Source organism: Centrocercus urophasianus, unplaced genomic scaffold (genome assembly GCF_019232065.1).
Source record: "Centrocercus urophasianus isolate 14NV4802_14NV808 unplaced genomic scaffold, USGS_Curo_1.0 seq_12, whole genome shotgun sequence".
Lineage (NCBI taxonomy): Eukaryota > Metazoa > Chordata > Aves > Galliformes > Phasianidae > Centrocercus > Centrocercus urophasianus.
Window position 1 is genome coordinate 61,461,224 of NW_024884364.1, and position 72,089 is coordinate 61,533,312.

At 40.3% G+C, this 72,089-nt stretch overlaps 1 protein-coding gene across 2 annotated transcripts; it reads left to right on the top strand.

Annotated features, from left to right (window-relative positions):
• The first annotated feature begins 13,298 nt into the window (after nucleotides 1-13,298).
• On the top strand, nucleotides 13,299-59,303 carry TUBGCP3 (tubulin gamma complex associated protein 3). 2 transcript variants are annotated; one of them, XM_042810377.1, is made up of 23 exons: nucleotides 13,299-13,437; nucleotides 24,177-24,284; nucleotides 26,054-26,121; nucleotides 28,153-28,230; nucleotides 28,788-29,005; nucleotides 33,198-33,370; nucleotides 35,759-35,877; nucleotides 39,349-39,474; nucleotides 42,862-42,930; nucleotides 44,010-44,142; nucleotides 45,254-45,420; nucleotides 45,927-46,037; nucleotides 46,431-46,539; nucleotides 48,598-48,787; nucleotides 49,952-50,087; nucleotides 50,892-50,960; nucleotides 51,095-51,148; nucleotides 52,143-52,278; nucleotides 54,743-54,831; nucleotides 54,968-55,099; nucleotides 55,457-55,597; nucleotides 56,248-56,364; nucleotides 58,140-59,303. In XM_042810377.1, exons 1-23 carry the CDS (start codon nucleotides 13,362-13,364, stop codon nucleotides 58,296-58,298), a joined length of 2,778 nt encoding a protein of 925 aa, XP_042666311.1. In that variant the 5' UTR covers nucleotides 13,299-13,361; the 3' UTR covers nucleotides 58,299-59,303. The 2 variants fall into 2 exon arrangements, with proteins under 2 accessions (XP_042666311.1, XP_042666312.1); XM_042810378.1 differs by lacking the exon at nucleotides 51,095-51,148 and having other exon boundaries at nucleotides 13,300-13,437.
• The last annotated feature ends 12,786 nt before the right edge of the window (nucleotides 59,304-72,089 follow it).

Below are 72,089 nucleotides of genomic sequence, written 5' to 3' on the forward strand. Positions count from 1 at the left end.
GTTCTGCACGTCCTTTGTTTCTCTTCTGATACAGACCAGATGGATCCTATTTCATTTATTATTAAAACTTCTCCTGAACTTCTAGAAATTGATGTCAGGGAAGAACATGTTTTCCATGGATAAGTGCTGTAAGACACCAGTAAGGAGAACGTGTCTGCAAATGAGAGTGGGAATGTTTTTATTTGATCTAAATTTGAAATAGGAGAACAGGATAGACTGCTAAAAGCAACTCTAGCAATGCAATATGCAGTATCGGGAGAACAAAATCCTTTTGTTTCCTGACCTCAGCCTCATCAAACAAACCAAGAGAAAAGTGTTATTGAGCTGGAGGAATTTGTTTACTGGAAAGAATACTGAGGCGTTGCAATGGCATCTATAAAGCTAGGGATGGCACATAACAGACCTATTCTGGATAAGAGCAGCAGCAATCATGCACAGATAACAGCAACATCAAAAGATTAACTTTCATGAGCTAGAAAGAAAACTCTATCAATAATTTGATTCCTTTATTTAGCTGACAGCTGCACCTAAAATTGATCTCAATTATACTGACGTAAGATGTTTTAAAGATTGCTTAATTGACATGTGCATTTAATTCTCTGTGAAATTTTCCAATTCAATATGCTTGTGCCTTCAAAAATACATGATGTGGTTCACTGAATAACGGTGGAAAATATATTTCCAAAACTAATGCTATTTTTCTACACTGTAGAGTTAATGAAGCTTTTTCTTAGTGCTCTTCTGCAGTGAGCTCTGGGAGCTCCTGATCATTCCTGATCATCTTGCTGTGATATGGAAAACTCTGTACTATTTGTATGTTGTATCCCTACCAAAAAAACCCTTCAGCATATGAATATTCTCATGCTCTGTATCATGATGTCTTATCTCTGGTATATGCAATTAACCATATGATCTATACGCTTTGCCTCCTGACATGATGACACAGCTTTGAAGTAGGAAAAATACAACATCATAATTTCCTCACTGAGTTATTTTATTCAATTCCTGAGTAATATTAAGCTTTATGTTTTTGGTTTTTATTTCCTGGAATTTATAGCCACTTTGGAATACTTATAGATGAATATAAGTAACAGCAGCCAATTCTTTTAGCTTATGTTCAAATTCTCCTCTTTTATGAGTAAAACTTAAATTGAGTAAGCATCCTATACATTCATTTCCAGTATATTGACAAGCTTTTTCTACAACTTTATTCCTGTTTCTAAGAAATAGGTACAAAAGAACATGAGACAAAAGAAATTTGAAATAATACCTTAAAGCCCATTAAATGTGCTTTTGATTTACATCATCATTCTTTGCAAAACCAAATTGCTCTAAAAGACAAGGTGGAACTTATCATCTGACAGCAGCAATGCACTTTGACTTTTGATAGACCTATTTCATCATGTGGGTGAGCTGTACACAGCAAAAAAAAAACCCAACAACTTCAGCAAAACGTGTGCAATAAATCTTAAGACCCTTCCTCACACCTGCATAAAAGAGTTGGGTAAGCAGTTGAGTCTTGCAGAATGTTCTGAAGGTCATTCTCTCGACCTCAGGCTCTCATGCACCAAAGCACTGAAAGCAGGTGTCCTGCATACCTCGTCTTATGCACCCTAATGTGACATCATGCCTTTCTGATTTGATATATTTCCCTGAGATGTCTGTCTTCTCACGCACTGGGGGAATTTGTTGATCTAGGAGATTAACAAAAGATCATTTGCGATTCCTCTGCAGATTCCCACAGTGCTGGGACATGATGCTTTGGATTGACTGAAGGGCTCATCATTTTCTAAGAAGCACGTCATTTTACCAGGTTTCTAAGGAATAATGTTGGAGGTGTGGTTTTATATTTTTGAGCAGTCAGATCTGATTTCTGCAAACTCTTTATTAGAGTCTGAAGCTGAGCATCCTCTTGAGATTTATATTCTGAATGTTACTATCTCTTCTGACTACCACTGATGTCAGAAGCTGAAATCTCAGATACTCGCCTAAAAAGCACTGACAGTTCATTTGATACTGAACAAATTGTAATCAAATTCAAGACTATTTCTGTATTTGTTCTCTTTTCACAACCTATTCTCCTCCCCCACTGCTGCAAAGTCCTGCTATTGTGGACTATATGTGGTAAAGAAGTGAATGGCAGATGGTACTGCTCCATATTTAATGCCTTCAGGGGAGCACAACACAAATAAGTGTGGAGCATATGTGCAGTCCAGCTCATGTCAAACCCTCCTAAGTGCAGGAAGCAAAAGCCCTAAAAATGAGAGTCACATGGACAAAAAAGACACACTTCTGGTGTAAGAAATCTTACTGTTTTCTTATGAAGTTGGAAAGTAGTGAGACAAGGTAACATAGAACCCTGAGCAAGCTGTGCAGATGGAAGACCTTCCCCTTCCAGTATCCTCTTCTCCAACTTTTGAGGCAGCCTCCTTGTAAATAGAGTGCTTCTTGTTCTTCAGCCTGCTCTGCTTTTCTAGCATCACCTGGTGTGAGAAAAGGAGGGAACTGAGATCCTGGCTTGTCACGAGGGGATGGCTTACGTTCCTCCCTTAAATGAACAACAGTAGGAAGGAAATAAAGATCTCTGCCTGCTGTACCACATATCTTCTTTAGCAGCTGAGATGATGCGGTGTCAGTCTGGACAGTGAGGCTACTGCTGTGTCATTTGCCCGAGCAGAAGTAGGAAAGCTTTGAGAAGATCCAAAGCCTTGGGGTACACGCAGGGGGTTGATTTGGTGTCTGGACTGTCCCTTGCATATATACAAATAGCAGCGTCTCAGACAGTGAGCAGAAAGCAGGACTGCAGTGAGCAGCAGCTAATGCATCCTGTAACAGCGAAGCAGAAGTGAGCAGCTCTCTTCTGCCAAGTGACAGACACAGCCTGCATTCAAAATAATAAACAAATGTATCACGCAGGCCATTTATTAACTAGGTAGTGTGTGCTCTTCTCTCCATCCCTGCAGGCCTGCACAGATGCTCGGCATCAGCGATGCGGCACTGTGCGGCCGCTGGCAGGGCAGCACGGCCAAGGCTCTGAGTCTTAGCGGGGCCGGCACCGGCCGCTTTTCGCAGCCGCTGTCTTTCCTTTGCCTTCTGTAGTGCCACCTGGCGTCGGCTCTTTGAATGAGGATGGATTTAAGTCTCAAGGGTTGTTTTTTTTCAGAAGGCGCTCTGAAGCTTCCAGCCCGATCTTTGCATGTACGCAAGCATCCTTTCCCTGTTACTGCAGGTGCACAACCAGCGATCTCCAGTTAGCCTGTCCTGGCAACTGCAGCTCTTCTCCTTTCTGCTCCCACAGTAACTTCAGCTGCAGACTTCAAATAATCGTAAAATCATAGAATGGTTTGGGTTGGAGGGAACCTTGAAGTTCATCTAGTCCCAATCCCCCTGCCATGAGCAGAGCTGCCACCCTTCACCATCTAGTGATCAGGCTGCCCAGGGCCCACATCCAAGGGGATGGGATCCACCCAAGAGAAAATAAACCTGCTGTTAAGTTCTTCTCTCATCTTATATCAGGGCTAATATTAACATTACCAGTTTCAGAGGTTTGTGCTGATAAGCAGCAACAGGTTAGTAATACAGCTTACCAATATGTTGCCATGTCAAACAAAGAACAGCTTTCAAACATGGTTTGGGTGTTGTTCTATTTTCTACAGCAAGACAATATTAGGCTCAGATCCTGGTGCTTGTTTCACCAAATGCCACCACTCATGATTTTTGTTCTGCTTGTCCCACTTCTTTATCAGCTCTGTTACCCCTGTGGGCTCATGTTGCAGTGGTTCAGCTGCACCTTCTCACTAGCTGCTCTGTAGAGGAGCAGGATGGCTCACTGTAACTCTGCTTATCGTTCGGCCAACCGGCCTTCTGCTCTTATTAAATTACATGGTAGAAGGCTAACTCTGTTTTAGACATCAGAAATCCAGAGCTTGCTGGTTATTTGCTCTTTCCACCATTTCCATCTGAGAGCTGCACTTTTAAAAAATGTTTGCTTTCTTGGGACAACCTTCCCTGTGTATAAATGAGCAGCTGGAGTGCAAGGCCTGGAGGGGAGCAGTGCTGCATCCCCCCCAGCACCACTTGGCCTGCAGTAATGTAAGACATTACACAGCAACAGTGAAGGGAAAATGGAAGCCGTAAGCTAAGGCTGAATGTGCAGCAGTACTCCAGCCTCATGTAGGCAGGCAAGTCTACTGTAGTACAGCCACAGACACTCTTGGATAACACTTTTTTTCCAACAGCTTCAGATCATGGAATCAGAGAATCATAGAATTGCTCAGGTTGGAAAAGACCTTAAAGATCATGGAGTCCAACCACAACTTAACCATCCTACCCTAACTCTAACAACCCTCCGCTAAATCATGTCCCTGAGCACCACATCCAATGGTTTTTAAACACATCCAGGGATGGTGACTCCACCACCTCCCTGGGGAGCCAATTCCAGTGCTTAACAGCCCTTTCTGTAATGTTTTGAAGATGGTGTGAAGTTCTCCCACAGTAAGAGTTGCTTTTAGTTAAATATACCTGGGCACCTGGAATCAAAGTTGCCCATACCCAGAGGGCAGATGCCTCAATATCAGACAATTCAGGAACATTTCTGACTTTTGTCCAATATTTTCAGTTGTAGGCTCAGTCTAGATTGTTGAAATACTTCCTTCTTTCAATAAAGTAGAGATGGTCTCATTCTGTATAGAGCTCTTCATCTTAACTGTTCGATGAGCAGTTCCATCTGTTTTCCTCTCTGTTTCTATGCAGTAGAGGAAGCAGCTGGGAAAGGAAATGAATCTGCACAGTGTCCTGGACTAGATTCTGCTTTATTTGATTATTCAATCACATATTTGTATCATAGTGCCCATATAAGGCAGGATGATAATCCTTGCTATTGAGATCTGTAAGAAATCAGAAACAATTGAAGGCAAATCTCATTTATTCAAATAACCAGCAACTCACATGGGAGAAAACGTATTCCTGAAGAAGATTATTGGAAGACTTCTACACTACAGAGATTATGTCACTGTTACTATACTCTGTCCTTCATAAAGCAATAGTGGTAACTATAATCATAACCGAATGAATTCAACTCTTCTCTAGAAAAATGATTCAATCTAAATCATTTGGAATGTAGCGTTCACTGCTCCTTCTCATACTGAGGAGGATACCATTTTCTGACCTTTAAAATGCTTATAGATTTAGATGGATAATGACGTATCTCGTCAGGTTTAGGAAACCCGAACAATCTGTTCATACAAACTTATGTTGCTGCTGTGCCTTCTTGAGATGCACCAAGTACACAACCCTGTCTTTAAACAGAAAACATTCAAAGGATAATTGCAGCTTTTAAAAACACTGAAAGCATTCTAAGTGGGAAGGAAAGAAGATTCTGTGGTTAATGTATAAGAAAAAGAGAAGTGCTTGGTTGTAAACCCGGACTGGATAGGTATTTCCTTTAAAACCTTGGGCAAAATGCTTCTTTGGTGCCTGTTCACGTTTCCATATTTGATTCTCTGTGAAATGGGGATTATAGCCCTTGTCTGCCTCCGAGAATGCTGAAATTGTTTGTGCAGGACTGGATGCTCTGAGATGGAAGCTGTTATCTGATTATTGTTATAAATGGAAACACAGGTTATGGCTACGTAGGCTCTTAGTTAAAAGCTGATGCAATTACGTAGAGGAAACCCACGAAACAAACCTCATTCACAGAGTCTCCACTTACTATCTGCGTGTTTCTGCTCTTGTGTCCTTATGTCTGTATCTGGGAGCCTCACTATCCCAGAATATGCTTTTATCAGTCCCTCAGATTTTCAGGAGGGAGAAAGCGTTGAGATTTGCTTCCAACCCACCAGCTATCAGTGCCTTCAAGAAAGCTCTGAACAGTAAAGTACAGTGAAAGTTACCTACAGAAAAAAACTGTCCTGCCACAGAAGTGGGAAATGCTCTGCAGTTAGGAAGCAAACATTGCTCCCTTGCTAAAAGACACATTTGAAAATTGGCAAATCTTTGCAGCTCCAGTGCTGCTCTTTGTATCTGTAGCACTCCTATAGCAGTGGTGGTAACAATTTGCACTTCAGTATCCTGTAGCATCATCCACTCATCTGAGCATCTGAGAGCACATGATAGAAGCTTCAATTTACAAACATATCCACAAATCCATTATCTACTGATGTTTTAAGCCATGTTGAAGCCAAGGGATGTACTCCTACATTGTAAATACAGGTCTTAAAAGTCACAGAATCACAGAATCACAGAATCACAGAATCACCCGGGTTGGAAGGGACCTCAAGGATCATGTAGTTCCAACCCCCCTGCCTAGCAGGGCCACCAAACACACACATTCAGATCAGGTTGCCCAGGACCCCGTCCAACCTGGCCTTAAACACATCCAAGGACGGGGCATCCACAACCTCCCTGGGCAGCCCGTTCCAGGGCCTAACCACTCTCCTTGTAAAGAACTTCCCCCTAACATCCAACCTAAATCTTCCCTCCTTCAACTTGGATCCATTTCCCCTCGTCCTGCTGTTGTCAGCCCTTTTGAAGAGTTTACTCCCCTCGTGGGTGTAGGTTCCCTTCAGGTATTGATAGGCTGCAATGAGGTCACCCCGCAGCCTTCTCTTCTCCAGGCTGAACAAGCCCAACTCCCTCAGCCTGTCCTCATAGGGGAGGTGCTCCAGCCCCCTGATCATCTTAGTCGCCCTCCTCTGGACCCTTTCCAAAATCTCAATGTCACCTTGCTAGACGTATTTATTGCACCTCTTAATTTAATGCAATAAGGTAGCTTTTAAAACCAGAACAGCAAAACAATTCAATATTTTATAACAGGAAGGAAAGAAAAGCACAGAATTCACAAATTTAGATACACAGGATATTAATCACCAGGACAGGACATGGCAGAAACACCAAGAATTTGTCTTATTCTCTCAAGAAGACTGTGGATTGAAGTTAGTTTATGTTTTTCCTTGCAAATACCTGTGAGTATACACAAGCTCTTTCTTGTACTGTGACTGAAGTCAATAATCTTCAAGAATTCTCATGAAAAAAACTCTCAGGCTGGTATGAGCTGGACTTTATGAGATGGATGATCAGCTTCATAGGTATGAATGTTTCACTAAAGTGAAATGCATTTTTTTCTTTCATTATTTGTAGGAAGTTAAATCTCAGGATGTGTTCTGCAGGAGATGTTGTTACCTTGACAATCATTTCTGTCCAGAAATGTGGTACCTGATGATTTTTTTATGTCTTTTCCAACCTGAGCAATTCTACAATTGAGCAGTTGATACATACTGCTTTCAAGGGACTAATTACAATAGTCAATACAAAGTTTTGGGAAGGAAAATGTTTCTTTTTCCCTCGTTTTTTAAGTAATTGTTTTCTTTATACATTTAGTACAGCCATAGATATAGCTAGTTCCATCATTTTCCTGACCACTTCATTAGAAACAAAAAGAATCAATGTGAGGAAAACTCTCTCTTCACCAACAGGAAAGCAAAATAAATAAATAAATAAATAAATAAAAAATCAATAGTTATTTTTAAGAACATTACATAGCAGTACCTTCAGATTGATCCCTTCAAGAATTCACTGTGAGAAAAGTGCATAAATAAAACAGGTTCACATACTATCAAAAATATCCCTTGCTTATAAAATTGCAATTTTTTAAACATTTTAAACAAAAGCATGGCTAGAATTGGTTTCCCCCAGCCAACTGGTTGCTCTTTCTTTCCCCCACAGCATGAGGAAAAACCTAAACTTTGACCTTGAGGCTTTCACACAGATGTGAGAGTTGGCTCTGGCACCAGACTTGCACCTGGGGAAATGAGTAAACAAAGTAAGGTTAAAAGAATACAAAAATCATCTCTGACCTTTCTGCTCTGTAGTGAAATTATCTAAAACAACAACAACAACAAAAGAGAAAATTGATCCAAAAAAACTCCAACCACCTAGTTGCAAAGCATTGCAGGGCTCTGTAGAGCTTTGTTATTGACTTACGCTATATTTAATGAGTTATTTTTGCTCAGTGGTATTATTGCTTTTATGGAAATAATCCCATTACAAATGCATAAATACACATTTTTAAATTAGCCTGCTACACTGCATTTTTTTGTATTCAAAGCATCTCAATTTGATAGTTTCTCTTGTCTCCTTTGTGCAGGGCTGAGTACAGAAGAAGGCAATGCCACCTAGGAGGGACCTTCAACAATCACAGAGTCCAACTCTCAAACTGCTTTGGGGCTGATTCAAAGTTAAAGCATTTCCTCTGGGACATTACCCAAATGCCTCTTGAATAGTGACAGCATCAATCACCTCTCTAGGAAGCCTGTTCCAGTGTCTGACCACTCACGAGGTAGAAAGGTTTGTCCTAATGCCCAGTCTGACCCTCCTTCAGCACAGCTCTGAGCCATTCTCACACATCCTATCACTAGATAGCAGGGAGCAGAATTCGGTACCTCCCTCTCCACTTCCTCTCCAGAAAGCTGCAGAGAGCAGTAAGGTCATGTTTCAGCCTTCTCCAAACTTGACAGCCCAAATGTCATAGAATCATAGAATGGCCTGGGTTGAAAAGGACCGCAATGATCATCTAAGTGTCAACCCCTCTGCTATGTGCAGGGTTGCCAACCACCAGACTAGGTTGCTCAGAGCCACATCCAGCCTGGCCTTGAGTGCATCCAGGGATGATGTCCTCACCCTTTCCTCACAAAACATGTCTTCAGCTCTGGTGCCAGCTTTGTTGCCCTCCTCTGGATGCATTCAGATATCTTATCATATTAAAATTCTGGAGCCCAGAACTGTATGCAGTAATACTCTAGATGAGGCTGCACCAACACTGAATACAGTGTGAGAAAGATCAAAAGCATTTGCTCTAAAATACTGAAGCCAAACATTGTCAAAACTCTTAAAGCTGAATACAACATGAAACATACATTTGGAAATACTAGCCCAGTTTTATTAAAGAGTTTCGTTCTCCAGGCTCTTTTCCAACATCATTATTCTGCTTTTAAAAATGAAATACTGGTCACGAACTTAGAAAAATGTTTTGACAGTATTTTTGGAGTTTTCAACAAAACAGAAGTGTTCTTGCAAAACATTTTCATAAAACTACAATTTGATCTGCTTTTTTTTCCCTCCCACTCTATATATGAGGCATAGTTGTGATCACAGAATCACCAAGGTTGGAAAAGACCTTTAAGATCATCCAGCCCAACTGTCCACCTACCACCAGTATTTCCCCAGCAAACCATGTCCTTCAGTACAACATCTAAATGTTACTCGAGCACTTCCAAGGACGGTAACTGAACCGTATCTGTGGGCACTCCATTTCAGTATCTGGCCACTCTTTTGGAGAAGAAATTTTTCATACATCCACCCTGAATCTCCCCTGGCCGACTTGAGGCCATTGACGCTATGGGAAGGGTAGGAACTTAGAAAATATCTAGTAGTTTGAAGTGCCTGTTTGCTGGCTGCAGTTAAACTATTTATTAGAAAGATACATAATGCTGCATGTCCCTGCGTAATAAATCACATTTAACACTGAGTGGGTTTTGGTGTGTGTCTGTATATATTCGTGTTGGAAAGGATTTCTGTTCATGATTAACAGCACCTCTCCTATGAGGAGAGGCTGAGAGAGCTGGGGCTGCTCAGTCAGAACAAGAGAAGGTCCTGGGGATCTCATCAGTGTAAACATCTGAGGGAAGGATGCACAGAGGAGGCAGCCAGGCTCTTTTCAGTGGTGCCTAGTGCCAGGACAAAAGGCCATTGGCACAAACATAGGAGGTTCCTTCTGATCACCAGGCAGCACAGCATTTGTATTTTACTCTATATATTGAAAAAAGTCTCAAAATAAAAAATGAAAGTATCCTTAATTTTGCCTTCATACAGCTTATATCAAGGCTTCTGGCATCTCTTCAGTATTTCAAAACCAGTTTCTTTTTGGATACACATGTCAATTCTGTACTGTGTACTGTGACTTTCTGTAGGTACATAGCATTATGGAACACACTTCAGGCTCCTCAATCAACAGAACAGTCAAAGTGAAGTGTGTGAAAGCAAAGAACTGGCCATGATTTTGTTAAAGTTGCAACAAGTAGGCTATAATGCAGTACTAATATGCTCAGGAGGGTTAAGCTGTTTGGATCAAATTCTCTCTTTATCTGAGGCTTATTCATGTACAGGGAAAAGATCCACCGAAATCCAGTCACAATACTTCACTCTAAAACATATGGCCTTCCCAAAGTTAGATCTGCAGACACCTTTAAGAGCCTCTTAACACTGCAGATGCAGCATAGTAGGGCTGTAGGCATTATGGGGCTGCAGGTGAGGAAAATATGTACTCAGATACAGAAGCCAACTGGTGCTGGTTCAAGGGACTTCCATTCGCTAAGGCACAGATAGCATCCTCCATTGTCTCCAGCCACCATAATTCTTGACATTTGTTATATGACACTGAAAATATGTCTAACTGGCACAGTGAAATGCTGGAGGTGTCAGCATGATTACTCTTTTTGGTATTCCTCCAAAAGCTAGAGCTATATAACGTACTGTGCCCTGCAGACATAATCATAAAGGAGTTAAGACAACCAGAGCAATTAGGCCTCAGGTTTTTATAAGAATAAGAATCTTTTCTTAGCATTGCTGTATGAACATAAAAAACTAAACAATCAAAAGGGACTGTAATGCCCTCTAGTCTGATCTTGTGAGTAGCAAACACTCAACACTTAGATGGTAGCTCCTGAGTCAGTTTGCATTTGCTCAATAAGCTTGCAACAGACGCCTGATTTAAAATGTTCAAGATTTGGAGAAACGCTTTGCCCTTCAACACCTCTCTCCACTAATTAAATATGTTCACTGAATTTAAAACACAGATTTTTCTAGCCTTACTTTGCCAGTATTCAGCTTCCATCTTTTACGGGATTTCACTATACATTCTTCTGTCATAAAGCTCTTCCTTATGTAGGAACTCTGAACACAAGTCACTTTAAGCTTCTGTGGATAAATTAAATTCTTTCTTTAGTCACTGTCAGTATTTCAAAAGAATGCACTCAATCCCATTTGCTGATGTTTTTTCTGCACTAAAAAAATCTGAAGGTTAAGAACTTCAGTTTTTTAATAGTGTAATGCTCAGAGGCCAAACAGCAACGTGACCTGAGCTATATGATAAGAACAAATAGTTGATATTTTTTCATTCTCACTTTTCAAAAATGAAATAAATTAAGACATTATTCTGCATGTCCATAAAAATGCTGGGGAATACCTTAAGCCTTTATTTAACTGACCATAGGTCACTAGTACTGTAACTGGTAGAGTCTAGATAACCTGCACATGGTAGCCAACTGCCACATCAGCTAGCATTTCTAAGGCAGGATTGCAGGGCAGTTCTTTTCATGAAGCAGAAAAGCAAGGAGTTATGTGAGTAGTGGAAGTAATGAAACTTTGTGTCCTGTTTTTCCCAGCAACTTGCACTCTCCTGCCTTTTTCTGACAGCTTGTGATGTTATTTCCAGAGCTCCCTGCCCCTTACACCATCATTTCTTGCATCCAGATAGAAGACACAGAAGAGATAGAAGAGATAGGATTGCTCAGGTTGGAAAAGACCTTAAAGATCATGGAGTCCAACCACAAGCTAACCATCCTACCCTGACTCTAACAACCCTCCGCTAAATCACGTCCCTGAGCACCACATCCAAACGGCTTTTAAACACGTCCAGGGATGGTGACTCCACCACCTCCCTGGGGAGCCAATTCCAGTGCTTAACAACCCTTTCTGTAAAGAAGTGTTTCCCGATATCCAACCTAAACCTCCCATGGTGCAATTTGAGGCCATTTCCCTTCATCCTATCACTGGTGAGAAGGGACCAATTCCACTCTCACCACGGTTCCCTTTCAGATACTGGAAGAGAGCAATAAGGTCTCCCCTCAGCCTCCTTCTCCCCAGACTGAACAGCCTCAGTTCCTTCAGTCTCTCCTCATAGGCCATATTCTCCAAGCCCCTCACCAGCCTTGTTGCCCTTCTTTGGACCTGCTCCAGCACCTCAATGTCCTTTCTGTACTGAGGTGCCCAAAACTGAACACAGCACTCGAGGTGAGGCATCACCAATGCCCAAGATGACTTCCCTAGTCCTGCTCATCACACCATTCCTGATACAAGGCAGGATGCTGTTGGGTTTCTTGGCCACCTGGACACACTGCTGGCTCATATTCAGCCCACTGTCCATCAGTACACCAAGGCAGCTTTCCAGCCACTCTTCCCCAAGCCTGTAGGGTTGCTTGGGGTTGTTGTGACCAAAATGCAGAACCCAACACTTGGCCCTATTGAAACTCGCACAGTTAACCTTGGCCAATGATCCAATCTATCCAGATCCCTCTGTAGTGCCTTTCTCCCCTCAGGCAGATTAACACTCCCTCCCAGCGTTGCATTGTCTGCAAATTCACTAAGGGTGAAATTTACTGAGATCTGTTCAGCCAGGCAAGAGGCACCCGATACTTTGGCTGGATCAGAGCTAGCTACAGCATGCTGTCCAGGATGTGTATGCCAATCAGGTGGCTTGCCAATAGCAGATCAAGCAGGGAGAACTAAGTCCTCTTCTTTTTGAGAGGGCATTAACTGAGATCTTACAACTCTCATCTGCTGACTTTGACAACGTTTTTTTCAGTTTATATATTTGTGAGCTGTATCCTTCTACTAAATTTGTTTTAAATTTGTCAAGAGACCTAACAGTTACCAGGACAAACTGACACATGGCAAAATCACATGCACCTCAATCCTTGGGGAAATGAGGCTATATAGTACATTACATATACATTCCTAATACATTAATTATACATTGTAATACATTCCTTAATAGTGTAACAGAATTGACTGCTATGACACTATTTCAGCAGCGTAACATGGGATGCAGTTTTAGTGAAATTGACAAGTCTAAATCAGTGATTGTATTCCGCTTGAATACAAGCGGACACATCAGTCACGCTGTTTTAATAGCATGTTTCTGTCAGAGAATCACGGGACGGTTTTAACTGGAAGGGACCTTAAGGATAACCTAATTCCAACCCACCGCCATGTGCCACTTGTTCTTCCTATGCGGACCCGGAGCACGCCCGGAACGGCGGACCGTCGGAACCCCCACGCGGCGGCGGCGGTGAGGCGGCGCGGCGGCGGAGGGAGTTGGGAGCAGCGCGCAGCGATGCCGCCCCCCGCGCGGGGCATTGTGGGTACGGAGCGGACGCCGCTGCGGCTTTCGGCGGTTCTGTTAAAATGGCGCCGTAGGCAGCGGCCCAGCGTGCAGCCGGCTGCTTGCACGGGGCTGCCGGCGCCGCCTCTCCGCCTGCCTCCTTGCCTGTCGCCACCGCCCCGCTTTTCCGTCCTGCTGGGCGGCGATGGCGACCCCGGACCAAAAATCCCCCAACGTTCTGCTGCAGAACCTCTGCTGCCGCATCTTGGGCAAGAGCGAAGGTAACGGCTTTCCCCAGCTCCGGGTCGCTGGGACCGTCAGGGTGGGGGTGGTCGCCGGAGCCGCGTTCTGCTGTCTCGTCTCCGGCCTCAGCTCGGGGCCGCTGTGTCGGTTGGTGAGGCGGGAGGGAGCCTCGGCCGCTTGCGTAAGTTGTGCGTGGTGCAGCCCAGGCGATGGATGGCTCCGCTCTCTGTGGCGGGGAGGCGGAAAGAGAGAGCTGCGTCCGCTCCTCCGCCCTTAGAGTTGCTCTCTTTGTCAGCGCTGCTCCCGATTCGTGGCCAAGCTTTCGTGATCGCCTTTTCCACGTGTGGGTGATGGCTTCTTCCCCTTTTTGTAGCTGTGAAGTCTGGTATGTGCTTTTCCTCCTTTCGTGCCACTGTCACTTGGAAAGTCACCCCAGGTTACCTTGAGGTGTTTGCGTGACAGCAGTGAACAACTTCGAACTGACTGAAGTCCTGCTCCTTGAAGTATGGAAAACAAGAGCTCTAAGTGTACCCCGTTCTCTTTCTCCCCCCTCTGTGCTTTCAGAGGTCTGCATTCAGTTACCCTCAGCATTGTGTTTGAATCTCCAAAACCACCATAAATTCCCATTTCCAGAATTGTCACTCTCTAACAATTCAGTGTCAGGAATTTCTGGTGTGAAGCTTTTTCAGCTCCTACTCTTCCCCAGCCTCCTTCGAGTCAATGTTAGCTTACAAGCTGTGTAACGCCTCTTATGCTTTTATGTAATCACATTTATTTTAGTCTGGTTATATATGAAAAGGTATTTCACAGCAGCCTTCAATTCAACGATACTATAATAGCTTTTATTTGAAGGCTGTTTTTCATTTTTCTTTTGGAAAACATTTTATTATTCAATTAGTGTACATGTTCACGTGCAAGGGCACTTGTAGCATTTCACTGCCTAAAATCTGTAGTTATTGTGTTGATTCTACCTAAGACTATTGTTATTTTTAATTTATTGGGGTAGAAGAGCTCTCTTTGCGGCCATTATTTCTATGCTATTGATACTGTGTTGCTGGGTCCTGTTTTCCTGATGACTTTTCCTTAGTTCTGAGAGGAACTGCAACCTAAGCTTAATCTGGGGTGGTTTCTTGATGTTGAGTATCTTATTTAGGCCTATGACACATAGGGTGTGAGAGCACAAAGCTCACACTCATGGTGTGAGTACTGGGAAAAAGTGGGATGCTTCCCCTGACTTTGGATGAAGCCTTAGCTCCTATGCATTTCCTTCTGTCAGGAGTGTTATTTTTATTTGCAAGCATTGCTTGCAGAAAGCATGGAAGAGAATACAGGTATTATTAAAAAAAAAAAAGTATTGAATCTATTCCAATATGCTTGGGTTCCACTCACATACTTAAGATGGCTTGTGTACTTGATGAAGAAAAGGGAAATTCTGCCCATAGTCATGGTAGGCTGCCTTGTACCGCTTGCAAATGCACTGTGTCTGCTCATTTATCTGAGGATTTGCTTGACTCCATCAGCTCTTACTGAAGGATTTATTAAAATATCGACTAAAAAATGTGTGGGCTCTCTGCTGTGTTTACTGTTGCTATAGTTCTTTGTGTTTGGCAGATAGGTAGACCATCCTTACCTGCTCTTTATTCTTGTGATACAAGAGACCCAAGCACTTCTGACACCAAGTTTCTCAGGGAACAGGGAACTGTTTTGTTAGCTGGCCATCAACCCAGCTATTGGTAGACAGTTCTGGGAGACTGTAATACAAAGTTTCTGTGGGAGAAATCCCAGTCGTGGAAGGTGTTCAAACTTGTTGGTTTTTTTCCTTTTGTGCCTTTCCCCTGAGTCTCCTTTTCTTTTCTGGGACCAAGGGAACCAACGGACAAATTGAGACAACAAGGGAGCTGTGTTGCTGCCAGTGTCCTCTGTTTTAGAGTATCGTGTATGTGCCCTGGTGGCAGGGGAGCAACCAGTAGCTTCTTGTTCTTCAAGCTTTTAACTCTGAATACCTTTCAGCATAGGAAAAGAGGCTTAGCTACTTAGGAGATTGAAATTCAAATTCCAGTAAGAAGTTGTTTTTTGTTGTGTTTTTTTTTTTTTTTTTTTTAAAAGAATAAACCAGTAACAAGAAGCAAAAGCTAAGTGCAGACAATCATCTTTATGCACTTGTGTAGTTATCTTGCTGTGAACTTGGCTTGAAATTCTAGCTTTTGGTACCCTCCTAGAATAAGCACTCAAATGAAAAAAAAGTTATCAAAGTAATTAGGAAAAATGTTGTGGTCTAATAATAGAAATGAGTTGAGATGATCTAATGGATCTTCCTGCTTGTGCATTCCCTGGACCTCTCTGTGCTTCAGAGGGCTTCATCTGCTTGGTTGTGCTTGTTCTCAGTGCTTGTTTGCTATTATGTTCATGTGGAAGCCATGGCATCAGCAGCAGCTGAAGGATTCCATTCATATAACATCTATGGGAGTGTGCTGTAGCTGATGTGGGTGATGATATCTGTATGTGCAGCCTGCAGTACTGTGCTTGAAGCCTTCAACCAGTCTGAGTCCCTTATCTGCTGGACGTTCCCTAGCTCCTGCCTGTGACCATAATGCCACAATGTTCCTAGTTGGAAGGAGCTCACAGGTATCATCGAGTACAGTTCCGGGCTCCACACAGCACCACCCTGCATTCAAACCCTGTGTCTGAGGGTGGTATCCCGGTGCTCCTTGCACTCTGGCACTGGGGTCCGTGCCCACAGCCCTGTGCATCCCGCTCCATGCCCACCGCGCTGTGCTGCAGCCCCTTTCCCTGACCCCCAGCTGCCCTCCCCTGACAGCTCCATGCCGTTCCCTCGGGCCCTGTCGCTGTCACACAGAGCAGAGCTCAGCGCTGCCCCTCCGCTCCCTGTGAGGAGCTGCAGCCGCCATCAGGCCTCCCCTCAGCTCTTCTGCTCTGCGCTGAGCACAACGAGGGACCTCAGTTGCTCCTCACACACCTTGCCCTACAGGCCCTTCCCCATGTTTTCAGCCCTCCTGTGGATGCTCTCTAATAGCTGTATGTCCTTTTTGCACTGTGGTGCCCAAAGCTGCACCCAGTACTCAAGGCCACTCATTGAAAATCCATGTTGAAGTGAATTTGTATTAAAATGCAGTGTGACCACAAGAGGTTCCCAGTGGCAGATCTGCCTTCTCTCTCTGTCTGTTTTTGAGATCATCTGCTATATGGATAGCTTCCTTTGTTTCCAAGGGACGAGGGTTTCCTGCATAGGGCTTGTGATTGTTTTTGAGCAAACTGAGGTATTCAGTTTTTAGTTATCCCTGCTTGGGGACTCCAGCAGTTAAACAAGGTTGCATGCTGCTCTGTGAGTGTGAATTTAATGCTCCTGACAAAGCTTGGCTACTTTTCAGAAACCTCTGGGAAGTCTTGGGCAGTCCTACTTTGTATACTGCTATGCTAGTGTGACAGTTGTAAGAGTACATCAAACAGTACTGTAGTTCCTAGTCAGGCTATGTCTGTTTGGTTTTGAATCGTAAAAAGATTTTTGTATGTCAGATTCCTTTAGTGCTTCTGGAGGTGAGCATGCTCTAGAAGGTGGTATTTGAGTCTTTAGGCAGCAGTTTGCTATCTAAAGTCTGCTCTACGGTCTTAATTTAGTATGTATAATCTCAGAGGTTTTCTTGTTGCATTTTTATTATTTAAGTTCAGATCTATTGGCATAAATGTTTAATTTTCATGGGAGAGAGAATACAGAGTTCCTTAAAAAATTGAGATGGAGATTGAAATGCATGTAATAACAGAAGCAAATGCAAGTTGTTAATTTAGAAAAAAGTCATAGCAAGGAGTTCCAGGCAGACTGCCTGCCCATGTTTGCTGGTAAGTCAATGGGACCGTCCTCAAATCTGTTTCTGCAATTGTTTCTGTTCCTCCTTTTGTATGACAGGGATGTGGATAACTAAAAGGACTGCTAATTAAAAATTTAGCAGCATACTTTAAATGTTTAACATTAAGAGAATGTTTTTACATTTTATAACTTGTTTGTTTGTTTTTGTTACACATAACTAGCTTAAACTAGGAACAGTGTAGAACAGCATTCTAACTGGCATTTTAGCTTCTCAGTTTTTTCTATTAGTTTATCAGCCTGATTTAGTGGGTGGCAGCCCTTCCCACAACAGGGATTTGAGCATAACGATCTTTAAGGTCACTTCTAACCAAAGCTGCTCAGTGATTCCGTATGGCATAATATTGATGTAGTTGTTTTGGGTTTTTTTTCTGGTAGTAATTCATACTGATATAACTTTGATACAGCTGAAAAGCATAAGTAAGAGAGCAGCTGAGTGTGGCAGTTCAGTTTTACAGTTTTGATCATAGAATCATAGAATTGCTGGGTTGGATGAGACCTTAAAGATCATGGAGTCCAACCACAAGCTAACCATCCTACCCTAACTCTAACAGCCCTCCGCTAAATCATGTCCCTGAGCACCACATCCAATGGTTTTTAAACACATCCAGGGATGGTGACTCCACCACCTCCCTGGGAAGCCAATTCCAGTGCTTAACAATCCTTTCTGTAAAGTTGTTTTTCCCAGTGTCCAGCCTAAACTTCTCCTGGCACAACTTGAAGCCATTTCACTTCATCCTATCACCGGTGAGAAGAGACCAATTCCACTCACACCACAGTTACCTTTCAGATACTGGAAGAGAGCAATAAGGTCTCCCCTCAGCCTCCTTCTCCCCAGACTGAACAGCCTCAGTTCCTTCATTCTCTCCTTGTAGGCCGTGTTCTCCAAGCCCGTCACCAGCCTTGTTGCCCTTCTTTGGACCTGCTTCAGCACCTAAGTGTCCTTTCTGTACTGAGGTGCCCAAAACTGAACACAGCACTCGAGGTGAGGCATCACCAATGTCCAGGATGACTTCCCTAGTCCTGCTCATCACACCATTCCTGATACAAGGCAGGATGCTGTTGGGTTTCTTGGCCACCTGGACACACTGCTGGCTCATATTCAGCCCACTGTCCATCAGTACACCAAGGTCCCTTTCCATCAGGCAGCTTTCCAGCCACTCTTCCCCAAGCCTGTAGGGTTGCTTGGGGTTGTTGTGACCAAAATGCAGGACCCTATTTAATTGACCCCTATTGAAACTCGCACAGTTAACCTTGGCCAATGATCCAGTCTATCCAGATCCCCCTGTAGTGCCTTTCTCCCTTCAGCAGATTAACACTCCCTCCCAACTTAGTGCAAACTTACTGAGGGTGCACTCAATCCCCTCATCAAGATCACTGATAAAGATGCTGAATAGGAGTGGCCCCAGTACAGGGCCCTAGGGGATGCCACTTGTGACCAGCTGCAAACTGGATATAATTCCATTGACCAGCACTCTTTGGGTCTGGCCATCCAGCCTGTGTTTCATCCAGCAGAGCATGTGCCCATCCAAACCGTGGGCAGCCAGCTTCTCCATGATGATGTTGTGGGGGACAGTGTCAAAGGCCTTACTGAAGTCAGGTAGACCGCATCAGCAGCCTTACCTTCATCCACTAAGTGGGTCACCTTGTCATAGAATGAAATCAGGTTTGTCAAACAGGATCTACCATTCATAAACCTGTGCTGACAGGGCCTGATACCGTGGTTGACCTTTAATTGATCCATGATGGCTTCTGAGATCATCCAGTCCATAACCTTCCCTGGCATCAAGGTGAGTCTGATAGGTCTGTAGCTATCAGGATCATCTTTCTGGCCCTTTTTGAAGATGGGCATCACATTTGCCAGTCTCCAGTCCACTGGATCATCCCTGGATAGCCAGGACTGCTGAAGAATGATGGAGGGTGGCTTTGCAACCACATCTGCCAACTCACTCAGCACTCCACAGTGCAGTCCATCCAGCCCCATGGACTTGTGAGCATCCAGCTTTTGGAGCAGGTCCAAAAATCTCACCGTGGATTATGCAGGGCCTATTCTGTTCCCTATCCCTGTCTACCAGTGCAAGGGGCTGCGTTCCCAGTGAGTAACAAGTCTTACTATTAAAGACTGAGGCAAAGAAGGCATTAAGCACCTCTGCCTAATCCTGATCCTTTGTCACCGTGTTGCTCTCTGCACCCAATAAGGAATGGAGATTCTCTCTTGCCCTCCTCTTACTATTGGTATATTTATAGAAATATTTATTGTTGTCTTTCATCTTAGTGACTGAGTTCAGTACTTGCTGGCTTTGGCCTTTTTAATTTTCTCCCTGCACAGCTTCACTACATACTTATGAGGATTAAAAGTTGCTTGCCCCATCTTCCAAGGACCGTAAACTTTCCTTTTGTTCCTGAGTTCCTGCTAAAGGCCTCTGTTCAGCCAGACGGGTCTCCTTCCCCATCAGCTCATCTTCTGTGACACGGGGGTGGTCAGCTCCTGCACTTTTGAAATAAACTTCCTGTCAGTGGTTTATGTGCTGCTTCAGCCTGGTTCCATGACTAATGGGGGGGGAGGGGGGAGGAGGGGAACCATGGACCCATGCCCCGGGAAAAGGGATGAAGAGCTGGGCCTAAAAACAGAACAGAAGCAATGATCTGAGGAGCAACAAACTGATTTACTCAGTAAGTTATTGGCATGCAAAATAACATGCTATGGTACAATATGATTAGAATTGGAGCTAATAAATAAGATTAAATGAGTGTCTGAAAAGCTTAAGGCCTTACTCTAAGTAAGCTGAGGTGATACGGCACCCACAACAGGGATGAGTCAGGTGGTCAAAAAGAAGGGGAGTCTCATGATCTGCAATCAGTTTTTTTATCTTTCCCTCTGGGGGGAAATGGTAACAGAACAACAAGCAGTCCTCTAGGAGATATAGTTATTCTGTTCTGGAACTGGAGCATTAACTCTAACTCTCAGTGCACTACATGATATTATGATGTGGAATATTGGTAACAAATCATAAAACCATAACACTTGTTTAAAGTGTTCCTAGCCTTCCTGGGCTACTATGCCTTCCAGAGCTACCTCCCAAGGGGCTCTCTAAGCCATGGTCCAAAGGAGACCAAAGTCTGCTCTCTCTCGAAGTCCATGGTAGCAGTTCTGCTGACTCCCCTCCGTGGTTCAACAAAGACTGAAAAATCTATCATTTCATGATCTCTTTGCTCCCGATGGCCTCCAACCTTTACATCCCGCACAAGACCTTCTGTGTTAATAAACAGCAGGTCCAGGATTTTGCTTCCCCTTGTTGCCTCCTTCACCAGTTATGTCAGGAAGTTATCTCTGACGCGCTCTAGGAACCTTTGGGACTGTTCCCTTTGTGCTGTATCATAAATCTAGCAGCTGTCTGGGAAGTTGAAGTCCCCCACAAGAACAAGGGGGAGAGATCTCAAGACCTCACCCTACTGTTTATGAGGTATCTTATCCACTTCTTCATCCTGGTTGGGTGGCCTATAGCAGACTCCCATGATAATGTCAGTCTTATTGGCCTTTGCTTTTATTCTGACCCATAAGCTCTCAACCCTATAATCACTGTCATTAATTTCCATGCACTTGCATTCTTTCTTAACACAGAGGGCTACGCCACTGCCTTTCCTGCTTTGCCTATGGCTTTTGAAAAGTCAGTAGCCATCAGTCACAGCACTCCAGCTGTGTGAGTCATCCTACCTTGTTTCTGTAATGGCAACTGTGTCATAGTTTTCCAACTGCCCAATGATCTCCAGCTCCTCCTGTTTGTTATCCATGCTGCATGCAGTGTAAATGCACCTGAGCTAGGCCACCTTTTGGGTGGCATAAGCTCTAATACTCTCTTGACCGTGTTCAGGTGTTTCTGTAGCCACCAACCTCACCGCAGCCCTTGTGTTCTTCCTACATAAAGGTGTGTTGCCCTTTTCCTTCACCAGGGTACAAATCTTACTAGCACATCTCCCTCCCACAAGCACTGGCATGTTATGTACAGACTCCTTTCTAGTGAGCATTTTTTCTTGAGCATGTCTTAGATTACAGTGGTTGTGTTTGAGTAGTTTCCAGCAGTAGTCATTCAAAGCCACGTGTGGACCATTGCATGTGATTTAGAGTGTCATTGTTTTACAATGACTTTATGAAGTGTTGAGTGGGAAGAGACAGCTGGCTAGAAGAATTACTAGTGGAGACAGTTTGCTTTCTTCAAGAAAGTAACTACTGTCTGATTTATTGAACTTCTTTTAAAAATAATTGTCCTGGAGTTTTAGCTTGCATTCTGAATTGCAGTGTTTCCTCTGAACTACTGGCTTCTTGCAAATATAATGGCCAAGTTATCTTCCTTTTTCATGAACACTTCCTTTGAATTTCATCTTGTGCTGTGTCTCCACCACATTCTTCTTATGCACTGCTTCTCCATGCTCCACTTGTACTTTCTATGACTTTAAAATGTCATCTGCCTTTGGCTGTAATTCATCTTGAATCCTGTGTTGTTTGTAGGAAAGTGTAAATGGTTGGGTAGATGGTAGATATTGAATTATTGATAGCTTGCTTTGCTCTAGGGTGAGAGAGTCATACTGAATCACTTTCTGATGGGAAAGTGTGTACACATATATTGACACATGGCTATGTATTTTATGCTTGCGTGCCATCGTAATGATCTTTGAGGCAATTAAATACGTCTGTTAGTTGTGAATGACGTGATTCTTTATTCCACTGACAGATATCTGAATTAGATTACATTTAAGCACTACAGGTGAAGTTATGTTACACACTCATAACAAATGATCTGCTGCTGAGGAGCCTTCCTTAGTGATGTGTTCTCCTTGTATGACAATTTGGACTCTGTATGAATGAGACAAGAAAATCTGTATAAATTAAAACGTAAAGTCTTACTATGGTACTTTTGAATTTCCAGTGCAAATCTGTATGTGTATTAGTATTAAATGTGGTGTAGTGTTAAATGTGGAGGTTGGTGGCCCTGCCTGTGGTGGAGGGGTTGAAGCTTGATGATCCTTGAGGTCCCTTCCAACCCAAGCCATTCTGTGGTGTAAGGAGTGGATTTCTTTGAACCATACTGTTAGTCATGTAGCATGGTTAATCTGCAGCATTCCTTAATGGAATTGTAGGTTTTTGATTTGAGACCTTTCTCAGATGCCTTGTTAGAACAGTATGGAAAAACTTGGCTAGGTTTCTGTGTTTTAACTAGTTTTGCTATTGCTAATGTTGACATAGAAGGTTGTTTATGAGGTTATTTATGAGCTTTGTTAAAGCTTTCCTATTACAGAAAAAAACAACCCTGCTACTTACTGTTGATAACATATCTATTGTGTTTTTATTAGCCTGAGGACTTAAGTTTAAATCTCCAAAACTTCTGTCTGGAGATCTTCACACATATTTCTGCTTCTCTCATCATCAATATTCTATTGCAATGCAAAAAGCACACGTAATCTTAAATTCTAGTGTTGGAGGGAGATTGGAAAACATGTAAATAGCCAAGATTTTTCTTCCATTAGGTAGGAGGTAAGTCCCAGCTATGATATCAGTCTCTCACACAGGTGTGCACAACCAAACAAGAGCAACAACAAAAAAAGCACCTTGCAGCTGTGTGTAGCTGTCATCTTGAGTCGGTTCTTATGGAGAAATAAAATTCCAGAGAGCCTTGGGAGACTGTATATATCTCTGCTGGATTTTGTAATCCCTGCAGCAGATGACTGAAGATAGTAAACTCAGTTGTATGTTTGTTTGAATTTGACCTTAAACTGTAGAAACACAGGGAACAGCAGAGAGGAAACACAGCATTTTAACCTTTTTGAAATGCTGACTTATGTTTTCTTTAAATTTTCTTGGGGAGGAGGGGGGAAAGAAAGTTGTATCAACACAGTAAATACATCATTGCTTGCAAGGCAAAGCTGTGCATTGTTAGTTGCTGTAAAATTGGAGGGAAAACAAAAGTGTTAAGGTATACATTTTGTGATATACTGCGGGATCATAAATGTACAGGAAGTCTGTAAATCCACTAAGGTTACGTTTTCTGGGGTTTTTTTTTTTGTAGATTTCTATTTTAAGTTGTATCTTCAGAAATACTTCAGAATTATTCAGCTGCAGTACTGCCAGCTTGTGCTATTATTCCTTGTGGCTCTCTTCAGAAATTTCTCAGATCTTCCATCCTCCACATCTGTTCATTCATGCTATCTGGCTGCAGTCTGGGCAGGAGGTGGTGTCTGATATTGCTAAAGCTGTGCTGGCAGACCAAAGAGAATGCTTTACTGCTGAGCTTATGCTACATTCTGAACCCCCTCAGGGAAGGTTATTTGGAAGTTTGTTCTGCCAGTCCTCTCATGGAGACCTCAGGGAATCGTTTTAATGTTATTATTTTTTAATTTAAAGGGTGATAAGAGAGAATAGTGGAAGTGGATGTGAAAGTTAATTTCTAAACATTATTTTCCTTAGGAACAATCACAGCAATGTTTTCTGTATGCAGGCTGAATTGTGTGACTGTGGCAAGTCCTGCACAGCTTTTCAGGCTGTTGGGTGCTGCAGAGCCTCCTGAAATCTAATAGCTGAGCAGGCCTAAGTGTCTCTTCAACCAGCACAGCATAGGAAATACCTAATTGCATATGTTTAATTTGCAGAGTGTGTACAGGTGTGTTTGAACTGTTGTTAATCTCCCCCAGGGTAAACTGGACTTCACTGCCCTCTGGTTAGAAGTGTATCTGAGTAGCATAATATAACAGTATCTGATCTGAGTATGCTTTATGCCAAGTTCATTCACAGCTATGTAATCTTGTGCCTTTAACTTCTTTGCTTTTTTTTTTTTTGTCTTTTAACAGTACTTTAGCAGTCTGCTTAATTGAGTGGGTTTCCCTTTTTTTTTTTTTTTTTTTTAGCTGATGCAGCCCAACAGTTCCAGTATGCAGTGAGAGTTATTGGAAGCAACTTTGCTCCTACTGTTGAACGGGATGAATTTCTCGTGGCAGAGAAAATCAAGAAAGAACGTACGTGCGTTTCTGTTTATTCCTCTGAAGGTGGAAATGTTCTGCCTCACTTACCTAATACTGATTACTGTTGTTATTGCCTGCCCCTGAAAATCTTGTGATGGCAATTCTATGAATCCCCTAGTTGCTCTTCTGAGTTCAGATGCTCGGTTTAAATTTCCCTTGCGTTTGTACAAGCCATTGACTTTCCATCTTAGCCACCACAGAAATAAAGAGCAATTTACATTACTTTTCTTTCATTTTAATATTATTCTGACTTCATAAATTCATATTTCTTTTTGGAAGAGTGATGCCTTTGAGGTACGCTTTTGCACAGTTGACTTCATGAGCACGTATGAGCACGTGAATCTTAATGAATGACCATCCTGGGGATGGATGGAATCACTGTTCGTGCAACTTACCTGATATTTCTTGCCTTTTGTTTTCCTAGAAGTTTATTTACAACAATCTTCCCAAAGCCAAAACATTAGACTGTGACAGTAAGTTATTGCAGTTACATTCTGCTCTGCTCTGTGCTGCTCTGAGTGTTGAGCTCTTAATCCCATTGGAGCGTGAGGCATTCTTATAAAGCCAAGTAATGCTTTCAGCTCTACAGTAGGATGTTCAGAAGCAGTTACTGATTAAATTAAAGCTTCTATTTGTGCTCAGGAACTTTGAACATTTGGTCAAGATGATTGAATTAGAATAACTGAAGCCTGTGGTTGTAACCTTTTGAAGTACCTTTGTATTTTTTTTGGTAATGCAGGGCTTCCGCTACTTACTCACAGACAAATAAGCTCATCAGAATTTCTCTAGATACAGCTATAAAACCCTGTATTCTACAGTATACACTTTCCTGCATGTTGAGTTTCTGTATCTTTTGGCCAGCACTAGGCAGCACCGCAGTGTATACGCTTCTTCTGCTGGGGCCTGTTGCCCCCGTGAAGCTGATTATCTCCATCTCCTCAATTTGAGCTTGTAGGTTGATTTTAGTGTCGTGGAATAACTGACTGGATATATCCCCCAACTTTACATTTATTTTGGAGTTACTATGTGGTAGGTGACTTAATTGATTTAAAAAAAAAAAAAAAAAAAGTACGTGGCAGTGCCTTTTAATACTAATTAGCATTTCTGTTGTCTAGCAGCAACTGTTTTATGATTAATGTTTCTTTAATGTTTGCCTTACCTTTTTTATACATGACTCTTTCTGGTGTAAAGTTGGCTTTCTGAAGATGTCTTTAAGCTTAAAAATACTCCTCTTAGCAAAGACTTCTGTTATATAACAGACAGGGATCAAAACTTACTTTCCTTTATATATTGAAGTTCTACGACCTTGAAATTCTTCTTAACTTAGAACAAGTGGCATTGCTACTTTATTTCTGTATTAGGCAGTGAAAGCAAGAAAGGAATGATAGTTTTAATGAGTTGCTTTATAGTGTTCTTAACCCATATCTGCCTTCAGTTATGTGCTGATTCCCAAACCCTACAGAAAGGCACGCTTGATTTTAAAAGGGCTTTTTATTGTTATATGTATGTTTAGAAAAATATCTTTGTTGCTGTAAGAGAAACGGTTACTACTTACATTTTGTCATATCCCCTGCAAGAACTTTCAAGGGTAGGAATGCAGATAATGTGAAAAAAAACTCAGAAGTCTGAGTGAGTAACGCAAAACAGTTAAGCATCGTTATGCTTTCTTGGTTATGTTTTCCTATTTACCAAAATAAAATATAGTTTCTGACATGACTATTATTCTTGTTCTAGTTCTTTTCATCTATATTTATCTCTTTCAGTTGTGCGACAAAGAAGGGAAGCAGATGCTGCTTTGTTTTCAGAACTCTACAGAAAGCTCGGTTCACAGGTAGTGTAATAAAGATGTGAAGAAACTGAAAGCACACTCAAATTCTTTTGATATTAGAGTTGATTTTGGATAGTGCTCAGATCAGTAACTTCTTTATTTTCCTTTTCTTTCTTTTTTTTTTAACTGAGAGGAAGATTGAGCACTGGATCAGGTTGCCAAGGAAAGGTGTGGAATCTCTGTTCTTGGAAATGAATTCAACAGCTGACTAGGCAGAGCTCTGGGTAGTCTGCAGTATATAGTCTTGCTTTTGAGCAGAGGTATTGAAATAGATGATCGTCAGAGGTCTTTTCCTGCCTCAACCACTGTATAATTTTTGTGAAAAGTTCAAAAATTACAAACTTGGGTGTATATCTTAATTATGTATGTATTTATGTATAGAAATATCAGCAGTTTGCTTTTAATTAAACATTTTAAATTTGAACAGAATAAAGGATACAATTTTTTGACTACAGTTTTAAAAAAGATACTTTATAGGAAGAAATTAACTCTGTAAAAATAGAAGTGTTTACTTTCTTAGTATACGAAATTGAACATTTTTCTCATTTTATGGCAGTGCTTTGTAAGTTTCTACATTTTTTAGTTAATCTCAGATTTAAAGAGTCCTCATGCTTCTGAGTTTTTAAATACTCCAGATCTTTGTTGTTCAAGGTTAAGGGCTTGCTGAATGTGATAGCTGTGCTAAAACCAGCGTTTGTCAGAGAACACTGTCTGTTGTTTTCCTGACTAAATGTTGGCATATAGAAAGGCCATGGTTGAGAACAATGGATATTGAATTAAAGGAGGGAAAGATGTGAGGAGAGAAATTTAGCTTAGGGAGGCGAAAAATGACTACTGCTCATCTGTTCTGGTTTCTTCATAAAGGTTGAATGTTCAGCACAGTAGAATATGCTGAGCCTTAATAAAATAAGACTTCCAGTTGTCATTCGTACATTTGTGGTTTTTTTGTTTTGTCTTTTTCCACAAAAACAAATGAATCGTAGAATATCCTAAGCTGGAAGGAATACACAAGGATCCTCAAATAAGTCTCCTAGCTCCACACAGAAGCACCCAGCTTTCAAACCCTGTGTCTGCGAGCATTGTCCAAATACACCTTGAATGCTTGGGGCCGTGCCCACAGCCCTGTGCATCCCGCTCCATGCCCACCGCGCTGTGGTGCAGCCCCTTTCCCTTCCCCCAGCTGCCCTCCCCTGACAGCTCCATGCCGTTCCCTCGGGCCCTGTCGCTGTCACACAGAGCAGAGCTCAGCGCTGCCCCTCCGCTCCCTGTGAGGAGCTGCAGCCGCCATCAGGCCTCCCCTCAGCTCCTCTGCGCTGAGCACACCGGGGGCTTCAGCTGCTCCCCACACATCTTGCCCTACAGACCCTTCATCTTTGTTGCCTTTCTTTGGATGTTCTCTAATAGTTTTATCTTTCTTATACTCTGATGCCTAAATGTGCACCCAGTACCTCAAGGTGAGGCTGTGCAGAGCAGGACAGTTCCTCCCGTTACCCAGCTAGCAGTGCTGGGCCTGCTATTTTTCTGTATAACAGTCAAATTGCCCTAATTTTTATTTCAGCTTCAAACTTTTGAAGCCTCCCTTAAGAAAGTTGAAGAGGAAAGTGGAGAAAAGACTTCTTTTCTGAAAGAACCTTTGGAGAAAATGCTGTTTGTTAACAGTCATACCAGAAGTTTGTTGTCTTTACTTATGGTGTTAGATGCAAGTCCAAGGTGTTTTAAATGGTGAAGTATGTAAGAATGCCAGCAAAGTTCAGCTCTGTATAATTGTCTTTCTTAGTAGCTATAAGTTTTAAATTGAATATACTTGCTGATTTTAGGGCAGGTGAGAGAGTTCATGGTTTTAACACAGTGGAGAAAGTTCACATAATTCTGTTATGGAATCCACGTTGCACATTCCTGGTTTACTCAAGGTTAATTGTATTTGTGTGGTAAAGTTATTTATATGTGCACAGTTGACTGGATGACTTAAAAAAAGAAACATAAAACTATTGAGAGTTACGACCAACTTGGTTTTTTTGTTTTCGTTTTTGAAAGGGCATTTTGAAAAATAAATGGTCAATACTCTACCTCCTGCTTAGCCTCAGTGAAGATCCACGTAAACAATCTAACAAGGTAAGTGAGAGACATTGTTAGTTTCTAGAAACAATAAATCTGTTGCTTAGTTGAGATGTCACAGAGTTGCTATTCAGACCTGATGAACACTGTTGGAAACAAGGTTGTGTGTGTGGTTATGTCAAATGTATTCTTTCTCTCAATCTTGCACACAAGTGTTTGCATTTTTATAAATTATGAGTTGTTTATCATTTGTAGTCTGACTTCTGACTTTGCTAGATGGTTTTAGTTTCTGTTTGGTGGTGTAATGTCTATTCATGTGCAAGTAAGTTTGAAGTGGAATGATAAGAAGAAAATTCCTTCTTTAGTTGCAGCTTTGCTAGCACCAAAGTTTTTTTGCAGCTATAGCTAATGACAATTCACAGGCAAAAATAAGCTGTATTTCTAGAGGGACTTTCCCTTACAGTCAGGGACTTGCTCTTTTGTCTTAATTATAACAAAATTATTTTCTTTGCATAATCGTGATCTTCAGTTCTTTCTTGTATTCTTGACTGTTGCAGTGCAATTAAGACATGACTTATTCACATCTCTTTCCTTTTTTCCAAATCACTTTTCAGGTGTCAAGTTATGCCACACTTTTTGCTCAAGCGTTGCCACGGGATGCTCACTCAACTCCCTATTACTATGCCAGACCTCAGAGCCTTCCGCTGAATTACCAAGACCGCAGTGCTCAGTCTGCCCAGAGTTCTGGCAGCATGGGGAGCAGTGGGATCAGCAGCATCAACTTGTATGCTCTAAATGGCCCAACGCCAACTCCACAGTCACTCCTTCCAGGGTAAATTAAGCCTTTCTGTTTGATAGGTGGGTTTGGGGAAGACTGGCAATGAACTGTTTATTCTTCCTTTTGTATTTTTTTTTGTTTTATTTTGTTCCTCCTCCCCCATTCTCTCTGGTTGAATCCCTTTGGGAATTCCTCGGTAGCTGGAAGAGTTCAGCTGGAAGTTTCTGAATGTCAGGTGCTGTTATATGATGATCTGAAACTGTAATTGGCTGGCCAAGTTTATTTATTCATAAGCTTAAGTGCCTGTTGTGCAGCTGATGTTTTACTGAATCTGCTCTTGGATTCTAATGCCAAATCTTGTCTTAAATGTCTTAGTTTTCTGAAATCCTTTAAAACCATCTTTATTTTTCTTCTGTTAAAAAAAAAAACAAAAACAAAACAAACAAACAAAAAAAACTTCATAAGAGTTCTTCTCAGGCAAGCTCCTTTTACCAAGTAAGTGTTCCTCTGCCAGTGCTGAAATAGTAAACTTGATGTTGACCATTTTCAAGTCAAGATCTGGCTCTTAGGCATATTCTCTGCTACTTGGGTACAATATTGACACCATGTTGCATCTTGAGTGGACAAGTTTTCTTGCTTGTTCTTTTCTACCCAGGCCTAAAGTTCAATCTTGAAGTGCAGTTACCTTCCCTGGTATTCACATTTGTACCATCCAATATACTACTGAACAGGCCAGTGAGACCCGCATCTCACAAAATCACAAAATGACCTGCAATGATCATCTAGTTTCAAGTGCCCTGCTGTGTGAAGGTTTGCCAACCACCAGACCAGGCTGCCCAGAGCCACATCCAGCCTTGCCTTGCTTGCCTCCAGGGATGGGGCATCCACAACAGTCTTAGTCAACTGAACTCTTCAGAGGAAGTATTGAACTCTTCAGAGAAAGTAGCACAGAGCAAAAGTACTAAGTCAGCTATGACTGTTTCATCTAATGTGTTAAATTGAAAGGTAGACTAACCTTTTAGTCAATCTACATCTCTGAATCTCAGGGTGGGAATTTGAGCTGTTTGGTTACTTCTTGCTTATGTTAGGTACACACAGCAGGAAGTGATGGAGAAACTTGAGGAGACAAAGCTTCTTTCAGCTTTTTTTCCTAACATGTTGGATTGACCTGATCTAGCAGTTAAAGACCCACCCAGCTGCTTACTCACAGCTCCCAGTCCTCATGTCAGGACAACGGGAGGAGAAGTTGTGGGTTGAAGTAAAGACAGTTTAACATGTGAACCAAAGCTGTATGTGCAAGCAAAGCAAAATATTTATTTAATGCCCCATAAGTAGACAGATGCTTAGCCACTTTCTGCAAAGCAGGTAACAGTTCCTTGAGAAGACAAACGGCAAAACCAGCAATGTTGTGTCTTCGTCTTTCTCCTGATGTTTGCTTGCTCAGCATATTATGTTGTATGAAATATCCTGTTGGTTGGTTTGGATTCATCATCTTCATTGTGTCTCCTTCCAGCTTAGTAACAGTAAAAAAAAAAAAAAGCATTAATTAGATTTCATGATTAACATAAATCCGCAACACAGCACCCCACATGTTGCTATGATGAAAATAGACTCCATCCTGACCAGACTTAGTGAAGCTGGAAATACTGCGTCTGTCATATGCTATTGAACCATCCTAGCAGCAGTAGGGATGTATTTAGTGCTTTGCATAGATACAACAAATAAATGAAGGGGAAATTTACAGTTTTTCTTCCAAGATGAAAATTATGTTATAGCATGTTAGTTATCTTTCATACTGCATGTTTTAAGGTGATTGAAGATAAAACTAACAGCTCTTCAGCAGTAAGAGATTCTTCTTAGCCTTTCAGATGGCTTTTAATATTTCTGATTCATAGTGGCTACTGGCTAAGGAAGCTAACAAGAAGACTTGAAAAGGGAAGTCTTGCAGAACTTTTGGTAAAGACACAAAATAGGTGGATTCTTTTCTGTCATGTCAACTCAGGATTTCAGGTGAAATTTGCCTTTTGAGTACAGCGTACTAAGCTGACTAAATAGACAGTGCACATCACTGATAGATGAAATCTTTTCTTAAATGTTCAAATTTGCAGGTATTGATTACTGTTACGATTGCATGTTCATTTCTGATGTTTTTCATGATAATGGAAAAATGCTTATTGGGTACTTTCAAGATAACCAGAAATAGCAGTGGAAAACTGTTCAAAAGAAGTGAGATTTTATTGGGATCCTGCAGTTACTGAGATGTCTGTGCCAGTGTCCTTTTGCTGCAAATTCTTTTTTCCTGATGACTTACAAGTATGCTGGCAGCAGAATCTATAGACTAGGTCCTTCTGTGTTGAGTGGAACTCTGATCTTTATACTTCTTTCCCATGCATGCATTAGTACTGCTTCTTCTTGTGTGGTATTTGACCAGTGACCAATTCTATCAGTGTTTCTTCTGTGTGACATCACTGTATTTGTGTATCATTATTTTTTTGCTTCATCTTTTATGGTGTAATTCACTGGGGTGTTCTTTGATTGGATTGGATGAAAGGCATGAGAATTCTAAAGAATTTGTTAAAGATGTGCAGTTCAATTTTAAGTTTTCCTGGGCTAGCCAATCTTTCAGACCCCTTTTGATGATTCATACAACTAGTTAGAAAGATGTTAGAGAATACTGTAATGTCTTTTCTTCTGGGTTACAAAGGGATTTTCCCTTGCAAATAAGGGTTTCTATATGATTCCTTATTAAGATGAAAGGAGAGTGGAATAAGTCCTATCTTGGGAAATATATATTTTAATCTTTAGGTAGTTATATAACAATCCCATTGCTATTACAAATTGCTTATTTAAAAACAAAAAACAAAAAACTACTTCATAGCTGACAAGGATTGTTGTTAATGTAAGGTCTTACCCAGTGGTAATGAGCAGTCTTAGAGATAATGACCTATTCATATTTATAAGAATAAGAACTCCATATTTAGATTCAAGTCGGCAGAAATCCTGTGACTGGTTTTAACATCAGTTTAGCATCCTTGGACATCTAATAAATGGTATTTAGATTTGTGTCAAAATGGATTATCTTTGTGGGGTTTTGTGATGACAGAATCAACTTTTCATCTAAATCCCAGGTGTTTATACAAACGGGGGGAAGAGCTCCTGGAGAGCAGCTCTGCAGAGAAGGACTTGAGGCTCCTGCTGGATGAGAAGCTGGACATGAGCCAGCAGTGTGCGCTTGCAGCCCAGAAAGCCAACAGTGTCCTGGTCTGCATTAAAAAAGGAGCGGCCAGCAGGGAGAGGGAGGTGCTTGTTCCCCTCTACCCTGCTCTTGTGAGGCCACATCTGGAGTACTGCGTCCAGGCCTGGGGCCTCCAGTACAGAGTGGAGCTCTTGGAGTGAGTCCAGAGAAGGGCCACTAAGATGGTCATAGGGCTGGAGCACCTCTCCTATGAGGGAAGGTTGAGGGAACTGGGCTTGTTTAACTTGGAGAAGAAAAGGCTCCGGGGAGACCTTATTGTGGCCTTCCAGTACTTGAAGGGAGTGTATGAACAGGAAGGAGAACGGCTGTTTACGAAGGTGGATTGTGACAGGACAAGGGAGAATGGTTTTAAACTGAGACAGGGGAGGTTTAGCTTAGATATTAGGAGGAAGTTTTTCACACAGAGGGTGTTGAAGCACTGGAACAGGTTGCCCAAGGAGGCTGTGGATGCCCCATCCCTGGAGGCATTCAAGGCCAGGCTGGATGTGGCTCTGGGCAGCCTGGTCTGGTGGTTGGTGGCCCTGCACATAGCAGGGGGTTGAAACTAGATGATCATTGTGGTTCTTTTTAACCCAGGCCATTCTATGATTCTATGATTACCATTTCATAGCAATTTCACTTTCTCTCCTTAGGCCTGTAGCTAGTTAGCTGGGCAACCCAAATGAGATTGCTCTGTGTGCATCATTCCTCCTGTACTTCTCTTTATACACGTTGCCTTTTGTTTCTTGATGTACCTTTTTGAACCGTAACAGGCTAAATTCAGTATTGTACTGTTGAGGCTTTAGAAATGCTGAATGCAACAGAGTTGCAGTGTTTTGGAGGCTTTGTTCTTGTTCATTAGTTACATGAATTATGGTGCAATGAGTGGGGGAGCAGAGGCATTCCTTGCTCTCAAGCTAAGGTCATCTTTTATAACTTGTATAACTTTGACTCTATAGTTATCAACTAGTTATAAAGTTTTGAAGATATTTCCTTCTTTTGTCCTTTTAGACAATCCTATCAAGCTCCTGGTGTTGGAGATTGCCTCCGTCAGCAATTAGGGTCACGTCTTGCATGGACTCTAACTGCAAGCCAGCCTTCTTTACAAAGCACTACCTCAAAAGGCTTTTCAAATGCTGTCTCACGTGGCGTACCAAGGTCAAGGCGAGAAGGAGATACAAGTGGTAAGCACAGATGTGTCTGCTAAAGTTAGCTTTCTACAACTGAAATAATTTTGGTATTAATAACCACCAGCATTTTTAAAATGCTTTTGAAATAGCTTTGTAGCATGTTGAATGTTACAAGGAACATTTCTAAAATGTACTTTATAGAAGGATAGAAGTAAATATGCAATAGAGTAGTCTGTGTGGCCTCGGTATCTTTGATTGGTTTTAATTTATTTTTCCCGTATTTGGTTTGGTAAGGTATCTTGATCTTCTGACAAGATTGTGACTTCGTTGCAGTGTTTGTCAGAATCAAGTGATCATAGCTGCATTCTTGGTCATTCTAGTGTAGATGAAAAGATGCTACGCTTTTAGGAAGTCAGAACAACAGCTCAAATAGAACTTGCTGGAATGCAGCAAATCATTTGTGATTCTGTATTCCAAAACTTGAAACTGCATTAGAATATAGAACTTTTAATCCTATTTTGTTATTTAAATTAGTACAGTGTTTATAGTGATTTTAATTGAAGAAGTTACCAAAAATCTTGTCAGTAAAATTAAAAATAGATAAATTTTTAGTTAAAGAACCAGTTTAGTCCTTTAAGTGGCTGCAAACTTGAAACTGATGTCTAAAGGATGTATTCTAATTTTACAGAAGCATAACTGAGGATAAACTGTTTAGCAGGTCATCTCTGCAGCAACTGCTGTAGAAGTTTCAACCCACTCTACTTTTACTATAAAAATGGGAGACTTCTGAATAAGAGAGTTAATAGTAGATGTCATGCTACATTACTACTGCTCTCTGGCAAAAAAGAAAAGAAAAAGAAAAAGAAATGTTGTTGTTATTATTATTATTTTTGCTTAATAACTCTTCTGTAAAAAATCATAAATAGTCACAATAGTCTATCTGCCAGCTTCTGCTGAACTGGTCAAATATGTTAAAATGCAGCTGAGGTCTCTTAACTGCTAACAGGACACAAAGCAAATAGAACAGAGTTGTGCTCTTGTAGATGAGGGTGAGATTTGGCAGCTAAAACCAAATTAACACTACTGTTGATGTGGAAGGGAATGGGTGCACTTCTTCTCTCTCTCAAATCTAGTACTGCCTCCTACTTTTGCTGTCTTGATAGCTACAAAGAGTAGTAGAGACTTATTTCATTGAGCTGGTCAACTGCAACTCTTGATTGTGGAATGGATATAAGGACCAGCAGTTCTTTCACATGTAGTTGCTTGCTGAAGTAGTAGAACTGCACTCAGAATGCGTAAGGCTGTTTTCAAGAAGATATATTTCAAGAAGATACATTTCTGTGAATATCTTTTCTTCTAATTAAAAGGGTTTTTTTTTTTTTTCTTTTAAAGTTGTTTGCTGTGGGTTATTGATACACAGACATTATAGACAGGGAGCTTTGCTGTACTATTTACAATTTCACTAAGAGCTCCTAAAAGAGAATAGCTACACTTGCACATCTCTTGAGTTTATGAAAGAAATTTGAGTTTTGAATAGCACCTTAAGGCAATGGCTACTTTTGCTAAAAGAGGAATGCCTTTTTTTTGTTGTTGCTTTTATTCTGGGTAGGTGGATCTATATGAGAGGTAAAGTGATGAGGATAAGAGTGCTGTCAAATCTGGGAGCAGAATGTTGTAACATCTCAATTTCTGGATGGTCTGGATAGTTGAAATTGCTTCATTCTTGATGTCTTAAGTGAAGTCAAGAAAAGAGTTGAAGCTTTATAGCCCAGAGGAGGTGGGAATAGTTTCAGTGGCCTGTATAACATTTTTCTCAATCTGTTATTTCCTTTAAATCTCAAATGTAATCTAACCTCCAACTGTAGATATGAGCCAGAAGGCAGAATGAATGCTGGAATAGCAAAAGCTTTACTAAATCAAAGATTCACAAACAATACTGCTTTCTGCTGGTCGTTTCTGTAGTTGTTACACAGCTGATGGACTGATTTTTATTCACCTTTTTACACTGAACAGTGACATTCAACACTGTAAGATGCTTTTAAATAAGCAACTCTCTATTCTGAATTAACTCTGATATACTCTAAGCTACAGATTATTCTTGTAAGACCCAGTTAAGTATTTCAGCTGTTCTAAGAAGGGTGAACTTATTATAAAGCTTACTTCAGAACTTGCATTGTTGATAGGATCAGAAAAAATAACAAGTTTAAAACTTGTTGAAGTATTCGTGAAAATATAACATACTACCTGACCTGATCCAGGTATTGAGGAGTTCTTGACTTTCCTTTCACTTTGTTGGATTAAATGTCTTTATTTATTCTTTACAAGCTCTTTTTTTTTTTTTTCATTTGGCTGGGCGTCTACATACATTTTTAAAGTTGTGATCAAATTGAATTTAATTTTCCTGGCAAATCTAAGCACTTTTTTTCTTTTTTTCCTTTCTAGGCTCTGTTGAGATAACTGAAGCAAACCTTGTAAGAGATGTTTTGTATGTCTTCCAGGGAATAGATGGCAAAAACATCAAAATGTGCAATTCTGAAAATTGCTATAAAGTTGAGGGGAAGGTACTGTATGGGGATTTGTATTTTTTGTGTTAGAAGACAGATTTTTAAGGGAAAGAACAGCCATTTAGTTTTAACAGAGTAGCTTTAAGTATTACTAAGCAACCTTCTGTTTTCAGTCAAACCAAGTTCTTGCTTTATGCATTCAGATGGACAGAAGGAAAGTCACTATCAAACAAATGCAGGGGCAGTATGGAGTGAAATTAACATTTTGGGGTTTTGTTTGTTTTTTGTTTTGGGGTGGGTTTTGTTTTGGTTTTTGTTTTTTTTTTTTTTTTAGGAGGAAATTCAGGTGGTTCAAATCCATGTGGTTTTTTGCCTGCTTTCTCTTCTACATCCAGAAGCAAATACATAGAATTCTGTTTTTTTATATTATGGCAGCTGTTAGTATATTGCCTAAATATACTCTAAATACTTACATTCAGAAATAAGCACACAAATAGTGTCATAATTGTAATGGATAAGTGTAGTATCAGAGTTGAAAAGTGAAAAAAAAATAATATTGTGAAATCACAACTTTGGAAATATTTTTGACTGCTTTCTCCTGGCTGCTGAGTAAATGAGTGAGATAAAGGAACAGCTGTCATAGTGAAGGCTGAAAGTTCTTCTGTGTTTCTGTATCAAAAACCAACATAAATATACCGATAGAAATTTAAAAATAATGGCTGAACTTAGTTCCCAAAAGAAACCTGCATTTTCTAAGTTGTTCAGAAGTAGTACCAGGCCAACAATTTCTAACTACCAAGTTGGACTCAAAATATTAAGCCAGTACTAAGACTCCTAAGTTACAGCTTTATTTGAGGACTTCTGCCATCATTTGCCCTCCTCAGTGTATAAAAAAAGTAATGTAAAGTAGATGCAGGCTTTTGACCACATTTTTGTTGGTCTAAGACTAACAGCTATGATACAGAATGGATGCTAGGCAGCCACTTGACCTTATGGACTTGGTTGCAAGTTACGGGGGTTCAGATGAGGTCATGCAGTTGGCTCTAGCTGCTTTAACATCTTATTCAGTGTTTAGAGGGTACTGCATCACACTTCAATTTCAGCTCACTAATTGCTTCTTATGTTCTTGTTCAAATGGAAAGACGATGTCTCCGAATCTCACTAGCATTAAGAGTACATACAATACGATTGTAAAAGTGTTGGGAACTACTTCTGGGCCATTTCATATCCAACAGCGCAGTAGACTTGTGTTAATGTTGATGATATCAGAACTGTCTTTTTTTTTCTCTGTAATAATAGCAAAAAATGACATATCTCATTGTTCCTCCCATAGGTTTGTAATGACGTTTAGGGCTGCTTGTGGGAATGGAGACCTTATGTTCATTTAAATTGTGTTAATACATTGATTAAGGATGTCATGTTTTAAACCTGCAGATGCTGCAAAATTTCTAATTCCTCAACACTTGCACTGTGATAATTATATTCCGTATCTTATTTAGATTATATGTGGCAAAGGAAAGATAGGGCAACAGGTTTTTTTTTTAAAGCAACATAGAGAAAATGTAATGATTGATCACAAAATTAGTGCTACGGATTTTACGACTTTTCTGCATGAATTCCACGTTGCATAGGCTAGTTTGAGGTAAACAACTGTGCTACTTCAAACCCCTAATTCTGTTAAATCTGGGATTTTGATTATTTGAGTCCTTTGTGGTCAATAATGCTGCTTCCTTAGAGCTTTGTGTCTTTATCTGTCTTCGTTTTAATTGTGGAGTCAGTTGTCTTCCCTCCTTCTTCTTTGTTGCACTTATACTGTGCTACAGTGGAGCTGCAGCTGGTACTTACTGATGAGAAAGGACCAGCCATGTTGTACCTACTCTAGTTGTGTTGACTGCTTGTTAAGAAAAAAAAAAAAAAGTCAAAACATGTAGTTTTCCCATAGCTGCACAATTTTGTCTAAACAGAGAATGGAAGCAATCTTCTATTTAAAAATGCTTGTAACATGCAATCATTTTCCAGACAGTAACATACTTGCCAAGCTGTTGATTCTTACTCGAATGTTTTCTAATGTCAGCCTTAATATTAGATCTGTTGATGACATTCAGCACTGTATAAGCTGAAAGCTTCTGATTAGATCTAACAGATGCAAATATAATAACACTAAGCCAATTTTGCTTGTTCCTCATTTGATTTCTGCGGATGTGTAATTGTGTTTAGTGTTTGTCAACCATTCGTTAGAATTGTTGAATTTAGAATTCATGGAATTCTAAATAGTTTTTATTGCATGTTGTAGCTGTGGGCAGCATTTCTTTGTGTGTTGAACCATACTTGTTTGGGCTTGAATTTATTCTTTGGAAATTGTTCAAGCACTTGAAGCCATGTTTACATGGCTAAACAAGAAAGCTAAGGACTGAACTCTGATCTTAATATCAACTGATCTGCCTGGTTCAAGTCCACACTGTCTGTCTCATTTTGTAGCTGATTTTTCTCTCAAAGCATGTTTCTGTACTACTACCTAAGACACTTAATAAATGAGCTAGATGTTCATCAATCTGTTAGCTTGTTAGTGCTCTTCTTTGCTTGTGTTTGGACTGTTCCAGGTGGCTCTCAAAGACAAAATTTTCTGTTAAGATAAGGCAGGCCCAAGTGTTGTGGGTGAAAGTCAATTTCTGCCTCTTGGCCTAATGGATAACTCATAGTCCTTGTTTTCTTTTGTCAAAATTTTTAAAACTTGATTACATTTGTTCTTTGGTAACGTGACACAATGGGGTAGAAGCACATCTCAAGCAAGAACAAGAGGAGAAGGCAGTGCCCTTAGTGATGGTGACTGAAGGAAGAACTGTATTGTTTCAGGAAAGAATAGTGGTAGTTAAATAGACTGCAGGGAACTAAAGCAAGCTTGCAACATGAAGTGAGACAGTTAGTAAAAGAAAAGTAGAAACAGTGTAAAGGAGCTCAGATGCACATGATGAAATATGGAGTAAAAGCTGTTACTGGTGGATCTAACTTAAACTTGGAATTCTGATTCAGTAAGTTTTGGTTTCTGATACCTACTCTGGCACTGGATTATTATATTCTGTTGAAGATTTGTTTCACATGTAGTAGTAACTAATTATTTTCTCTAGGTTTCTACACTTGTTTCAGTCACTGGCAGCTTTTTTGGAGACACAGTATTTTTATTCTTGATTTTCAGGATAAGACGAAGTGTGATACTAGATCACCTGTTTGTTACTGTCATAATTGATGAATGTAAAAAGAATGTGTGAATGCTGCAAGATTAAGATTCCCAAAAAGGAAGATCCCAAAGTTGCCAGTAATTTATCTGTTGCTGTTGCCTTTCCATAGGTTACGTGTATTTACTTAATGCTGATTACACAGCTGTCTGGTTTTTGGTACTGTCCTTGCAGTATAGGTTAAAACTATGCATTCCTGAAAATTGGCTTGTTTTATGAAAAAGACTTTAGGGAAGAAATGGATTAGCATGCTTTGACTTCTACTTACAAGGTATTGTTTCTGTTAATTTTGTAGGTGAGCTTGTCCAAATCTCTCAGAGACACCACAAGCAGACTTGCGGAGTTGGGATGGCTACATAATAAAATAAGAAAATACACAGACCAAAGGAGTTTGGATCGTGCGTTTGGACTCGTGGGTCAGGTAGGTCCACTGAAAACAGTTGATGTTGCTACAGTGTTTTGGTCTTATTTCCTTAGAAACCACTGAGTAAAATGCAGAACTAGAATGATGGGTAAACTTCAGAGAGTTCATGGCTTGGATCCTTCATCCTTCAATTTATTCATTTTATGGACTGCCACTGTTGGTGTGGGTCAAAGACTGAAGGCAAAGGGCTGTTGCAGGAAGGTTTCTTGTAAAGAATCCTTTTTTTTTTTAATCTCACTTTTTTACTGAAGTGTTTATGCATGTCTACAAATAAAAACATTGCTTAAATGAGATGATGGTGTTTCTGAACTAATCGCTTTCTTAGTTGTTAAGGTGACCTATGAGGAGACGCTCTTGTCTTGCCAGCTGATGTTGACGGTCATGTGTTAATACTAATTAACTCTACATAAAAATGCAAATATCCCATTATCATCTGCCCTTTCTTTTGAATACAACATCAAAAGAATGTCAATTTTTGTTTCTATAGGTTTCATCATCATGATTTGTAGTCTACAGTAACTTCACAGCTGCTGTAATACCCCAAACCACATTTACTGCTAAGGCATTCTCGTTTCCTCTCACTTGCTTCCTCTGTAAAACTGGATATTATCCCTTCTGAGTCGACAGAAATGTTGTCCTTGCCTCTAGCCATTACATCCTACCTAATCTGCAAAGAAATTGAAGTGCTTCTCCCTTCAATCTAATTTTTCTTAAGAGGTCAGTAGAGATACTGTAGTGCTTCCTACTATTCTAATGTTTTATTCTGTTCCCTTCTGTCTCTTACTCTAAGTAACCCTTTTAGCTACAAATAAATATTTTCTAGTGATCCAGTGCTGATTTCCATGTTTTATAAAGTAGAATTACTGTATATACGTTTCCTTCAGACTCTCCACGTTTTATATGGGTGAATTTTTTAATTATTTACCTAGTAGGTCCATACTTATGCTTATTTTTCCCTGTCTCTGCCTTTAATCTATAAGGTTACAGCAAGGGGAGAACTTTAATTCTTCAATGAATATAAATGTTCAGTATCTTGGCTACCACATGTAGTTTCAGATAATCAGAAGAGGGCTGTGCAGATAGCTAGATGAATCTGCATAGTTCTAATGCTGTTAATTTTGCTTGAGGCAAATACTTACCTCATTTTTAGTGCATAAGTATACAAATAAAAACATTTCTAATCCTACTGTCAGTATCTGGACAAAAAGTATATTCTGTTGTTCTTCACTGCTAATATAGCTGACAATTTCAGGTGCTGTACAGTGCTTTAAGAATTTACACACAAGAATGCTTTGTGCATTTCAAAGCTTCATTTGCTTACTGTTTTAAAAGAATGCTTGTCTAAACACGTTTGAACAACATGTAAGATAAGATGTACGTAGAATGAGATGGCTGTTTTTACCAGACAAAATATCAGGAAGAACAGTTATTGAAGTAGAGGTATATCTATATACTGCACTTCAGTGTTTGCTGCTTAATATGTAAGTTTTAGTGAGTCCTCAAAAATCATTGGCAATGAAGTGAAACTTGCCTTGTATTTTGACATTTTGCCCATTTGAAAAAAATATCAATTTTTTTAGCAAGCATTTAAAATGTTTTCTCTTCAGCAAGCATTTTCTCTCTTTCCTGAGCTGTCTTGCTGTGGACTAAATCAGAATTCACAGGATCATAGATTGGCCTGGGTTGAAAAGGACCACAATGATCATCTGGTTTCAACCTCCCTGCTATGTGCAGGGTCACCAACCACCAGACCAGGCTGCTCAGAGCCACATCCAGCCTGGCCTTGAATGCCTCCAGGGATGGGGCATCCACAACCTAATTCTAGGACAGTGTCCAGTTTTCCATGACATTTTGGGAAACAAACATCTGTGTTTTTCAATGCTGAAATTGGCACCGAATGTAAATTTTGACTTTAAAGTCATTGATACTGTTTTCACTTTTTGTATGCACTTGCAGTGCGTGCAAATGTTTCATTGGAGGCTCTACTCTGCCCTCTGTCTTAACAAATGCTGCTTTAATAGGTTTCAAAATGTACTGAAGAAGCAAGTGAGAAGAAATGAAAAGTGCAATTACACATAAGGGGGTTTCATTTTGCCCTTCAGTATCCTTGGAATAAAATGAATTTTGTATTGCTTTCTAACTGATGAAGTAGAGCTGAAGAAAGGAAGGCTTTTTCTTCAATAAAGCATATAATAGCAAGATTCATTTGTTTTGTTGTTGTTTTTTTTTTTTGTCGTTGTATTTTATTTCCCTAGGACTCTTAGTGTCTTAGTAGGTAGGCATTTTGTCAGGAAAGATTTATTTTTTGCTTGTTCTTGTAGATCTATGCATATACATATTTTAATGAATAAATATTTTACTTGAAGCTCTTGGGTTCATGTGAGGTGGTTTTCTTCTTTTTTCTTTTTTCACATTTCTTAAAATGAGTAATTCTCAATTGTTAAAAGTATCAAGAGCATCCTTTGTTTGTTTGTTTGTTTGCTTTGTTTTTTCCAAAAGTGCTTAAAGCTCAAATTTTTCAGCTTGGTACAAAATTGAGTTGTATTGTTACTTCAGTTTTAGAAAACGTTGCACTGATGTTTTCAGTTTACAGGCCAGGTTAAGAACAAAAATAACAAACACAATACCTGAGACTCCCAAAGTGTGGGGCATTATCCATTATGAAATGAGTATTCCTTCAAGAACTATCTTAAAATAATCTTTATATATTTATACTTCAGTAACCCAAAGTCTCTATGCTTAGAATTGTTACACAGAGAACGTTCTTTTCTTTAGTTCTGACCTATTAACTTTTGCACTTTCTTCAAGTTTCTTTGTGTATTTTCAGTATTAATCATTTCCTTTATGTGAAGGGAAAAATCATCTATAGCTGTCAATGGGTAAAAGGACAGAAACTTGGATTACTCAATACAGCAGCACTTAATGGGAGTATTCCTTTATTGTGTTTTCTTGTTTATGCCATAATCTATACAATACACATAATAATAGCTGTCTAACTTAAGGTGTTCCTTTATTAGAGGCCTTTTTGAAATTGAAATTCTACTCTTCGTTACACAATGCCTCTTTTATAATTAAAAAAAAAATCTTCTGGGTTAAGTTTTGCTTTGCACTCGCTATGGTAATGGTTAATGTTGTCATTGCCATGATAATACAGGCATGTTGTCATCTGACTTTGTTCTTGGAACAGGAACTGCACGTCTCTAGTGGAAGCACTCACATGTAGGCCGGTTTTCTAAGACTCAGCATATGTGGTGAAACTTTTAGCTCAGTTCCTTTAAGGAAACTTTTAACCACATTCACAGAGTGATGGTAGGATAAAAAAGGCCGTCTGCATTAAACCAGAAAGATGTTTCCTGACAGTTTTTCCTTTTCTTTCTCTTACAGAGTTTTTGTGCAGCCTTACATCAGGAACTCAAAGAATACTACCGACTTCTGTCTGTTTTGCATTCTCAGGTAAACTAAATGATTCTTAGTTAGCTCATTCAGATACTCTAAAACAAAGCAACTCCTAAAGGTGCGTGTAGGTATCCTTTTTAGAGCAGGAAGGATGTACAACAGATGCCATTGAAAGTAGATGCAATACTCTGTAACTTGCACATTACTTACTCTTTGGATGTAGATATTCATAAATGTTTTTCACTCAGAAATTTGATGCTTTTTGTGAGCAAGAAATGTAACAGGTGTTCCTAAGCCCCTGTCCCTTTTTGCTTCGCTTTTGTCAGTTTCATCTTATGTGATGTTTCTGTCATTCAAATCCCAAATGGCATGGCACATCTTTGAGAAAGGAGAAAAATGTTCTTTCTGTATTTCGAGCAACTTGTAGCTTAGAAGCTGGGAACAAGGACAGTTCTTTAACATTTATGACTTTTGAACGCTTGTCATTATTACTACTTGTATTTTTTCCTAGCTGCCATCCTGTTAATCTTTTAGTAATTATTTCCTGTTCTGTCCACAATAACTTTGGTTTTTTTTTTTTGGTTTGCTGTAGCTTTTTTCACCAGGAAAATATTTGATTTCTTTGAAATAAAGCTTTCAAACCTCTTTACCTTTCCTGCTTTCAAATAAGTGATGGCTTTGGTGGGAGGAGGTGCATATGATGGAAAAAGGAAGGTTCTAGTGCCACTCACTTGGGTTGACCACAGTGAGTAGCCAAGCTCTTATCCTGCTTCTCACTCAGTCTTGTTTCTTGGAAGTTGGGGAGAAAATGGAAGCACGGCAAAAACATAATTGAATTAATAATGATTTGACAGGGAAAGCAGAAGCTTTGTGCAGAAGCAAAGCAAAAGGAATAATTCATCCACTACTTTCCATCAGCAGGCAGATGTCCAATCTCTTCCTGGAAAGCAGGGCTCAGTGTGCTTGGGAAGGCAAATGCTGTCACAGTGAACTTTTTTCTGCTTTCCCTACTCTATTCTCTGAGCTTTTATTAGTAAAATGCTAATTACAGAACAAAAACTATGAAACACCATTTCATGCTTCAGTGCTTGCCAGTTTTGTTCCTTGATACGTCTGTCTATTTCTTATTTGATCAGCTCCAATTGGAAGATGATCAGGGTGTAAATTTGGGACTTGAGAGCAGCTTAACACTTCGTCGTCTTCTCGTCTGGACATATGATCCTAAAATAAGGTTAAAGACCCTTGCAGCACTTGTTGATCACTGTCAAGGTCTGTTTAATGTTCATCTAACACTTTTGGGAAAGTTATTTAACTTCTGAGTGGTTGTGCCTGCTAACTGCATATCACTAATATTGCTATTATATTTTTCTGAAAATTTTAAGTAGCTCATCTTCTGGAGTATCTCTTTTTGTTACTTCAAGCAGAAAACTGATGAGTAGATGCACTTAAACATATTGGTGGGTGTTTTGTTTGTTTGAAACATTTTTATTAAACTAGGACATGTTTAAAATATCCTTCAAATTTTAGCGACGTACCTTTCACACTGTTTTCAGTTATTTTAGTTATCTTTCAGAGAACCCTACTAACACTACAAAATGACTAGCTCAGCCTTTTCACTGGGTATGAGTATTTTTCTATGCAAGCTGGCGTATGGGAGCAATTTGCAACTTGTCTGCAGGTTGATGCAAAACAGCCAAACTTCTCAAATCTGAAAGAAGTATGCAGTAATGATCCACAAGGAAGAGCTGGGGAATGGTGTTGAAGTTGATCAAAACTTGGTCACTAACCAACCTAGGCCTGTACTGCAAGGACATTTTAAACTATGCAGTGTAACAGCAAAACAAGTGCTAGACATGTTTTATTTGATATATTTTTTTTGCAACTTCTTACTTTTCAATTGGAGGATGACGGGTTATGACACCTATAAAGAGAACTGTGGAGGAGACTGTCACTGCGAAGCAGAAAAGATACATTTGTGTTTGTATATGCACACAGAACAGCTGAGAGAGACAAAGTACAAGATAGAAAGAAAATAAATACTATAGCTTGTCCAACACTCTTACTGGTGTGGTTGGAAAGAAAGGAAGCATCAAGTCAACCTTTGTGGGTGATCTGATTCTGTAAATTTTACGTTACTGCAAGCTACTATATACCAGACAGAATGCCACATCTTAATACTTCAGTGAGATTAATGATTCATGCCTTAAAACCTAAGCATTCCTAGTCAACACTAAAAAATTTACTTTCTGTACATTTTAGAAGTGTGTTCAATAAGCTCTCAGTGACATGAGACTACTTAAAATTGATGGCTGCTGAATTTATTTATGGAGTATTTTAATTCCTTCATACAGTTCTGTTCCTTTTCCCTATGACCTTACAGGAAGAAAAGGTGGTGAACTAGCTTCAGCCGTTCATGCCTATACTAAAACAGGAGATCCCTACATGAGATCTCTGGTTCAGCACATTCTTGGCCTGGTCTCCCATCCTGTACTGAATTTTCTTTATCGATGGATTTATGATGGAGAGCTGGAGGATACATACCATGAGGTAATATATAAGAAATATATTATCTTTGTTCGTTTGCTTTATGGAAGCTTGTAGGAAGAGGAGAACTGAAGAAGTAAACTGTTATGTAAACATACTAAGTAAGTAATGCATACATTTACAACATGAAATGTGACTCTGCTTAATGAATTCAGTATTAGTGTGATGTCCTGAAGTTACAGTGATACAATATGTTGTCTTCAATAAATCATATCCTGGATCTATTTATAGATACAGAATAATGGAATAATGATAAATTCTCTCTTCTGATCAAAGCATCATCTCTGTATCCTCCTGTTTAGGAGCAGTAGTAATGTATGCAGAGTTCTTTTTAACTGTTTAGAATGAATATTCTACTTAGAATACCTCTTGTTATCTCTAGCCTCAAGTATCTTTGCTTTGTCAGATGGGATGGAACAGCCGATGGTTGCAGAGTTCCTCTAGAAATCCTGTAGTTATTCTATGGCTCACATTCTTCTTTTGATTTTAATATTTATTTCAATCTACAGTTCTTTGTAGCTTCAGATCCTACAGTCAAAACTGACCGGTTGTGGCATGACAAGTACACTTTGAGGAAATCAATGATCCCTTCTTTTATTACAATGGAGCAATCAAAAAAGGTATGTATTTAAAAATCAATCTCGCGATGATTTGTTGGCCTGTGCTGCTATTTAGATAGATATTAAGAAAATGGAGACCAAAGTTAGCAGTAGGTATTCATCTTAAAAATAACTAAATTACTAGAATTATGTACTAAGGAGGACTAAGGACTGTTTCAGGGTTTTTGTTGTTGTGTTTTGTTGGATTTTTTTTCAGTTTTCTAACTAGTAGTCTTTGTTTAAAGAGATTTTGAGTGTCACTGGAGTTCTGGGTTGCTGTGGTGGAGATTGCGAAACTAAGAGTGAAGAAAGATGACGATAAATTATTGTTGTGGTGATTGTGGGTGGACTTTCTGTTAACTTTTACCTAACATGCAAGTAGCTATTGAATTAATAATAATCTCTTGTTTTTAGGTCCTCCTAATAGGAAAATCCATAAACTTCTTGCATCAAGTTTGTCATGATCAAACTCCATCCACAAAGATGATTGCTGTGGCTAAATCTGCAGAATCTTCGAAGGGTGGTAGAGTATCAGTGTTGGTCAATTTCCCTTTCAACTGAGCTCTGTGCAGTATGTGGCTTAGACTATAAATTCACACTTCAGATAATGAGATGGAAGGGAGTTCAAAAATTCCACCTTTAAATTGCAGGGTTGTTTTTTTTTTTTTAACTGGTTAATTCAATTTTGCAGAACAGGTATGGAGATGTGTGTGTATAATTTTCTTAATTTGATGGGTTTGCTGAATGGTTTTTAAAGTACTGAGCTTCTGAATGAATCCAGGCATGATCAGTCTGCTTTCAGCTGACTTTAAGTTGGAGGAGTAGGATGAGAGCAGGCATATTCTTGAGTGTTGCTATGAGAATTGAGACTTCTCATCAAATACACATCACATAATTCCATAATAATAATAATAATTAATTAATTCTGTGATTTTTAAAAAGGTAATTAAAAATCCATTATATGTGGGATGCTAGTAAAATTGTTTTTGAAGACTTTAATATTGGTTTGCCTGCTGTTGACCGTTAAGCCAACTTAAGGTTAATTTCAGAACTTCCTCGGAGTATTTATTACTATTTCTTGCTATTTAGAAGAGCTTTCAGTTTTAATGTATATGGTATTTATGGTTATTCTGTGATAGCTTATTCTTTACAAAAAGGTTAGAGTTATGATTTTCATTTTGAGCATAGTGATGTCTTTTGCAAATATCTGTGAATTCTTTACATATGTTTGTACTTGGTGTCCTTTGGAGAGCTTTATAGGTTACTGAGAGTTGGGAAACCTCAGTGTGCCATTGAACCAGACTCAGAGACAAAGAATCAAAGAATGGTTTGGGTTGGAAGGGACCCCAAGGATCATCATGTTCCAACTCCCTGCAGCAGGCAGGGCCACCAACCTCCAGATCTGGTATTAGACCAGGCTGCCCAGGGTGCCATCCAACCTTGTCTTGAATGCCTCCAGGGCTGGAATATCCACAGCCTCTCTGGGCAGCCTGCTCCAGCACCTCACCACTCTCTGTGTCAAGGACTTCCCCCTGACATCCGATCTAAACCTTCCCTCCTTGAGCTTAAAACCATTCCTCCTTGTCCTATCACTGTCTACTCTTGCAGAAGGTGATAGGACTTTGTGAAGTTTGCCTCATTAAAGAGTGAATTCTTTGTTAGAATCATTTTTTGTTTACTAAGCTTAGAAGCAGTTTAGTAGTTGAGGCTGAATCTCAGCAGAGCAGCGTGTGAAACGTGGTTCTGACTTTTCATATCTGCAGCGCAGATTGGAACTAATTGTTGAACAGGCAGCGTGCTGTTTTGATACCTGGACCTCTGGTCTCTACCTTTTAGAGCAGCTGCTGTAGAACAAAAAACTGATGTAAAATGGGAGTGTATCCTTTAATGCTGAGGAAGGCCTGATAGTTCATCATCCATTATTTGGAGTTTTGCTGAAAGAAGCTATGTTACTTTTGCTATCTAATAGGAGCTTTATTGCAGTCCCTTTCTTAACAAGCTTATAGCCATAAAAAAGAGTGAAATACACTGCTTATGTCCTACTTTCTGGTCCCAAATTGCTCTACATTAAATGTGGAGAAGAAAGCAAAATGTTTCTGACTGTCCCCTAGATAATGCAACCATATTCCCTCATCTCGTGTTCTGATGTATCTGTGGAAGCTCTTTTCTGTTGGATGTTCTGACTGATTCTTTGAATGTTTTTTTCTTCTACCCTTAAATGTGGCTCCTAATTTAGATCCGTCCCCAACAGAGATTTTCCCAATCTGTACTTTTTGATCTCCTTCAAATGATTTCATTCTGTAAACTGCCATACTCCAACAAACTTAAAGGAAAATTCACTTTCTGTGTAGTAGTGATAATGTAATATGAGCTCAGAAGGTACGGGCTGGGTACATGCTAAAAGTAATATTGTTGAACTATGGGCTGCTTTAGACTTGCTTTCGCTTTGGCTATACCTAGTGCATAATATAGTGGATCAAAATAAATAGCAATTCCTCTGCTTGAACACTTCAATTTCAAAGCTTGTTTGCCTCATTTTTTTTGAAAAATACAAATTTAATTCTAATTTATTGTTTTTTAGCTGCTGATTTGTTCACAGATCTGGAAAATGCATTTCAAGAGAAAATTGATGCAGCTTATTTTGAGACCAGCAAATACTTGTTGGATGTTCTCAATAGGAAGTACAATCTACTGGAACACATGCAGGCCATGAGGCGTTACTTACTACTTGGTCAAGGAGACTTTATCAGACATTTAATGGATTTGCTCAAGTAAGAATAAGAAGGGTAATTATGGTGAATTTCTGATGCTCCCAAGTGTTCATAATTGGTACTATTTTGCTGTCAGAAGATGATGCTTGAGTTATTACTCAAAGGTTTACCTGAACAACTTTGAAATCCTATTTGCACCCCAAGGGCTGAAGGTAGGAAGTACATTCAGTATTATTTTATAGTGTCTTGAAAAGCTACACTTTTCATTGAGCCTGTGAGAGGCCCAGGGATGTTTGTACTTTGCTTGCTCCTGTCAGCAAGTTTAAGCAACAAAGTTCAGTTTCTGGAGCTCCTGACACCTCTAGTTAGTACTGTTCTGAGTGTTAGTCTTCTATATATTTTGGATGCATTTGGTCCAAAACATCCTTAATTCCTTTCTATTTTATTTAATTGATGCCTCATCAATCTCTGTTTAAGCATTCAAGAGTACCTAGAAGTTTAAGTTCATAAAGTGAATTTGCAAGCTGCTTTTGCATGCTGGTGCTACTTAGTCTACCAGAAATATCCTTAACAGAGCTTTCCTTTGTTCTGAAAGGCAGGCTTTCTAATAAAGCTTTCATCAACTTCTTTGTACATAACCTTGCTTTTTTATGTGGAAAATACTGTGAAGCAGAACAAAATTGGTGCATGAGAGTCAGTATTACATTTGAGACAGAAATAGAGAGGGGCTTTCCAGCACTGATCATGGGGGAGAGGATTGCAAAGCTTGCATGCTGCTGTCCTTGGAAGGTTGCACAGAGGGAGTGCGTTTGAGTTGTTCTGTCAGCAGTTCGAAGCCCATGAGGTGCCTATCAGTAAGTGTCTCAAAACAGTGAAACAGCTTTTGTGGTTTGATGTGTTGATGAGTTAATCTGCCTCATTTTAGATATAAATGCAACTGAGATTTCTTAATCGTTCTTATAGCAGTGCTAGTAATTTGAAATGACTGGCATTGAAGCAGGATAATCTTACTCCTCGTGCTGATGCTCAGATGTATAGCTGCGCATATATAAACAGTTATAAATATTTTGCTCATTGATTTTCTTTGTGGTTAAGACTGGAAGAGTAACATAAGAGGTTTCGAATTTTCAGGAAAGTATTTCACTGCATGCTGCAGTTAGAGCCAGTTGCTGCTACAGGCTATCTAAGAAGTCTGCCATGACTTTTTTGTTTCTTAACTTTCAGACCTGAGCTTGCACGACCAGCCACAACCTTGTACCAGCATAACCTAACAGGAATTCTTGAAACAGCAGTGAGGGCAACTAATGCACAGTTCGATAATCCTGAGATTCTCAAACGATTGGATGTTCGACTTCTGGAGGTTTGTTGCATTATGGTGACTCTGACCTGAAACAGAAGTGAATAAAAATCCATACAGTGTTTGTGTACGCAGGCATCTACATGAAACAAAATTTTGATACATACACATAGTAATTATTTTGTCCTCCCCTTTTTCCATTGAAGTCCACTTTGAAATATGCAAACCTCACTTAAGCCTTCTCTTCCCATCTCCTGCCTGTTGTCAATTTATATTTTGAATTGTGTTTGCACAGCCATTTCACTGACAAAACAAGGTCAAGTATTTGGGTCAAGTAATAGATGCAGATGGCCCTTATTTGGGGTTCTGTAAGCAGCTCTTGCTGATACTGCTCTTAAAAGAATCTTGGGGTGTTTTTTTTTTTTTTTTCCTCTCACCAGTAGTCATGAAGAGTGGAGAAATGCAAGTGCATTTTGTGAAGGATACCTCTACTAAGAAACTTGAGTTGATGAGGAGGTTCCAGCCCCAGAGGTGGGAACTGTCTGAACTCAGGCAACTGAAGTAAACCTGTTCTTAAGGCAAAGTCCTGCCTGAGAAGTCTCCTCTTCATTTATTTTAATATTTTCAGTGGAAAAACACTGGCAGCATGAACATCAGCAACTGGGTGAGGTGAATCCTGCCATTGTGTAAAGCATAGGTTAATTTTGGTTTAATCTACTACTCTTGACAATGAACTCCTGTGTCACGTATTGTTGTGGTTGCTTGCTTTTTCATATCAGCTTTTCATATTTCATCATAAGAAGCAGCAGCTCTTCTGCACTAGCATACTCTGATTAGCACTAAAGTTTACATGTCTTTTCAATTCAGGTATCTCCTGGGGACACTGGGTGGGATGTCTTCAGTTTGGACTATCATGTTGACGGACCAATAGCAACGGTAATGTCATATATTGCTGGTTGTGAACATGTCTCAGATGCTGAGCTAGATTGCTAAACATTTTGTTATTGAAATAACCTTCTTACTCTGGAGTGTACGATCAGAGAGACTCCTCTTTTTTTTTTTTTTTCCAGCATCAAGGATGTATCCAACAGCTGAGCCAAAACCTCAGTTCTTATAAATTAACAGTGAGTGCTGAAAAATTACATCCAAAACATTAATTACTGAAAATCAGTAGTTCATTTGTTCTAGCAGAGATTTTGGCAGATACTTAATAAATAAAGTGCTGCTCCTCATAGACCATTATTATGAGACTGTAGCAGCTACTCTGAGATAATTTGCAAGGAACTGGAGATTGTATCTGAGGAGAACTTACTTGTACTAACTAAATTAAATTTGATAGGTAGTGCTCACAAGAAATACTGAGGAAATAATTGTGTTGATAGAATCAATAGCAGTATTGATCAGAATGCATTTAGTCTCTGTAAAAATGTTGTAACACCAAAACATGAAGGAATTGTTACATACGTATGTAGTTTGAAGAGCAAAATGTTTAAGGTTTTTCTTGTTCACCCTTTCTTACCCTTCTATGCACATTAGATTGGAAGTGAGGAAAACCTCTCAAGAAGCAATTGCAGGTTCAAGCTTTTTCAGTTTCCAATCTGCTAGAACAACAAATACATTTGTACAGTGAATTGGAACTGGCAAAAGCATTAAGGCAGTTCTGAGAATTATTTACATTTATTTCAGTGTACTTAAATAGAAGACTCTTTTATGCAGAACAAATAAACTTTAGTGCATTTTTATTCAATTTTTCTTCAGTCTTCTTAAGAAATACCCTGTGCAAATACTGATAATGCAGGAATCTTTTTTGTATTAAACTAGGAAAAAATTAAAAGTGACAGTGCTGTAAGAAGACACAGTTGAAGTGCACTGGGGACCATACTCCAGAGTGCTTGACCATGGAGTGCTGCAGCTCTGCTGTTAGCAGTGCTTGGTGCTTATTTGAATGCTGGAGAGCTCAGCTCAGTTCTTGAGGGAGCATTTTCCTAAGAGCTTTTTTTGTTCTGCTGATATTTTACAATGAACTGCATGGGTCAGAATAGATGAACTGGGAAGATGTTATTGGTCCTTCAGAACACATGAGATCTGTTAAATCTGTACTGATACTTTGTTTTGTAGGTGTTTACACGTGAGTGCATGAGCCACTATTTAAGAGTATTTAATTTCCTTTGGAGAGCGAAGCGAATGGAGTACATTCTTACTGATATATGGAAAGGACACATGTGCAATGCAAAGCTTTTGAAAAGTATGCCAGGTGAGAGGTCTGAATGGATGACATACTCATAAACTGGGTTTAGATTACTGTAACTGATTTTTAAATGGCCAAAAAAATCAGTTGTGACAAATGAAGTTTATATTTTGTTGCTGGTTTTGATTGACTGTTTAATGATAGAGAGTGAAGATGAAATAGCTTTATTGTGTATGGAAGTTTCCTGCTTGTTTAACCTAGTCCTAGATTATGGGTTTTTGTAGCAGTGAAGAAATGAAGCATCCCATGTCTCTGGAAAGAGACCGTTACTCTTTCATCTCCTTTTATTCATCTTCCTTGATCTTCCCTCCCTTCCTTGATCTGTACCCTCTACTTCCCTTTGTCTTGTGCTGGGAGTACTAAGTCTTCCACATACACACTTCCAAATTTACTAGTTTTACCATTATTTGTTTCTTTTATTTAGCTAAGAACAGAAGACACTAAGATAAGAGAAGCAGGTGTTTGAGCAGCAACAGGAAAGCTGTTAAGTGTAGTGGCTCTTTATGCTTGGGAACTTTTGATTGTGTTTTTCTGTAGAGAATATAGAATTGTTTGAGCATCTGTACTGGCTAAAGGTTGACTTCTGACCTAACTACATTTTCTCTGTTTAAAAAAAAAAATAAAAAAAGCTATTGGGGGTTACAGTTCTTTGTGGCACAGTAGTGTTTACAGAAATGCTTTTATAATTGGGAACTGTTTGATGAGTGGAAGCAGGTACCTTGGCCTCGGGAGCTCTTGTAAAGATCAGCTTGCAGGGCTGATCTCTGGACTATACAGAATGACTAAGTTTCCTTTCTGTGAGTAAACTTTAGATTTACTTTACTGTTGCTCCTTTATACCAAAGAAGTCCTTGTTTGACTTAAAACCAGTGGTGTATTGTGTTCTCTCCTTATGTTCCCTTTGAGAATAGGGTGTGGTTTTATTCTCCTCACTTGAAGGTCTTCAGGCTGAAACCATCTCCTACAGCTACATATTTTCTGCTTTCAGAAGACATACCTGGGAGAGCTTTCTTATGCTTTTTTTGTGGAGCATTCTTCTGTAGATTAAATCATAACAGGTTGTCACCTTTAGATCTGGCTACTTTTTAGGTAATGCTTTGCATTTAAAATGCTACCCAAGATGTTACAGCTATTGCTAGCAGATGGAGCTCAGTGTTGCATTTGAGTGTAATGCTCTGACAGAGGAGTGTGTGTTTTACAAATATCTGCCTTCTGCCTGAAGGGACTGGAGGCTTTCTCATTCTCTGACATGTCTAAGTTGGAAGCTGTGGGTAGATTTTTCTTCCAATATGTGCAATACATGGAGAGACTGCCACAGCACTGATTTGCAAAGAAGAAGCAGAACTTGCTTCATTTTCTTTCTCTTCCTCCAGAACAGTAACTTACCCTTCTAGACACAGAGCAGAAACTGGAAGACAGTAATTGATAGAAGTGCCTGTAGGAGGGTCTTTGTTTTTCAACCACCATATGGTAGCACTGACTTTGTAGGATAGCTTTGCTCAGCATTCCCTAACAGCCAGGGTTTTCAATGCTTTCAAGGACCACTACTGAACTGTAGTGCCAGTCTTGCTCTTTTCTTATCAGGAAATTGGATAAAAAATATAGATGTATCCAACTCACATAGGCATGTTGGGCAGTTCCTGTTGTTTAACCAGTCCTGGCATTTTTATTTTTTATTTTTAAATTGACTCTGTTTAAAGAAGATGCAATATATGTATAAAAGAGTCTTCCTACAAAGGCATAGAAAATGAACAGAATACCTTGTTGTGCTGTCAATGAGATCATTAGATGGGTCTGTAACATTGTAGATAGGAAAATGCAGAATTTCTTGTGTGTTGGAGCCTCATAGCTTTGGCAGCGTTTTAGAAATGACTTCCTCTGTTTGGATGTCTGCTTGATTCCAGACAGAAGAATCCTCCATTCTAGAGGGTTTTTGCAGTTGATGATAATCTTAATGGTACCCTTCTCTGTCTTAGACAAATGCACTGGGTGAATAGGCCTGGACTACTAGAGCTACAGATTCCCTACTCCTGTTGCAGCCCCCCTCTTTTCTCTTCTCAGTGTGGTAGTACAAAATATGCCACTTGTAGTATGAAGACTAGTGGCAGGAGGTACAAGAGATCCCAGATGAACTGCAGATCTGTGGCCTTAGATTTTTCAGCCAAAAGAGAGCATGGAACATGCTGTGTTTTTGCCTCTAAGGACTAAAAGGGTCTCAGTTGTGATAGTCTGCGAATTTCCAGTGCTGTCTGAGCGTGCAGTTGGTGTCTTTAGCTAACATTTTTGAGGAACTAATTGTGCAATGTTCTTTGTTCAGCTGTTTTTTTCCAGTGTTGCTACTGCCATCCAAGACTAGTGGCTGTCTTATGAGTTATTCAGTTTGGTAGAAAAAAGATTACCGAGCTGGTTTGATGGCTGTGCTTGTCCTTGTGGTCTTTAACATGCCATCTCTTTGAATTTTTTCTTTACAGAGCTTTCTGGGGTGCTGCATCAGTGTCACGTTCTGGCATCAGAAATGGTCCATTTCATTCATCAAATGCAGTATTACATTACATTTGAGGTATACTCTATCCATCCAATATGTTGCTTAAAAACGAAGTACTTTTAATGTTCTGTATGTGTTGTGTGTCTTAAGTTTCAAAGAGCTTGTCATCTAGCAAATCAAAACAGCCCAATCCTGAATCATTGTACTCCAGGTGCTTGAATGCTCGTGGGATGAACTCTGGAACAAGGTCCAACAAGCACAGGACTTAGATCACATCATTGCAGCTCATGAAGTTTTTCTGGACACAATCATAGCTCGGTGCTTGCTGGATAGTGATTCCAGGGTAAGTCTTCTCCTTTGCATTAAATTGTAACTGTGAGCTTATCTTATGAATTTCGAACCTTCTTCTCTTACGTTCCAGGACAAAGGAGAAAAGTCAGTTTTCTCCCTCTCAAATAAGACCTTGTTGTAGGAGGCTGCTCCTTGCACACACTAATAGGTGCTGGTTATAAAACTTTTGCAAGGTGGGCCAGTTGCTTATAGTCCTGAGAAGCAAAGTTGTTATGCAACAATTGACTGGGAACTTTGCAAAGCAGTTTCTTCAGCTAAACATGGGAAAATTTAATTTACGTTCTCAAGAGTGCTAGTATGCTTTTACTGTAATACTCTTTCATTGTTTTGTTACTTAACTGTCTCACAGGTACTTCTCAACCAACTTCGAGCTGTTTTTGATCAGATCATTGAGCTTCAGAATGCCCAAGATGCAATGTACAGAGCTGCTCTGGAAGAGTTGCAACTAAGATTGCAATTTGAAGAGAGGAAGAAGCAGCGTGAGCTTGAGGTACAGTAAGAACATTACTAAAATATGAAAACTAGTTGAATAATATCTAATTAATGTCTGGTATGGAATGTTTTTACTTCAGCTACAGCTACAAAAGAAATGAAAAATGTATTGAGACGCATGTGAAACTCATCAGCAGTAGGTAGTGAGTTTAAACAAAACCTCCAAATGACGTTTCATTTGTGTCTTACTCAAATCTCTGAGTGGATGGAGTTTGCACTGGGCTTGGAAGGACAAGGCATTTGGGGATGTTTTAGGTGAACGAAATGGTAGAGCCTTGAATATTCTGAATCTTCTTGCAAATAATGCCTGCATACTGGCACGTGGGATGTGCAGTGCTGGTACAAGACTCAACTGCTTTGCTGATCTCAGACTTCCTTGGTAATAAAAGTCTTTCTGTGAAGAATGTGAGAAGAGCTTCTCTCAATTGCCATTGTAAAAGATCATGTAATAGCACACCTTGAATGTTTTCATGTGCTGTACAACCACGGAGAGGACTGATAATTTCAGCCTTAGAAGGTCCATGTTTGGCTTTCTTTGGCTGCATTTGACCATGTGAACATGGTAGTTCAGCCCGGCAGAAGGTGGACAGAGCTAACAACTTCTATCATGTGACAATTGAATTCTTACTCATTTTTCTCTCTGTGTAGGGCAAATGGGGTGTAACTGCATCAGAAGAAGAAGAAGAGAAGAAAAGGATAAAAGAATTTCAAGACTCAGTACCCAAAATGTGCTCACAGCTCCGAATACTCACTCACTTTTACCAGGTACCCTTTAGATATGTATATCTACATCTATATGTATCTAATATGTATATCTGTATATACCCTTTATATATGTATATCTATATGTATATCTTTAGATATGTATGTAGATATATATATATATTTTTTTTTAATTATTTTTTTTTTAATATGGGTCATTAATTACAATATGTAGAAATCAATTTCACAAACAGGGTAACTTTTGTTTGTGGATCTAGGTCTTTATTTCTTTGTTGTACTTAGATGCCTGTGTTCACCATTCCTTAATAGACAGCACAGATGTGATGTGAATTATTCTGGCTTTGTCTTAGTATGTTATAACTCCTGCTGGAGCTCCCATTTCCCAGGAAAATGAGCTGATACATTTTGAGGAGAGTGTTCAGAAAGCAGTGAAAAAGGGGGCACAGCATTATGTGCCACAGCAGACTTTCAGAGTCAGAGCACAGAAAACCCAGAATCCTACCCCAAACTCCACTCTTGTCTTTCACATATGAGAAATTCTTGGTGTAATATAGTCTGCCTTTAACTTTTCTTGAATATCATCTTTGGCATACCTGAAAATAAGATTTTTTTTTAATGATATTGATGCCAAGTTTGAATTAAAGCTGCAGGGTTTGCTTTCTTCCTGCGCTATTGCTGTCCTGGATGAAGTGATGCTGAGTGTTGATTTCACATGCAGATTTTAAGGAAAGCAGAATACTGTGCTCAGTATAGCAAATATTGGTGTCTCTTTTTTTTGAAGGCTGTAGAGATCCTGGGCTTTGATAGGAGAACTTCAAATCTGGGAGGATTTTGCCTCCTGCATCCAAATATTGTACTTCTCCCTTCCAGAGAAAAATAGAGTCAGATAACTTAAGAGCTGTAAGCTGTGAATAGATCATAGTTTGTGTGCTTTGCAGGACTGCTACAAGTTGGCAGTGTAGCTTTGTCAGCTTGGGCTGTGTTCCTGTCAGCCCTACCACAGATTTTTCGTGCAAGGACCTCTCTGGCCATCCGTAGTCGTCATTGGAAGTATTTAGGAAGGTAAATGGGAGGTGCCTGCTCATAGGCATGTCCATATTAGTATTTAATGGAGATCAGGAATGAGCTCTTGATGGGAGTTTTCCCATCCTCCCAAAGCTGTGCGTTTTCCTGTATGCTGTGGAGCTCCTGCAGCCCCTTGGCCAGAAATGTGCCTCCAGCTTCCTAATTGCAAGTCCCAAGTCAAAACTGCTTCCAATACACAGTCTAGTCACTGAGTCTGCGGCCCTGGCTGCCCTACTTAGCAGATCTTTTGCTGTTCCAAATATCAAACAGTATGTTTGAAATAAGCAGTGATTTATAGCTGTTCTAGTCTGTATTGTACATAGAACATAAAAACAAACATTAAGGTCACCTTGTCCTGAATTACCCTAAGTGTAGCGGGGCTGCCCTGGGAGAGCAGGCACACAGGAATGCTCCTCTGCAGCCTCTGTAGCCTTAGGACAGATGGAGAGCCCTAGCTGGGCAAGGGGATGGTCTGTTTGAAAGACTGAGCTATATGCACTGAAAATTTGGAAGTGTCTATGGCAGAAATTTGAAGGTAAAAGCAAGCTGTGGGCTTTTTGTAGAAAGAGTAAGTCCTGTGTATAACTAATTTGCTGACATTTGAATATAAATTCTTGTGCTTGTCTTTTCCTGGATTCCCTCTGTTGAATAAACCTTGTTGTCAGTCTTAGACACCACCTAGAATACCTGTGTGAAGCATACTACTGTTGCTTTCTTAGCTGTTTCTTGATTCTTTCTTTTTTCTCATTTAGGGAATCGTCCAGCAGTTCTTGGTCTTGCTGACAACCAGTTCTGATGAAAGCCTTCGATTTCTTAGCTTTAGACTGGACTTCAATGAGCATTACAAAGCAAGAGAACCAAGGCTTCGTGTGTCTTTGGGCACTAGAGGCAGACGAAGCTCACATATGTGAAATAGCTGCTAAGGACTGCACCTCGGTATCCGAAGGATGTTGAACCTCTTGTTGGACAAGGCAGTCAGTGTTGACATAATAAAACCAAATTGTGTGTAGTAGGTGTCCACCATTTCTGCAGACAACATGTTTTCAGTCATGTGATTGTGTGACACTATATAACAGGAAGCAAAAAAGTAGGTTTGTGGATTTTGGTTCTTTTTTTTTTTTTTTACACTAATGTTTATAGAATTATCAGAGTAAATGGGCTTCTTGAAACTGTTAGAATTATCCTTAAGTCATCCTTTCAAACAAATGCCATTTTTATTTGAAGCTTTGTAAGTTCTCTCCACTGTAACTTATATTTGTGTCGAAAAAATCACATCTTTTGTTTCAGAAAGCACCATTTCCTTTTTTAACAAGAAAATAAAAAGGTTATTTTTTCTATATGTACTTGTTCTATTTGAAAAGAGCTTTTGTTAAAGCCAACAGATCAGGACACAGACCTCTTGTCCTCATTATGAACCTATCCAGCATTTCATTATGCTGATTTTCAGTTTTGTGATGTGTTTGACTGTGTAAGAAACTTTGTATCTGGAGACATAAACTTCTATTTAATTTTTTCTTTGTTTTCAAAGTTTACAATTTGAAATAAAGAAAAATACTTGGCAAATTCTATAGTTACTGTACAGGAGAAAACTATAGAAATAGAGCCAGAAATAAATCTATTGCACATAAGATCTAAGAACTGAAGTTACTCAGTGCTGTAAAAGTGTAAGTTTCAATTAAGATTAAAGTGATTGAAATAATTGGTGTTCAAAATCTGATGTGTAGAAGCAATCTAAATTGGATAATGTCGATTTCATTCTCTTCCCTTGCCTATTTTTTCATTGTAAATATTTATATATTGCTGTCCAGATGTGGGGAGAGGAGGGATTCTTCTTTTGCAAAGTTGTCACTATATCAGGTCATTTATTATGTTCCACAGGTACAAGCTTAGAAAAATAAAAACAACTATCTTTCAAACATTGGCTTTGCTTTTTGTAATTGGAAAGTTATGATTCTTTGACAGGGTAAGAAAGGAGGAGCTCACAGCTGGGAATGTATTGGCCTACAGATCTCTGCCCACTACAGCCTTTTGGTATGGTATTATCCATTCTTACAGTTGTATGTAATTCATTAATTAACAGCTTCCCTCTGATGAAACAACTCTCTGGGCTTTTTTGCCTTTTGCCCTTATTCTGTCCAAACCTTGGGAAGCAGAAGGAGTGGCCAGGCCATTCAGGCAAAGCTGATGTGATATGAGTGGCAGGACCTCTTGTGGGAATGATGCATAAAACGTGCAGGCCTGGACTAGCAGGCTTGCCTTCCAGAATTCTGCTGCAGTGCTCCCAAAAATGTTGTAACACAGGTTTTGGGGTTCTTACTTTTATTAAATAAAACATGTAAGCCTTTTTTTTAGCCCTGTGTTAAAGAACCTGCCAGTGCACCTCAATTCACTAGAGTATTTGCAGGCAGCATTTCAGCCATAAGAAAGTCACGACGCTGAAGCAAGTAATAATCTGTGTGCCAGGGGAAAGCTGAAGGTTTCAGAGCTTGGCATCATAACAATAAAAACCACTTTATGGGTAGGAATACTCTGGTTTTGTGTGTGTGGTGATAGTGTAGTGTTCTTGCAGTACCTGAAAGAACTAAGAAGTTTTGGGGATTGTGTTTTGACCAATACCTCTCCTCCACCCAAAACTGCTGACAAAGTTGTATCTGCATGGCTATTCTATTGGCCATTTTCTTGAAAGACATGTACAAGGGCTGCTCCAAAAGTAATGCCTCCTAATTTACTCTGTTGGTCTGCATCAAAGGTGGATGTTGGTGATATGGCAATAGAAGCTGAACTTGAATTCCTCTATATGGAAAACATTGCACCTATTGACATTCATTGACGCTTGCTGAACATTTATGGAGGCCGAACAGTGGATGTGGGCAAAGTGAGGCAGTAGGTGGTGCCTTTCATCAATGGCCACAGTGATGTGAAAGACAAGCCATGTTCCAGGCAGCTATGCAGATTTTTGAGCGTGGCTTGTAGGCTCTTGTTCATTGCTGGTGAAAAATTCATAGCTAATAGTGGTGACTGTGTGGAAAATAGTGTTTTAAAGCTGAGAATTTGATCTCAAGTAGTGTTACTGTGCTCTTTGTATCTGTTGTAGTTTCCATGGAAATAAACAGGAGGGCATTACTTTCAGAGCAACCTGCATAAAATGGAACAACAAAACAGTTGTAGAGAGAACAAGGTATTTGAACCATCTTTTGGCCCTATACTGTTATAGCCAGATTCTCATCAAGTTTTGATCCATTCCCTTGAACAGCATCTACTTCCAGTCATTCTTTGGGTTTGGAAAGAATTATATCAGCAGGATTGTTTGTGGAACAGGATTTGGAAACCGTTTTTTGTTGTTTTTTTTTTTTTTTTTTTTCCTCTCTGCTATCCTTCATGGATTACACTTATTTTCCAGATGACTTCTTACTTAGGCGAGACTACAGTTCTAGTGAATGAGACACTATGGAATTACAGTTATTCTTTGGTGGTGTGTTCTCAGCAGCCAAGCATGGACCCCAGGGTGGCCAGCACCACAGCTGCAGCCTTTCTGTGCCTTTATGATGTGACCTCTGAAGTTCTCTCAGCACCAGTACCTGGAAGAAATGATTCTCTGTTTGTGAGTTCTGCATTGCTGTCTGTCTCCCAGTGTACTGACGAGCCCAAGTGGTTCTCTTCTGCACTTGGTTTCTGCCCCTTGTTCCTCTGTCTTAGCACCAGAGGATGGGGATGATCAGGTCCAGTCACCCACAAAGAAGAATGCACTCACAAAGGAAAGGCTGATCTTTTTCTGCCTCCACCTGTGCTTCTGGGCTTTGGACAAGGGCTGTTTGCTGGAGCCCCTGGATTCATTGGGAGTATGATAAAATATACTGAAGTCATTAAAAAGAAAACCAATGGGAAAGGAAGATGAATATTGCCTGACTATCTAGAATGGCATTTGACTCACAAGCTGGATAAACATGGCCTACAGCTACAACCGTAAACACATAGGGAAAAGTTCCCCGGATGTTGCCAAGTACTTCTTTATGTTAAGTGCATGGAAGGGGAGCAGGGGAAATGCATAGATCTAGGCAGCCAAGGCTGCAGCGGTGCCTGGATGACCTGAGTGGAGGAACTTCATGTTCTCAACATACACAAGTGATTCCTCAATGTCTCAAAATCAGGGTTCTGCCACACAGCTGCAGAGGTGGCAGCTGTGGGTGCATCTGCAACCAGAGGCAGAAGAGAATGGCTGCTGTGAAACACTCCAGTATCCTTCCTCAGCTTTGAAAGGCAGGGAATGCACCTTGGATACACAATTATTGCCTCACAGTTTTCTCCCAGCAGGTCGCACTCAGCCCTTGTGCATGGCAGAGCATTAGCAGGAAGCGGTCTGTAATATCACATGAACAAAAGCTGAAATGAAATGTGTGTTCTGTGAGGTGAGTGAACAGTGACTTCTCACCTCTGTGATCCCGCTGTTTTTTTCATTCTGTATTGTAATAGGCTGCACAAAAAAAGGAGCTGCTGTTGATGCAAGGGGAGGATGGAAGGATATGAGATCTGTGTTTGAGTGGAGGTGCCCATACCGGAGGAGGGGCAACACTGAACTTTTGAGAGGAACAAAATATAAAAAGAGAGATATTTATGGCTTTTAGAAGGTTGTCATGGACAGCATATCCCTGTGTTTTTCACAGAGCTCAAGAGCAATGTCCAGACCGGAAGCCCCAGAGGAACAGCTCTAAGAAAACATGGAAAATGTTATTATCTTTTGTGGTGGGGTTCTTCTTTAGTAACTGCTGCACAGGGCCTGGTCACCTTGATATGACCTGGTAGCTCTGTTTTTCTTTCCACATTGTGCTAGGCTTCTCTATAATGGAATGACAGGCTGTCGGAGGATCATGTAATGCCTGGGTGGCTTCTGCCAGGTGTGGAGGGGCCTGAATGAGGTCTCCAAGGACATCAGTACTGACAGCTCACCTCTGGGATTCCCACGAGGCTCGGAACCAATCTTCATGGGAGGAGTTGGACGTGCACTGCCAACACAATCATCTGGAATGGAGTACAGCGGAGAAAAGCTTTCTTGGTACGATGCAGTGCAGATGCCTAATGATGAAATGCTGAAGGGATCACACAGGACTGCATTCCTTTGCACTGCGGAGGAGTTTGGGTGAGCTGTTGGCTGGGGTCTGGCAACTCCCCAAATGCTGCACTACTGGAAGTTTCATCACAAAAACACCACTTGTCTATCCTATCCAAGTTATCCAGAGCAAGGAGGGATGTCACCTTCTCGTGTCTCTCAGCTGGAAGTACAGTGCTAACTGGCAGTGTGCTTTGCTAGAAAGCCTTGTGCTATTCTCAGGTTACCTTCTCCATATAGATTTTTTTTTTTCCACTGAGACGAAAAATAAATACTTCAGGATGTTTCCCTGATCCATCTGAGCAGTGTTCTTAATTTCCTGAGTGACTCACAAAGATCTTTTTTAAGCTTTTAAGAAGTAATCTTGTGTTGCCAGAAGATGGTGTGCTTCCACCACATTGTGCCGCAGGCAGAACGAGAAAGGGATTCCATTGGCAGTGCCGTATGGGCTCTTCTGGTAATGTAACAACAGTCAAGATGAAATCAGTTGAGGTGAAATCCAAAGGAGTTTGTGATCTATATATATTTCACACAAATTATTTGTCAATGAGCACATGCCTGTATCTATTTTCAGGAATATTCTGCTTCTCATTTCAATGGACTTTGTATATAAAGTCATTTTATCAAAATAAGTTATGAAATAATAATATTAAAATAAATCATTGTTAGGGGAATATAGTGACCTTAAGAGAATAAATGAACACTCAAGATTTTACATTCTTGCATGTCATTTCATATTTCAAACACTGATCATGAAACATTTGAAATTTTTGTACGCAAGTACCTTCTTAGTTTTCTATTCCTTGATGTAGACCTTGCTGGAAGTCTTATATTAAAGCTGTCAGGTGTGAAGCAATTTATTCTGTAGAAAAGACAAAAATCTGCCTTCTGTGCAAAAACAGTGAACTGAAACAGAAAAGTTTTAATCCAAATTCTTCCAGATATTGGTGGTAAAGTCTTAAAAGAGAATCAGTTTTCAAATCTAGTAAAGGTATGCCTTTGCAGTATGCTCATCTGAGTGCTATACAGTGGTATCTTCCTTCTTTCCTACCCATGGGGGATCCGTCGTAGGCTGACAAAAGACAAGAATACTCATTTTTAGGCTTTTCTGATGACATTTTAGAATGGTTAAAGCACTCTTTATAACTGACCTCATTTATAAAGCTGGGGAAGTGCAGCATTGCAGATGGCATTACGAGAGATTTTATAACATGAGATCTATGTTATAAAATCTCTAAGGCCACAAAGAGGTCTATTTCAACAATGTTTATGCTTTTACAGTGAGAGAACAGCCGAACAAGTATTATCCTTTCATGGCTTCTACACACAGTGAACCCTAAGCCCAAAGAGTGTATGGGTGATGCTGGAGCATCAACAAAGAACACACGTTGTTGGAAATGTATGTGCTATTCTCCGTATGAAAGTGGCCCAGCTTGCCTAGCTGTGTTTCTTGCTTGTTTTTCTGTGGAGGTAAGTCAGGGCTACTGGGGCACAAGTGCTGAGCATGGCAGTACAGGAAATGGACCAAAAAGCCACGTAGCTGTCTGGCTGCATAAGCTGTAAAGAAAGGAGCTTGCATGCATTTTTTTTTTGTTCTTTGTTATTGGGTATTCTCCAATCTTAAAATGAAACAGACATTTTTGCTACTGGTTTTTCAGTGTTGAATTGAAGTGAAACATTTCAGCTTCACTGGGAAGCATTACCAAGACTGCAGGACTAAGCTTCCCCTGACATTCTTGCAGTTCCTTAGAGAAGTGATTGATAGTGCTGATGTAGCGAGACCAACTTGCTCTTCTTTCAGCTTTTGCCACTGGAATTCTGTGGTGTCTGTGAAATTGTATCCAGGTCTTGTGTCTGCGATGGCGCAAATGACACTAATGAATGAAACTAAGTACACAGCACCCTATTTATTTCAAGGGTAGGAACTATACTGACAAATAGCAGTGCTTGCACACAGTTATTCAATCCAACTGCAGAGGGAGACAAAGCAAGCATGTGTTGTGTTGTGAATGTTGGAGATGTGAAATAATAATAAACGTAGATTGTCAGAGAAGATTTAAAGAATACCTTGCAAACAGAAAAGAACGAGAAATCCAACAAGAACATGCTATAATGACTTAAATCTTTTACAGTTTCTCAGTCTGTATCAATTTTACAGATCTTTCCAATAGCAAACGGAAAGCTACTGAAGTTTTCTTTTCTGGGTATATGTGTAGAGGCAGATCACTGACTGGTGACTGAAAATGTCTGCAGTACATTATTGGTAGTGTAGGTATGATGTGGTGCTTGATGAAAAATACCAGGGATTGGTGGAGTCACCATCCCTGGATGTGTTTAAAAATCATTTGGATGTGGTGCTCAGGGACATGATTTAGCAGGTTGTTAGAGTTAGGGTGGGATGGTTAGCTTGTGGTTGGACTCCACGATCTTTAAGGTCTCTTTCAACCTGAGCAGTTCTGTGATTCTGTACAGAAAGCAAGTAGATATTTAGTATGGAAAAGGTTGAGCAGATACAGATGTGTCCTCTCTGCCTTTTGCGATGCAACCCCATTTCACAAGGCAGCACCATGGGCTGCTGCACTCAGTTGCTTCTCAACAAGATGTGTGTTCCTATGCAGTGCTCTACCCAAATTAATCAGCCTTTCTTAGACAGCCCTTATTTGTGAAAGCTTTCTTGGCTTATGTTTTTTCACGTGGGTGGAACAGACTCTGAACTCTGCAGAAAGCAAGATAGATGCATAGTTATTAAGGTTACTTTAATACAAAGCAGAAAGTTATCTGTCTATGCTAGAGAGGTAGAGACTCCTGTTTTATTCAGACATGCCCACAGCAACAGATAGCACAGCTCTGATGGCATTCTGATGGATGAGGGAATATGGGTATTTAAACTGATACTTCATCCTCTCTACAGTTTTAAAGTCAATTATTCTTAGTAGCAGGAATGAAGCAATCATTAGGACAAGATACTTAAGAAAAGTGTGATGGTCCCACTTGGAACTACAGGAATGCATTAAAACTGGTAAAACTGCTTAATGAGATCTAGTTTATCTTCCTAGATGCATGTCAAAAGGACACATCCCAAACATAATCCACAGTCATCTTTCATGAAATTGCAGTGCTGTGTGAGAGAAACAGCATTAGCACTGGATGTTCTGTGGGTTCTTGTAAGGAAGATCTCCATCCCGCCACCATCGCTCAATGTGACACCTACTTCTCAATGAAAATGGGATCTGTACAACTGTACTAAGCCCAGAAGACAGATTTCATTGACAGCCACAAGATACAGATTTTCTCCTTCCCCCAGCTCTTCCTTAGAAGCAGGATAAAAACTCTCTAAAATAATTTACAACCAGTAAGAATACAAGCTTATACCTCTGTTTACATGCTGGGAAGATGAGGGGAAAAAATCCGCATTCTAGAAAATTCATGTTTATTGTATCTTCACCAAACAGAGCTCCTTGCTGTCCAGGATCAGCTGGCTCACTGCAGACATGGGCTTACCATCACCCCACCTTGGATCCTGCTGTTGGTCTGAGTTCCCTGCACTGCTCTGTGCCAGAACCCCCATGTAGTCCTACACCAGGGGAGCAGCAGGAATAGGAAACTAAAAAATATAAAGGCTGTACTACAGCCACAGGGACACTGGTGTTGTTCCAGCAGGTTCAGCTCTGGGATCAATATTGTATTGATAGAGAAAACCCTCTGTAGATAAGAGCGGGTAGTGCTGTCACTGCCAAATCTAAGCACTAAGAATACATGCTATGTCCCTGTGGACTTTGCCCACTAGCAAGGAGATGTTCAAGATACTGTTCTTTTGTGAGGAAGCTGCAGAGACATTGGAGACATTGGGAGAAGTATTGAAGAGGTCACTGGCAGTGATAAATAGCTTTGAAGAAGCAATCCATGAAGTAAATTTGAAGGAATTCAATTCAAAAAATATTGGGGGAAAAAAAAAAAAAAAAAGAACTTCAGGCATAGAAAGTTTCTATAAAAAGGATTTGTGTTCGGTTCTTCACCTTCTAGTCACACAAAATGAACTCCAGTGTAACTGGCAAGAAAAGAGCACAGAGCAGAATATGTTAAGGACGGTGACACCGTGGAACTGGACTCCTAGAGAAGTTCTGAGGGGCATTCAGTTGCTGGAAAAGATATAACGAACAGCTGGCCAGGATGACGGGTACCCTGGAATCTGCAATGGCACAAGGAGTGTAACTCCACTCACCCCTGCTGGTGCTGCTGTTCTGTGAGTATATAGGACTTTCTCAAGCACAGATGATGATGAAGACATTGTTTTAAGACACCTGTGTGTACAGGGATGAATGCGTTTATTCTTGTGTCCTATGATCTGGAGTACTTCAGCTTTTCTCCGTTCACTTGAAGACACTTGCATTAGTGCCACTCATCCTTAACAGACCCTCCACTCCTGCAGCAGCTACCAGCAGGGCTCAGCCTTACATCCTCCTCTCCCTGCTTTTTGCTGACCTGGCACAAGTACGTTTATCCTGGCCAATAAGTTACACTTAGAGCAATGCAACCTGTCTTGTAAGGAACGGAAAAGGGTAGATGTAGCCCTGAGGGACATGGTTAGTGGGCATGGTGGTGCTGGGCTGATGGTTGGACTAGATGGTCTTAGTGGTCTTTTCCAACCTTAAGGATTCTGTGATTCTATGTATTTCAGTGAGTGGATCATAGCAACCATGAAGACAAAAGTAATGATGACTGAAAGGTAACTGCAATGAGTAGAAGTACATGTGCAGAAGATTAACAGCGTATGGCACGAAATCTTGCATCAATAACACTGAAATTTTTTTACTGAAAAAGAGAATAAAGACAGCCTACAAAATTTTAAAAGGTTGGTGCCATAACGATACACAGAAATTTGAAGCAGAAGATCAAATTTTGCTAATCTAACACAATTCAGACTCTGTGAGAAGTCACAGTTTTGAAATATATGCATGATCTATCTGAAGTAGTGGATAGTCAGGTCAGACTCTGGGAAATCCGTGGTCATTTTGCTTTTACTGAGAACTACAGGAATTTAGCTTTCCCCGAGGAAGGAATTGGTCCCTCCTCTATTTTTGTCAAGTATTATTCATTGCAATCTTGGTTACAATCATATATAATTATTGCACTAAACCAACCTTGGAACATATGCCATTAAAATAGAAATAGCACTCGTGTCATTACTGGGTGGAATATGAGGGACTTCTGCCAGCAACTTTTTGGCTAGCCCATTCCCTCCCTGCACTGTGAGTGGTTTTCAGATCCTCTTCCAATCAGTGCTCACCTACAAACACTACCTTAATACTGGATTCAGCTCAAACCCTAAACTGTCTGGATACAATCACTTTTCCTATGTTTGAAGGAAACATTCTGTGGTTTCTCACTTGGGAACGTAATGGATAATTCCAGGTGGAACATTAGTGCAGCCTATTATTATTAAGTCCCTGTTCTGAGTTGTTTATAAAGTTGCCAAACCCTAACCATCTAGGCTGAAATTTTCCATAGTGATGGTCTGTTCCAGGCCGGGTATTGATTCCAAGAATGAGAGAAGAGGAAAATGAGTTGCTTTGTCCAAGTTAAATACATTGCTCTGTGAGCAATAGGGCTGTTGAAATGATGTGTGACAGATTTCTACTGTGGACGGGTTCTCCAACTTCTACTAAGTGTTAAGTGAGCACTGAGCCTTTTTCCCCTTATCTGTGTTGAGATCTTTCTCCTCTATAAGGGCTTTTATGAGACTTGTAGAAGCATGATCCACTTGAGGCTTCTACCCCTTTGTGGAATTTGGTTAAAGCAAGTAAAGAGATGCAGCTGTACCTGAGCTGGGGTACCTGAGCCTGATACATGTGAGTCCACACTCTCTTTCCTTCAGGAAAGAAGGTTAAAAATCTGGGTGGTGGAAATCTCTTCTGAAAACCCCCACCACCTACTCCTATCCCAAGCAAAGTAGAAGGACTGCTTTGCTTCCCTGTTGCGTGGAATAGGGGCCTAAAACCCACAGAACAAGCAACCCACAGGAGGCCTGGAAGTGGGGAGGTGCAACAGGGGAGAGAATTGCTGTGCTAAGTGGAGCAAGACATTTTTGGACGAGAAGTGAAGTCAGAGAACTGGCACAGGACAGCCTAATGGAGGTTAAAAAAAAAAAAAAACAACAAAACCAACAGGGATGGAGACAGTAGGGACAGATGCAATTAAGGAGAGTATCCTAAGGTACATTCACAAGGGGACTAAGGTTACAGAACATTATCCTAATCTTTTCAGTTCTTGACTTTGTAACTTTAAAGTTCTCTTAACATGGTGGTTTTGAGATGTATTTTAATTCATACAGCTGAAAATGGGCCATCTTAGTCTCTTGGGGCTTGTAATACTGAGCTGACCCCAAAAGCTTTAAAATTCAGGGTACAAAAGGCAGGCTCGGTGAAGGAGTTAGAACACATGGCACAATGCTCACCTTGCAAGTGCTATCTTGGTAGTGGAAACAAAATTCAAAATCTGGGCAATTTCCAGTATCATTTGGATGTTGAGCTGGAGGTGGCCTAGAGCTGTTTATTCATTCTACACTTACCAGTTGATCCTTAAAGGTAATCACAAGAGCTGAGAGATTAACAATCCCTCCTTCCCCTGTCATCAGTGGTGCTTCAATCACTAGTTTATAGGACTCTTCTCCTTTTGGAAATCTCAAGCTTTTCTCTCTTTCTTCTTCCTCGTGCCCCAACAAGTCAAGTCTAAAGCCATTACTTCAGACGTCAGGCAAATTTCCAAGATAAATGTTTATCAGTCTTCTCAGTGTTGTCAGGATATATGGAAAAGGTGAGTCCTATAGTTGCTATGCTTTTTTTTGGAAAATATCTGCAACTATAGGAAAATAGCTGTGAATGGCTTGATCTTGTTAGCATGTTTTCAGTGACTCCATTTGGAAGAGACGTTAGGTTAACTGAGATCTGCGTGCTGATTCTTCCCAGTGTGAGATCTAATGGCTCCTCTGTGGGACATAGGCACTGCCCTGCCCAAAGAGCTGCTGTGCCACAGATGTCTGTGAGCTTGAAGCCATTTCCCTTTGTTCTATCACCACAGACCCTGCTAAAGAGTCTGTCCCCTTCTTTCCTTGTAGCTCCCCTTCAGATATTGAAAGACCACTATCAGGTCACCTCGCAGCCTTCTCCAGGCTGAACAGCCCCAGCTCTCTCAGCCAGTCCTCACAGAAGATGTTCCATCCCTTGGGTCACTTTTGTGGTCCTTCTGTGGACGTGCTCCAACAGGTCTGTGTCTATGTACTGAGGACTCTACATCTGGATGCGGTAGTCCAGGTGAGGCCTCACCAGTGCAGAATAGAGGGGCAGGATCACCTCCCTTGACCTTCTGACCACGCTTCTTTTGATGCAGCCCAGGATACGGTTGGCTTTTTGGGCTGTGAGGGCACACTGCTGGATCATGTCCATCCTCCTATCCACCAATACCTCCATGTCTTTTTGGCAGTGCTGCACTCAATCCTCTCATCCTCCAGCTTGCATTGGTAATAGGGGTTGCCTCGACCCAGGTGCAAGATCTTGCATTTGAATTTGTTGAACCTCATGAGGTTCACCTGGGCCCACTGCTCAAACCTGTCTAGGTCTGTTTGGATGGCATCTTGTGCCTCTACTGTGTCAACTGCATCCCGCAGTTTGGTGTCATCAACAAACTTGCTGAGGGTGCACTTGACCCCTCTGTTGATGTCACTGATAAGATATTACAGAGCATCAACCCCAGCACAGATCCCTGTGGGACACCACTCATCACTGATCTCCATCCAAACGCTGAACCATTGACCACCACTCTCTGCACTCAATCCTGGAGCCAGTAAGACTGCCTGGTCATCTTCTGTTAGTGCGGTGAAGTCTATGCATCTCTGTTTTATAGGGCCATTAAGGAAACTTACTCCTGTATTATTGGAGCACAATTACAGATTGCCCTCATTACAAAGTCTTTGGATCACTGCACAGAGGTCTTCTTGGCTCTTGTCACCCCAGGCCCAGCTGTGAGTCCAGACCAGATTGCTCAGGGCTTTAACTAGTCAGACATTGAAAACTTTCAAATTCAGAGAGTGCACAACCTCTCTGGCAGCCTATCCCACAGGCTGGAGCCTGTTGCCCTGGTAAAAAACATTTATCCTTGTATGACCAAGCCTCTCCTATTTTAGCTTACTGCTGTTATCTGTCCTCCACCCGCCACATGTGGTTGTGAAGGGCCTGGCTGCCCCCTGTCAGCCTATAGGGTGGCTGTGATGTGCCCTGAGCCATTTCTGTCCCAGCTGGATGAATTCCTGCGGCCCAGCCTCTGCTAATGGGGCACGTTCCAGCCCTGTCATTCCTGATGGCCTCTGCTGAGCCTGACGGTCTGTTTCATCCTGGGTAGTACGACTTCCCTTGATCTACATTACTTGCCAAGCTGAAATCCTATTCTGTTATTAAAAGAGAGATAGAATTTAGGAGTTCTGTTTTTCTCCTTCCTTTGTTTCTCAGCTGTTTGCACTCTTGCTCGCCTCTCTGTTTCAGTGAGACTCCCATTAGTACTGCTCTGTAACAATGCAATTACCGTCAACAGTAAACTAAAAAAACCTTGATCAGCCATGAAAATGTAACAGAGATTCTGTGGAGCTGCGTTTGGGTACTAACGAGAGGGTGAAATGATACTTAGCTACTTTTTAGATTAGTGCAGATTTTAAAGATTCTGACTTTCATAATTTCTACACTGCAATCGCTGCAAAAAGATGGATGGAAAGTAGGGAATAATACTGCATCAATATATGTCTGTATGGTCTTTGAAATGATCTTAATCAGGGCAAGCACTTAAATAGGATGGCTGTGTATCCACAAGGGTCTTCCAGTGAGGAGATTTCATTGTAATAGGAAATATAACTAGTGGAATAAAAATACACGATATCATTATGAATGCTTACGATTAACCTATTGCAATCTGTTAGATGTTACCCACTGCAAATCTGAAATAACCCTTTCTATATAAGAATTTGATGGTGACATCTTTTCCAAAATGTTCAGGTAGAGGTACAGATAGCTCAACAGAATGTCTTTAGAAATAGAAAATGAATGCTGTAACTGGGGGAAAAGTACTTTTTAACATATCATATTCTTCTGTCTTGAAAATACATTCTGAGGTGATGTGTGGAATATTTCCCCCTGTGATATTTAATCAGTTCATCGCCTATTATCTGTTGTATCCCAAAGTATCTTTGATTAACAGCAGATGAGTATTCCTCTTTATTTTCACAGCATTTATAGTACAATGGTGTATTTCTGTTAAGAGCTCTACTGACTTCACAGGGAGGATAGATACAAAATAAAGACACTTTGTGTGTGCCGAAGATTTCACTGTGGTGTAATTCCTCTGTGTGATCAATGTAGTCATCTTCCCATAATGCTATTGATGTCCTCCTAAGCAGCATTCTCATCCTGCAATTTTCCTTTGAGAAGTCGAATCTTCAATATCATCCATTCTGTTAGTAGTACAGTTTCTATGAAGAAGCCATGGGATAATAAGCTGCCTAGCGCAATTCTGAATGTTATCATGGCAAGCACTACATAGAAAGATTTGATTGAAG

Bases quoted from the DNA above. Each gene is read 5' to 3' on its own strand.
- TUBGCP3 (XM_042810377.1), top strand. From the start codon at position 13,362: ATGGCGACCCCGGACCAAAAATCCCCCAACGTTCTGCTGCAGAACCTC. The intron at 29,006-33,197 runs GTAAATTAAGCC...TTGTCCTTTTAG, and splicing joins CCACAGTCACTCCTTCCAGG to ACAATCCTATCAAGCTCCTG. The intron at 46,038-46,430 runs GTATGTATTTAA...TCTTGTTTTTAG, and splicing joins CAATGGAGCAATCAAAAAAG to GTCCTCCTAATAGGAAAATC.